The 60948-nt window shown below is 34.8% G+C and overlaps 3 protein-coding genes and 1 long non-coding RNA gene across 7 annotated transcripts; 1 reads left to right on the top strand and 3 right to left on the bottom strand.

The window, feature by feature from the left end:
- Positions 1-34647: 34647 nt before the first annotated feature.
- Positions 34648-35590, bottom strand: LOC122142207 (eotaxin-like). Its single transcript, XM_042751961.1, has 4 exons — positions 35443-35590; positions 35241-35358; positions 35061-35135; positions 34648-34892 (listed from the first exon to the last, which is right to left on the bottom strand). The coding sequence occupies exons 1-4, from the start codon at positions 35516-35518 to the stop codon at positions 34850-34852; spliced, it is 312 nt and encodes a 103-aa protein (XP_042607895.1). The 5' UTR covers positions 35519-35590; the 3' UTR covers positions 34648-34849.
- Positions 35591-39912: 4322 nt separating this feature from the next.
- On the bottom strand, positions 39913-41953 carry LOC109049581 (fractalkine-like). The gene is made up of 5 exons (XM_019067229.2): positions 41846-41953; positions 41626-41751; positions 40482-40608; positions 40329-40396; positions 39913-40243 (listed from the first exon to the last, which is right to left on the bottom strand). Exons 2-5 carry the CDS (start codon positions 41714-41716, stop codon positions 40221-40223), a joined length of 309 nt encoding a protein of 102 aa, XP_018922774.1. The 5' UTR covers positions 41717-41751; positions 41846-41953; the 3' UTR covers positions 39913-40220.
- A 1085-nt stretch (positions 41954-43038) lies between these two features.
- LOC109049580 (eotaxin-like) lies at positions 43039-51065 on the bottom strand. 3 transcript variants are annotated; one of them, XM_019067226.2, is made up of 4 exons: positions 50703-51065; positions 50498-50615; positions 50322-50396; positions 43039-43580 (listed from the first exon to the last, which is right to left on the bottom strand). In XM_019067226.2, exons 1-4 carry the CDS (start codon positions 50776-50778, stop codon positions 43454-43456), a joined length of 396 nt encoding a protein of 131 aa, XP_018922771.2. In that variant the 5' UTR covers positions 50779-51065; the 3' UTR covers positions 43039-43453. The 3 variants fall into 3 exon arrangements, 1 of the variants encoding a protein (XP_018922771.2); XR_006158437.1 differs by lacking the exons at positions 43039-43580; positions 50498-50615; positions 50703-51065 and adding an exon at positions 49611-50196 and having other exon boundaries at positions 50322-50463; XR_006158436.1 differs by lacking the exons at positions 43039-43580; positions 50498-50615; positions 50703-51065 and adding an exon at positions 49611-50199 and having other exon boundaries at positions 50322-50463.
- LOC109049582 lies at positions 46012-47043 on the top strand. 2 transcript variants are annotated; one of them, XR_006158438.1, is made up of 4 exons: positions 46012-46163; positions 46262-46372; positions 46459-46512; positions 46729-47043. It is a non-coding gene; the product is annotated as an uncharacterized LOC109049582 (long non-coding RNA). The 2 variants fall into 2 exon arrangements; XR_006158439.1 differs by lacking the exon at positions 46262-46372.
- Positions 51066-60948: the final 9883 nt, after the last annotated feature.

A 60948-nucleotide genomic window follows, 5' to 3' on the forward strand; every position in this document is an offset into this window, starting at 1 on the left:
AGATTGGTACTATATATTGTTTATATATATATATTGATTATATATATATATATATATAATATCGTATATTGTTATATATATATATATATATATATATATATATATATATATCGTATATATATATATATATATATATATATATATATATATATATATATATATATATATATATATATATATATGTATCCTTTGCCAATAGAAAAGCCTCTTATATTTGTAACATATAAAATAGGCTGTTTTTTGAACATCTTTGTTATTTGTTTGGGGATATATTGTTACTTTGTTAATTTCTCTCTTTTTTTTTTTCGTCTTTTTTTTTTTGCAATGCCTATTTATGCATCCCTGAAAAAAATAATTAGTTTTATTTGCTTGCCAGATATTTGTTTTCTACTCTTTTAGCTTTTTTTTTGGCTGCATAAAAATTATTCAGTGTGAGGGGTGTGATTTTTGTTTTTTGAGTTTGTTATCCCAAGGCGTTTTCCACTATGGCACATGTTCTCTCTGTGTCGCAGAAAGGCTTTACAACCCACTGAGAAACATCAAGCACAACTCAAACCAGTTGTTGCTGATCATACTTTATTTTGTAGTTTCAGATTGGAATTGTTCCATTGCAAATCTTCATGCTATCATGTCCATGTTTTCTCATACAAATCAGTCACTAGCATCACACTTCTGCCAGGAGTAACTTTTAGACGGTAATCTCTATAATGAATTATGTTAGCGGGAGCATGGAAGTCAGGAGCTAGTCCACATGGGTTTCAACTATAGTTGCTTTCTTTGAGCTCTCCTGCAAAATAAATAAATAAATAATAAGCACTAAAATAAATATAGTAATTAATAGTTTATACCATGGCACCACAATCATCAGTTTTCCCCTTTACTATTTATGCAGTTACTAGGGTCCTCTAAATGGTTGCTAGACTGTGAATAGTGTCAGGGTGGTACTGAAATGCTGCTTGCTAGCCTGAATCAAAATGTTCTGATCCAGATTTGACGCAAAGTCTGATTCATAAGTAGTAGTAGGCCCTATATGTTACAGCTACAACACCACCACTAATTAGGTGTAGAACACTATATTAAATATTTGAACACTATTAGCATTTTATGTTGATACAAATGCTTGAGTTTACAATTTACAAAAGCAAAGAGTGAATTTTGTTCCCCAGCTCTAGTGATAACTCACTGCAGAACTCCCCCTGTTCAGTCTCAAAGCTTACATAAAGAATAAATACATTGTTAAAGATTCACTAAATGTCAGTTGCTATTGATTTTTAGTATTGATGTGTTTTTTCTAGAGAGTAACTGTGATTCTTACGGCCTTCACACATGGAAGACATTCCTTTTTCCTGAAATTCCAGAAACTGCTGGTATTAATCACCTCTGCTGTGGAGATTTTAGTACAGCGTGATTTCACCTTTTCAGCATCTGTTAAAAAACAAAACAAAAGCAGAGTAATCCACAATATTTTGCAAAGCAAACACTTCACCTGTTATAGTGCAGATCACATGCAATGAACACAAAGACAAACTCCTCAAGAGGATCATTTGTGTCTCCATGTTCACAGCTGATCTCCAGCTTTCACTTTATTTATCTGAGAGCATATACTCAATGTTCTTGTTAGTTCGCCTTAAGTAGTAATAAAGGGGGGGAAAGAAAAAAATAAAGAGGAAATTGCATGGGCTACACCCTATCCATTGCAAGCACATTTATTTTTGTGGATGATTTAATAATTTTTCTGTCTCGTCAGCAAATCTGGATATTTGTTTAGTTTAATCTGTTTACTGACAATCATTAGTGGCTACATGTTTTGAAAAATGATTACATTTACTTCAAATAAATTAGAGGTATGGTTAGGTTTAGAGGTTAGAGTTTTAACTACAGTGTAACTACAAGTTTGAATTAAACTCTTAGTGATACTAAATAAATAAAAAATCTTAAAATATCTGTTTTAGGAATACCTTGATGACATTTATTTTATAACATTGCTGTAATTTCTGAAATTTTATTTATAATAAGCTAGAATTTTTGCCTCTACACGGACAGTGGGTGCAGACATCAGTAGACTTTGCTAATGGCAAAAATTATGTCATGGATGCCAAAGTATGCTTATATTGTAGTCTGATCAAATGTTCAAAATGGTTTAAAGAAATTCATATGGATTCCTTCAATGAATGGTCTTAAATATGATTTAAGACTGGACAGTTTCAATGTTTTTTTTCCCCCTGAAAATGTAAAGCAGATAAAAGAAAGCAGGTATGTGAAACATACCAACATTCTTATAAGCTAAAGGAACATCTAGGTTTTATTTTTGTGTTTTTTTTTTTTTTTTTTTAATATACTAATGAAATGAACACAGTATTGTCATGGTTATAAACGTCTTTGAGATTAGACTGTGTACAGAGAGCTTATATTATAGCATCCACAAATGGATGTGGTCTTCTTTAAGGAGGGCTTTGTACCTTTGACACATCCTTTTAGCAGCTGACAACATTTACAAACTGATGTAAATGCAAGTAACCACAAAGAGAGTGAGAAAATGATCCTGGTACAGATTATATGTGAGAATGTAAAGTTCTCAAATGCTCTGTTTTCATGAATAAATGTCAATAATAACTATGATCCAGATTATCAAGTGATTTTTTCTTGGATTTACGTTTTTTCCATATAAATCAAAATATTTTATCATTTCATTTATTCTCAGTTCTCTCGGTTCTACTAGCATCGATTTGTAATGAGTGAAAGTTAATAAGTATGTTTGTAGAACACTTCCCTGTAGCATTGAAGATGATAGAGAGATTACCTGGATCATCACAAATGAAAACCAAACTTTTGTTAGAATTCTGAGACTAGAATATGGTTATGGTCCAGAATCTAAACCCAAGCACTCTAATATTCACCCAAATTACGCAGGATAGATAAGAGCTCTCAGTTCATCCACGAACACTCACTCTCTGCTTCTGATGAACATCACTGACACTGATCTCATGCTCTACTGCTGCACTGACTATAAGATTGAGCAAACTCACTGCACAAAACTGGACTATGAAGGTATGATTGAGCAAACTCACTGCACTATATTGGATTATGATTGTTTTTTTGTTTTTTTTAAATTTAATGTTGGCCTAAAATAAAAAAAAAGTGACCCTTTTTTTTTTTATATCTGCAAACATTATGGTATTTTTATGCTTTAGTAGAGTCAAAAACTTACATACAGCACCTTTAAAGGTTGTACAAGAACTAATGACCTGCATCAGGACTGGATTCACAATAGTGTTCAGGTCAGAAGCTCTCATACTAGTAATATAAGATTGTATTTACCACATATCACTATCAGATTCTCCTTTTTCTTGTTTTCCAGGATAATTTAAAGTTGGGTCATTTGGATGAGTCAAGATGCCTGCAGACTAATGTGACAAAAATCAATTTCAGGATCACAGCAATATGACATCCTGCAAATGTAGGGCTCTTCCTAAGGTTTCTCGTTATCAGCAGCACATGAATAGACTTTTTAGATTTTTTTCTTTTTTGATTTTTAAAAAAAGAAAAAAAAGTTTGTAATTATAACTAACATTTCTTTTTCTTGCAGGCTTAACATTTATATGATTTTGTGTAGTATCTTCAATAAAGATCATGTTGCTACTTCTCTTGAGTTTAAGTCAACATTTTATTTTCTGTTTGCAGCAGCCAATCACAGAGACAGACATGAAGACTGCATGTCTTCCGCAAGGAACATAATCTTCCAACTAATTTACCAAGAACACAACACTTGCAATACAAAAATGACACCTAGTGGTTATTCCAGGATACTACATTTTGAGTACTGAATGTCCCCAACACTCAAGACAAATTTGGTTAGTGTGTAGCAATAATTTGTGCATATGGACAGAACGCTAGACATCTGAATAATAACCATAGGAACACATGACATGAGGTAATCAAAAACCTCAAGGTAATCAAAGCATTTTCAAAGGCATTGTCTAAATTCTGTGTGGTTACTGCTGTGCAGCAGGTATAGTGGAACACTAGAGATCTTAGTCTGAGTGATGGTGTTCATAGGGGGAGGTCTTTTAAGAGATGTACAGTAGCAGTCAGATGGAAATAATGTGTCACAAACTTACCACCACCCTTTTGAACCATTGCAAGTTATCATCAAAGCATTCACACACCATCACCCACAAAATCATCAAAGCATTCACACCAATCACTCACAATAAACTTAATTTAGGCAAAAATGCACATCTTGAAATTAAAATGTTCAATCTCTGATGTGTGACTAGATTAGACCGGAGAAACTGTCTGTTTCTTCAACTACTGTAAATTAATTTTTTTTATGTGTTTTTTTTTTCTTCAGAAAAACATTTCATTCACAATATGTATTGTTTTTAATATCATTCTGTGGAAGTGTGACATTGTGAGAGGTAGGGTATCACCAAAGAGTGGGTTGCTTTACAAATCGAGTCCAGGCTGGGGTCAAGCTACAAGTTTCTTTTTTTAAATCATCAACTCCAAAAGCCAAAAGTTAGAACAGACGAGAAACTTACCCAGCTTCTCTCCACACACACCAACAAAAGAGAATCAAAGTTCCTTTGTTTCCAGATCATCACTAGCTTTTTTTCCTTCACTCCCAACAGCTGTGTCTCCCCCCGCTGAGGAACATGGTAACTGTAGTTTGGGACCGGGGGTCATCTTGGTTTGTAGTCCCCATGCTGCAGCCATCTAGATGGCATATATACCTTCCCTCTAGACACACCTTCTCATGATGCCACAGAAGAAATTAGGGTCGGTAAAATGGAATAATTTGGAATAAAATAATACTATTAAGTATTATTCTCCAGCCCGGGGTCTTCACATGTGGTTGCCACACGCACAAGGTACGCTCCTTCGTAGAATCCACCTCAAGCCGCCCACGGTTTGCTCTAGGCCTAGGGCCTCTGCTCAGCATCATATGACCCCTTTAAAGAGGCAAGAGTATTAAAGTAAAATATACACTGTAAGAGAAAAAAAAATCTATATAGAAAATTCCTTCATATTAACACAGTACACTGGACACTATTTTTACGGACTTTACCTTTATATGACGGGGAAAAAATGAAATCTGTAGAATAAAAATTAACCCCTGAGACATTGGGTATGATAGTTGTTGGAATGTCCAAGTCCAACTATTATGTCTTTGATATAATGTGGCTTGATGATATTTTGGTATTGATGTGAATTAAGAGGAGAAGTCAAACATACATGAAATAGTTGGAAAAAAAGACACAAGAGGAAAGACTTTCTCATTGTCAGCACTCAAGTTCATAATGTACCAACTTATTCATGCTTTGTAACATTTGATTATGGATGATGGAATATACATAATCAGTAGTACAATGTACAATGCATAGCAATAAATAGTACATAACCTGCAACCAGCTGTGAAGAAAAGAATAAAGATGCTAAAGAGAAAATATGTCTTAAAGTCTGAAGAAAGACCTCTTGCACACATTCAGAAACATCAACCACAAGAAAAACCAGTAGATTCTGATCAGAGTTTATTTGTTGTTCCAGATTGCAGCTGTTCATTACCTTCATCAAATGACAAATAATTTTCATAATTTTCAAATCCAGGTTTGTTTTCACACACATCAGTCTTAATTCACCTAGACTTGCGTCAGCCTTCTTGACACATGAGTTATTGACACAAGTCCATTACTAGTATATTGCATGAAATATATTCATTTGTGTCAATATAATATATACTAATATTTTATTTAAACATTTTGTAACAGTTGTTCACTATAAGTCAGTTTCTGAATAAAATAAAATTACTTCATTCTCAAATTGCACAACAGGATGATTCCGCTTCGTCAATGCCTGGGCTGAATCCGTGCGGGTCTGTGATGAAATAATCAACTTGCACTGTGGATCGCTGAATGGGTTTTTCAAAACCATGGAGTCCAGTCCGGGCTCGTCACATGTGGTTGCCGCACACACAAGGTATGCTCCTTCATAGAATCCACCTCAAGCCGCCCGCCTCTGCTCACTCAAGCCGGCCACGGTTCACTCTAGGCCTAGGGCCTCTGCTCAGCATCATATGACCCCTTTAAAAGAGCCAAAGAGTATTACAGTAAAATATAAACTGTAAAAGAAAAAAAAAATCTATATAGAAAATTCCCTTCCCATATTAACACAGTACACTGGACAACTATTTTTCGAAACTTTACCTTTATATATGATGGAAAAAATAACATCTGTTGAATTAAAATTAACCCCTGGGACATCAAAAATGCAAGTTCAAGAAATGTCTAAGTCCAACTATTTTGTCTTTTATATAATGTGGCTTGATGATATTTCGGTATTGATGTGAATTAACCGGAGAAGTCAAACATACTAATAGTTGGAAAAAAAGACACAAGAGGAAAGACTTTCTCATTGGTCAGCACTCAAGTTCATAATGTACACAACTTATTCATAGCTTTGTAACATTGATTATGGATGATGGAATATACATAATCAGTAGTTCAATGTACAATGCATAGCAATAAATAGTACATAACCTGCAACCAGCTGTGAAGAAAAGAATAAAAGAATGCTCAAGAGAAAAGAATGTCTTAAAGTCTGAAGAAAGGAGCCTCTTGCACACATTCAAGAAACATCAACCACAAGAAAAACCAGTAGATTCTGATCAGAGTTTATTTGTTGTTCCAGATTGCAGCTGTTCATTGGCTTCATCAAATGATAAAAAATTCCAGGTTTGTTTTCACACACATCAGTCTTAATTCACTCAGACTTGTGTCAGCCTTCTTGACACATGAGTTAATGACACAAGTCCATTACTAGTACATTACATTGAAATATATTTTCAGTGTGAAATATAATATGTTCTAATATTTTATTTTAATCACTTTTGTAACAGTTTCACTATAATTCAATTTGGTTTCTGTTATAATTAAAAACTTTCACTCTCAACGCACACTGACACATGCAAAATATTATATATATTCAATTGAAATATGCGTAAATTACAAACATGTTCTATATATTAAATTGAAATATGCGTAAATTACAAACATGTTCTACAATTCATAATTTTGAAACTTGTAACTTCTTGAGAGATGTGTTTCTCATGACTTTTAGACATGATTCATAATACTCTGACAGTTGTTGTTTGGTAGATCACTCCCACACGAAGCCTGCAGTTACTAACAGATGATGTTTGGTGTTGCGTGGTGTTTGTTTTTTTGCGTACAACAACAACAAACAAAACAGCATGAATACAAAATACTACACTACAGCTGGCCAAAATTTTTGAGAATTCATAAATATTAGTTTTCAAAAAGTTTGCTGCTCAACTGCTTTTAGATCTTTGTTTTCAGTTGTTTCTGTTGATGTACTGAAATATAATTACAAGCACTTCATAGACCGTTTGGAAGGGCAGGTTATATCGACAATTACATGCCATTTGTGCAAAGAGTCAGTGTTATTTGGGCAGTGTTGGCCCAGCTAACTTTTCCAGGAACCTCTGGCATTCGACTGGCATGCGTCTCAATCCAACTTCTGGGCCACATCCTGGGACTTGCTAGCAAACCCCTTCTGTCATAATAAATTCTTGGAGTTTGTCGGAATTAGTGGGTTTTTGGTTGTTACCACCCACCTCTTGAGGCTTGACCACAAGTTCTCAATGGGCTTAAGATATGGGGGGAGTTTCCAGCCCATGGACCCAACAGTTTCAACCTTCTGGTCCCCGAGCCACTAGGTTATCACTTTTTGCCCTCATGGCACGGGTGCTCACTCGGTGCTGGAAAATGCATTGTTCTTCACCAAACTGTTGTTGGATTGTTGGAAGGAAGTTGCTGTTGGAGGGGGTGTTTGTTTTGGTAACATGCTTTATTAATTGCTTTTTTTTTTTGGGCAGAATTGTGAGTGAGCCACTCCCTTGGATGAGGAAGCAACCCCACACATGAAAGGTGTCATGATTCTTTAATGTTGGCATTGACACAGGCCTTAATGCTAGCGCTCACCTTTTTCTTCTCCACAACACGCCTTTTTTCCAGATGCCCCGAAACAATTCGGAAAAAAGTGCCTCATCGGAGAAGATGACTGGCCCCAGTTCCTCAGCAGTCCATTCCTATACCTCTTCTGCAGAGAGTCAATCTGTCCCGGATGATGTTTTTTGGAGAGAAGTGGCTTTTTTGCTGCCCTTCTTGAATACCAGGTCCATCTTCCCAAAGTCTTCGACTTCCCTGTGCGTTCAGATCGGCGCTCACACCTGCCTGCTGCTGCCATTCCTGAGCAAGCTCTGCACTGGTGGCACTCACAATCCCGCAGCTGAATTCCTCTTTAGGAGGACTATCCTGGCGCTTGCTGGACTTTCTGGACGCCCTGAAGCCTTCTTACAAGAATTGAACCTCTTTCCTTGAAGTTCTTGATGAACCTATAAATTGTTGATTTAGTGCAATCTTAGTAGCCACAATATCCTTGCCTCAGAAGCCATTTTATGCAAAACGCAATGATGGGCTGCACGCGTTTTCTTTGCTTTTGTCCACCATGGTTGTCACCATGGTTAACAATGGCAACAAGTATTTTCAAGCATCCGACCCTCCTTTTAACATGTGTCAAGTCTGCCATTCTAACATTCAATCATCCTGACATAATGATCTCCAGCCTTGTGCTCATCAACATTCTCACCTTGGAGTTAAAAGCAGATGATTACTGAAATGATCTCAGCAGGTCCTTTAATGGACAGCAATGAAATGCAGTGTGAAAGGTTTTTTGGGATTTAAGTTAATTTTCATGGCAAAGAAGGACTATGCAATTCATCTGATCACTCTTCATAACATTCTGGAGTATATGCAAATTGCTATTATAAAAACGTAATAGAAGCAGCAACTTTTCCAAATTTCCAATATTTATGTAATTCTCAAAACTTTGGCCACGACCTGTAAACACTGTCGTGTTTATGTTGCAGATTTCAACCTACCCAACGTACCCAACATAACCACGTACGAGTTGGGTTTAACTTACAAAAAAGTGTTTTAAAACTTTCTCTTGCCCCCATCCGAGTGTGGGATCCTCTGCAGAACGTCTCCCTGCTCCGTCTCAAACATGTCAAAGAGAAATGAAACATTAAAAACAGAAATAATAACATCAGATGCGGGAATCTCTACCAATGACTGTTTTCTTTTCTTTAGAAAGGGACGGTGATTCTACATGACGCCTTCACACATGTAAGACTTTACGTTGCAACCTGATATTGCTATGTGATCGGTCCCATTGCTGTGAGACTTTATGTGCCGCATGGTTTCCTCACTTTTTGTTTTTCCCTACATAAGGCAAAGAACTGGGAACCCTAAATATTCTGCATTGTTTCTGCCAACATTTTAAGCTTTCCACCTGTTGTAGTCAGGCCCGTAGTTATCAAGCTTCATATTTATCACGTTCCATTTTATCCTTAATGCTGAGAATTCATTAAATTTACTCTATTGTTTCAAAACTTAAGGATAAAAAGCAAGTATTGAAAATTAAAGCTAAGGAAATCACTTTCTTTTAGTCTCTCGGTTGTTTAAGGACAGCTCGAGAGAGGACTATCAAGTAGTTAGGAGTTGCTAGTGGTGGACTTGTGATGGCAATGAGGCGACAGAGACATGCAACACAATCTTTCAGGGATGGGAGTTATTCAAACGAAAAATGAGCAAGGGAGATTTACATTACTAAAGAACATCATATACATGTATATCTATATACAACACCTGCATGTATTCTATGTCAGAAAATATTTTGTTTAGATATGAAAAATATTTATATATAATACTTAAGTATATATGAATTTAAAGTAGACATTGCCCATACATGTAAATATATTTCAAATATATACTGTTATGTGTGTCTTTATATATACCGACTTAAGATATTACAAGGTACAACACAGATTTTTATGGTAAAACAAAACTTTTGGGGATTGCGATTAATCACGAATTATCATTGACACAGAACTAGTTTTAAAGGGATACAACAAGGGTTAACAAAACGTTTACCCCAAGCCCTACAGTTATATTACTAACTGAATCATAAATGTTGTTTTCTGGGTATTTTTTGCTGTATGTCCGTCGGGGAACATCTTCAGATACATATATCATGGATTTCTGTCAAAGGGCTAGCTAAAAAAAAACTACCACTCTGACAGACTCGGGCAAGAAAATCTTAAGAATCGTCTGGATCTTCCACCTGGAAAAATTAACCCAAAACCAACAGCAAAAATCAAACCAAAAATGAGCCAGTGAGCACATAAAGATGAAGGTTCTGCCCATTGGCCTTTACAGTTCCCTGACCTAACATTCATACCGAAAATGAGTATGAGGGATTTATTTAAACAGAAGAAGAGAGGCACCAGCATGGACCTGGAGAGATTCTTTATGGAAGGATGGTCTCCAAAATCTTGTTAGGCATTTCCAAACAATCTGGCATTATGGAAGAAGACTCAGAGCTGTTGTCTTGGCAAATGGAGGATGCTAATAGGATTCAATAAAAAGGGGCTAATAACTGTGACCACAATGTGTTTAATTAAAGACCAAACGGTTAAATATATTTATTTTCACAACCTTTGTTTTTTTATTTTTTTGAACTTAATGAACTTTTTTTTTTTTTCACTTTTTTTTTCAAATTATTTTCCCAATTTCTCTCCTCTCCTCTCAAGGCCTTAGGCCTTTAATCAAAGGTTGACAGTCACAGGAGAAATTCAGAAATAAACTTATATTAGTTATATTCTATTAATTTTATATACATTTTTTTTTTTTTTTTAGAAATCTCTGATTCCAGATTCCAATATATAGTAAAGTGTTTATTAAAGTTTGTCTCTTGTTTAAATACATACTGCATCCAATAAACTTCAAAGCACTTTAACTGATGTTTGTCATACAAAAAAAAGAAATATTATATAATTCATAATAGGAAAATAAATACTCTGTTAAATTAAAAACAATTGAAATATATTAAACAAACAAAAAACAGATACTTATAGCAAATGCATAATACCTTAAATTCTAAGAAGAAAATAAAGATTTATAAATTAAGCATTATAAATAAAACTAGAACATCAATATTTGAAAAATAAATAAAAAGACAAAGGGATAACTATACTTAGACTGCACAGCAGCTAAGTGTGAAAGCGAACCGCAGATTGTTTCCTTTGTGCAATATCTATCTATCTATCTATCTATCTATCTATCTATCTATCTATCTATCTATCTATCTATCTATCTATCTATCTATCTATCTATCTAGATATATATAGGGCTACTTCCTAACCTGTTTTTCTTCTGTATTTAAAATGTATTTAAGATTCAAGATCAGGGCTGGGCAATATGGCCAAAAAAATGGTCACAATAAAAGTAATACTGTTCGATTGGACAGGATGTTAGAAGCCATAGTTGCAATTTTACATGGATGAATCTTTCTTCTGGTCTGACAGTACAACAGTATTGAAATACATAGCTAACACAACAAAAGTTTAAAAACTTGCGTAGCAAGCAGAATCTCCTTATTCACACCCATTCAAAAGCCTCATAGTGGAAGCATGTCAGTTCTAAGCTAAATCCTGCAGATGCAGCCTCAAGGAGGCATGAAAAAACTGAAGAATTCCTCTGACCTTTAGCTTGGATCGGTGGAACTAACTTTGTCTTATGAAGCCACCATCTCAATGGCCTGAAGCAAAGGAGCAGAGCTTAATGACCCATATGTGATGTGAAAAGATCTGATATGATGGTGTTACTGTGATTGATGAAAAGGAATCTCCAACAAAGTCGACCCTCAAATCACTTCTCATGGATTCACAAAGGTTTATGGCAGTTCTGAAATGGCAAGTGAAAAGAAGTGAAAATGCAGAACAAACCCATGTGAACAGCATTTTCAAGCAGGAAACGAAACACAGAACGCTAAGAATCTGATTTCAACACATTGTTTTGAGGGTTTTTGGGTACAGCAGAAAAAAGGACATCATATTTTTTGTACAAAGAAAAATTACAGGTGAAGAAATATCTGTTTTAAAAAAAGGGGCCATTTAAAAAAATGTAGTAATTTTGGTGTACAAGCTTGACCAAAAAGTTTGTTGATAGACCGTTTCAGAGTGGTCGGAAGACTAAGCAAGTCCCAGCTTTACAAGAAAGTGGTGAAAAATGTAATTTTACCAAAATCATGTCATGTTTCAAAACTGATTCTCCAAAATGTACATGAAAAGATAGGGCATAGAGGAAGAAATCACATGCTTTCTCAATTCTTTGTTCAGCACTATTGGGATCCCCATGCTAACTCAGCTTCTAGGAAAGTATTCAACGAAATGAATAATGAGTTTCTGTAGACCTCATCAATCTATTTACATAATTATGTTGGCCCAATTAATAGGCTAAGCAAGGAAAAAAACTACTGTTAAAAGGTATGGGTTACGTATAGTTTTATGTTGGTGTTATAGTTATAACTGAATGACTGTCTGAATCACTCCATCTTTTGATGATGCAAAGGATCCAAAAACATTCAATCACATCATACAGCTCAAAGTCTAATCATCTGGTCTGTTTAAGAAAGAAGACTTGTCTTGTCTATTCGAGACCTGTCTTACTATAATGCAGCAATGCCAGAAATGGAATAAAACCATGACAAAACTTTAGCATCGGAGTTCTAATACATGTAGTTGATGAATCAGCACCTCAAATATCTTAGGCCATGGGTCACATGTACTGTGACAGAAACACTGGCTGATTATAAAGGATTTGTTGTTGTGTACTTGGAAAAAAAAAAATGTATTACAGCATGTAGAGTTCAGTGCGGGCAAAAAAAATCAGTGCGTGCAAAATAATCACCTGTCCCTGAATCCACGGTCTAATATGAAACACAGTCATACCACATTTGTTTCATTGTAATTCTGTTTGTGTTTATAATTTATTAAAGTTTATTTTACAAAATTAAATTTTTTAAATATTCAAATGAAATATGCATACTTTATTAAAATTTACTCTCAACATTTCTCTTATGAAAATTTCTCTAACATAAAATTTGTTTTAAAATACTTTAATATGCAATCTCATTATGAGTTTATTTTTGGACGTTCATGTTCCCTGAGCTGTGAGTTGCTGAATTATTTTAATTACTTTTTATGTAAAGCATTTTGAATTATTATTATTATTATTATTATTATATATATGAACTTACTCTGACATTTGCTGCTGGCTCTAATGTCTCTGTAGCGGTTAAACATGAGATATAATTCGTTTTGGGTAAATCTAACAGGTAATCTTTGGTCTCATGAATCTATTTGTTATGTTTCATAACTTATTTATATATAAATTTATATATTTATAACTTCGATTAAAATGAAAATGAAAAGAGTAAGCAATGCTGTTTGATGTAACATTTATGGTTTCATTGAACTGTATAGTTCCCCTGATAACCTACATTTATGCGTTTATTAATATATTAAAATGAAATGTATTTTGTTTTCGTTTTCATGCAGTATAGATTGGGAGTGAATGACCTCATTAGTTATTGTAGGTGTAAATGTCCTGTGCTAAATTAATATATGTAAATGTAGATGGGGGAATGCCTGTTAGAGAAATGTCTTGGATGATATTTAATTTCTAAACTTGCTGTCAGTCATTTAATTGATATAAATTTCAGTGAATCTTGAAAAAGCACTTTTGTTTTTAATATGCCAATAGGAGCACATAAATAGAGTGTGCTTTTTTATTCAGTAATTCAAATGTATTATATCTTGTAGTCAAATGATCAGTTGTCAAATGAAGCAAAATAGGAAGAAAGAGCTGACATCCTACCAGGGGTGGATTTAGTAAATTTGGTGGCCCCAGGCAAATATAGGAATGGGGCCCTATACATTTGCAACACCATACCTAGATCAACCTTGAGGTTCCTTTTTTGTCGGATTTGCCCCCTTTGCTGATGCACATGGCTACATTGTTGTGTCCAATGTTTGTACATTTTGTGATGTATGTTAGAATGGGTTCTTTCATGTTACATTTAAATTTACATTTATTCATGTAGCAGACACTTTTATTATTTCATGTTGGAGGCCACGAAATAAACAATTGATTACCTGAGATACAAGTTTTTAACAAAAAAAAACGAAAATAAATAATAAAATTGATTTATTAACCCAACAATTATTGAACTAAACCATTTTTTAAATGGTAATTCTAACTGTTTTTCTTCTGTTCTAATTCAACTATACATATATTAATTATATATATAATATATATTATATAGTATATAATTAAGAGAGATATAATATATATATATACACCAATTTACAGTACCTGTGTTTGTACATCAAACATGCAGATGTTGTCATATTTTATTCAGTTTAACTATTCTGCATTACTTCCTTACTACTCTTATCATAATCTGTAACCGTTGTCACAACGATCACGCACTGGTGACCCAGTGGTATTATTGCAGTATATGATTAAATAAGGTAACACATTTTAATCAAATAATAATTCACATACAGTTATTGAAAAAAACAGACAGTGGAAACTGAAACCTAATAAAACAAATTTAACAACTTCAGATTATGTGTAAAACAAACCCCACAAGAATGTTTCCTTTGATGCAAAGTGTTCAAATAGAAAAAGAGTGGTGCATGCAAAAATGTGGCTGAGCATTAGTTCACCAATATATTCAAAAATATATTCAAGACCAGGGCTGGGCAATATGGCCAAAAAATGGTCACCAATAAAAAAAACTAATAGAGTTACTACTGTACGCTTTGAAAAGGATGTTGAAAGCATTTAGTTGCAATTTTCACATGGATGAAGCGTCTCTTCTGGTCTGGACAGTACAACTAGTCTTAAATACATCGCTTAACACAACAAAAAGTTTAAAAACTTGCATAGCAAACAGAATCTCCATTATTCACACCCAGTCAAAAGCCCTCATAGTGAAGTCATGTCAGCTTCTAAGCTAAATCCTGCAGATGCAGCCTCAATAACCTCACAGTTTTTATTATTTCATGTTGTAGACCACACACGAATAGCAATTGATATTACCATTGAGAATACAAGTTTTAACAAAAAATAAATAAATAAAATAAATAATAAAATGATAAACCCAACAATTGAACCTTTAAACCATTTTTTTAAGGAAAGGGATGAGTCAGAAGTATAAATTATTATATTTATGTAAATGGATTTAGTGGGTTGGTCTGAAACAAAAACTGCCAGACTGGATTACTGAAAATGGCTAATTCATTCTCTGCCAGTGGGAGGTGCTTTTTAGTGTTTCTTCTGTTTCTCCCCCGGTAAGGGGCTGTAAACAGCAGCATTTCAGCTCCATAAATTATACTTTATCAGCTAAAATGAAAATGCGATCGAAACTTTTCTGAAGACATTCAGTTCCCTTCAGAGGTTCATTCATATAAAAACTTGAATTAGTGAGAATGAGAAAAGTGTGAAAAAATATAGCCTGTATTGATAAGGAAAGTCCACTGATGAGTTACCAGCGTGAGCCTACATTTTATTTTAATCATTTTAACTTAGGGATGTCATAATTCAATTAAAATATATTAATCACGATTAATCGCATGTTGTCATGAGTTAACCACGTGAATAATTCGCAACTTAATTGCACATTTTTTATCCGTGTCTAATTGTACCTTAAATTAAAAACTTTATCCCCATGGTTTCAACAGCGGACAAGGCTTCTAAGCTGTTTCCCAGACTCAATGCATGTAGTTGAGCTGTCTAAACTGAAAAATATCTTGCTCTGACATATCTAAAAAAATGATCACTGTTCTGTGTCAAGATGCACACCTGTAACATTTTCTTCTAAGGCATTTTTGTAAAAGTTGCTTAAATATCTTAATTTAACTGGGGTATTGTTGTGTTTTGATATGAGCCGTTTTTGTAACCAATCTAATCAACATGGGCATGGGGCAAAATATGGATGCTTTTATGTAATATATTGTTATTATTAGCTGAAAACCATAGTTAAACAGACAGAGCATGAAGGAGTAGACATGTTCATAGGTCATAGATGTTTTTCTAAGAACTGTTCAATGTCTATTAGTGACACCCCCCATCGAAAAAACACAACAACATAGGAAAATCCTAGGTTCCTATTACTTCTCTTTTCTTTGCACTGAGCAATTTACTTACACAAACCTGTTTTCATTTTCGCACGACAGGGCAGCTCACTTCTGAACATGCAAAAATTTCAGATATTATTTATTATTACATTTGTTTGCCTCTCTGTGCCACATACTGTATTCTGATGCAGCTAAATTCTCAAAACTGTTTTCATTGATACATTTGACTGTTTCTGGTGTCAGACAACGTGATGAATATGAAATAGTGACTGAAATGCGACCCATTAAAGACTTAACCAGCTCTCCCTTCCAAGATGTTAAGGTTTGCACAAAAATCCTGATTTATAATCATGCCCGTCCTCTCTGATAAAAATCAAATAAGCTACACAAGATAAAGAAAAATAGCTGTGCTTTTCGGCTATACTTGCATGTAAAATTAGAGGAAGCGCAACATACAAAAATTTTTTTTTTTTCTTTGTGTATCTGTGTTTTAACTGAAAGCGCAGCTCGTTCACCCGTTCGCTGAACAGAGCAGACGCAGAGAGAGAGAAGTGTGTGGGAGAGATGGGAATAGAGATAGTTCGGGCAGTCAGCTTCAGAGGAATAATATTTTCATTTGCTACAAGCAGGATACACAAGAAGCACGTTCAACTCGGACACGCAGACGGTTGTCGTGGTAATAAACACCGTAAACAGCAACCGCTCGCGTGTCCGCGCTTAATGCGCATCTCCTAAATGAAAACCATTTTTAGGGGGCCCTGGCTTTTGAGGGGACCAAGGGCAGTCGCCTACCTACCTATGGCCCAATGGGTAAGTCGGGGGGCCCTGACTCTCCTACTGTTACCTCAGCTCCTTATAAGAGGTTTGTTGGGACTAGGCATCCTTGTGTTGGGCGGCAATATTCTCATGAAACAGTGACAGGAAACCTGATAACCAAAACTGATTCCCTGGCCCGGAAGAAGTGTAATATTTTACCCTAATACATCACTAAAATAACCTGTAGGGCAGTTTACACCTGCACGTGCAACGCCTTGTGAACATCTCTGCAGGCAAATACATTTTCTGACCACAAAGAGTTTTAAAACACTGTATTATGGTGCGTTCGCATGGGGCTAGGGGCTACCTAAGTTTAAAGGTTCATTTGTGAGAAATTTTAGTTCTTTAGTAGAGTCCTTTAGAGAGATTTTGTTTTCGGCTGTCTTGTTTTGGGGGGTGTGTTAGGTTTGTTCATGTTTATTCTGCTGCGCTTATTGGTGTTGCGTAGTGGGCTCTCAAAGAAAAACATAACAGCCACTATGCCTCCTTAAGATGACCTGCATAATCTATGCAGTTTATTAAATGCAAATGTATATATATAGTTAGTTCACCCAAAAATTACATTTTCAAAACATTTGCTTTTGTCGTCTCGACACAGAAGAAATAAATGCATTATAGATGAGGGAACAGACATAAGGATGAGTAAATGATGAAAAATTTGTCTTATTAGGGGTTGGGTTAGAGTTAGTGCTTTTCAACAAAATAGGCTGGTAAGACCGGATAAGAAAAAGTATGCATGACGCCATTAAAGTATTAATTATAAAATAGAAAAGAATGAGAGAATAAATCTATAATAATCAAAACAAAGGACAATTATAAAATACAATAAATCTATAATAATCACAACAAATGGCAATTATAAAATACAAATTCAACAATAAAAAAATTCCAAAACTTACAGCCATCTTGTTGCGCAGTAACACATAAGAACCTGATGTTGGTGTATAAATATTCAGATAACCACAAGAAAGAAAAATGTGTGCAGGCTAGCTTCTGACAGAGTTTTGAAAATGCTGTCTAGATTTTTGTATTTTTTTTTTCAGGGTTTTGATTTTGATTTCTTTTGTATGTTTTTTTTGTATGATGTTTTCTGCAGAATCCATGTGACAAAAGACAAATTCAGGATCACAGCAGTATGATCTTGCAAATTTAGGGCTCTTTTCATAAGGTTTCTCATTATCAGCGCCCACATGAAATAAAATGGTTTTCTTCAATAAACTTTTTTCTATAAACTTTTTGCCAAATTTAGGGCTCTTTCTAAGGTTTTTCGTGATCAGCAGCACATGAATAGACTTTTTTTATTTTTTATTTTTTTTTAAAGTAGTTACTTCTCTTGATGAGTTTTGTCAACACCTTTACTTGACTAGGGACTTGCTATGTCTTCCCCGCAAGGAACATAATCTTCCAACTAATTTACCAGAACACACAACATTTGCATAACAAAAACACGGACACACCTAGTGATTATTCCAGGATACTACATTTGATTTACTGAGGATGTCCCCAATTCACTCAAGCCAAATTTTGCAATTTTGTTGTTGTGGCAATAATGCGATGCATATGGACAGAACTGGGTGTAGACATCTGAATTAATAAATCATAGGAACACACGGACTTGAGGTAAGGTTCATAAAAAACCAAATTTAAATGAAAGCATTTTCAAAAGGGCTTGTCGTGAAGTGTGTGGTTGAATGCGTTTGTGCAGCACTGGTATTTTCAGTGGAGAAGATCTTACTAGAGAATCTAGTCTGAGTGATGGTGTTCCATAGGGGGAGAGTGTCTTTTAAGAGATGACACCAGTAGCAGTCAGATGGAAAATAATTGCGTCACGAAACTTACCACCACCCTTTTGAATGCGCATGGGTTGCAAGTTATCATAGAAAAGCATTCACAACCAATCACCCACAATAACTACGCAGTCAGTTTACCGATCAACCTAATTTATGATAAATTAAATTTTTGGCAAAAATGCACATCTTGAATATTTAAGTTAAAAATGTTCTGAATCTCTGATGTGTGACTAGATTAGACGGGAGAAACTGGCTGTTTTCTTCAACTACTGTACCTGAGGAGTTTTGGTTTTAGATTATTACTATTTTTTTTTTTTAGAAAAACATTTCAGTCACAATATGTATTGTTTTTAATATCATTCTGTGAAAGTGTGTGACTTGTGTGAGAGGTTATTGGATATCACCAAGTGTGGGTTGCTTCTCACAAAATGAAGTCCAGGTGCCGCCGAGTTGGTCAAGCTACAAGTTTCTTTTTTTAAATCATCAAACTGCGTAAAAGCCAAAAAAAGTTTTAGAACCGAAGAACAAACTGAACTTATCCAGCTTCTCTCCACCACACACACCAGCAACAATTAAGAGAATCCAAGTTCCTTTGTTCGCACCAGGGACCATCACTAGCCTTTTTTTCCTTCACTCCCAACAGCTGTGTCTCCCCCGCTGAGGGAAACATGGGTGATCTGTAGTCCGGGACCAGGTGGCCATCTTGGTTTGTAGTCCCCATGCTGCAGCCTTCTAGTGGAACTACTTATAGACACAACTTCTCGTTCACGATTTTTGCGTGCATCTCACGATGCAACAGAAGAAATTAGGGTTGTTAAAATTGAATAATTTGGAATAAAATAATACTATTAATATTTTTATTGAATTTTCATATTTGAATATTTATGGTGGTATTTCAAATTTTCCTTTCTCTTTGGAGTGTTACAAGCTTTTGGTGAATAAAGAAGATCTGTAAAGTTGCAAAGACTAAAAGTCTCAAATCCAAAAGAGATTCTTTATAAAAGTTGATACTCATCAACGCTCGACAAAACTCCCCCAAAACGGCTAGTTCTAACACACCCCCCACATATTCTATGTCCAGTATGTGCGAAGAACGCCGGCCAGATGTTTACACAAAGAAAGAAAGGGGGCGTACCTTTTATTCTTGTTGTAGTAGTATTGTTGTTGCCGCCGCTGCCAGTGTTGTAGATATAAATAACTTTATTATTACAAACAAAAACAAGACCAACAACATAACAGAAGGAATAGATACATAAACACATAAAAACATACTTTGATTCATGAGAGTCTTAACAGGCACCCATAACAATGTTTCCAACAAAATATGGACTGATATCTAACCGAGCGCACCTAGGACTTGTGAGCATCATTATAATACAGTTTTGGAGGACTCATCAAGTCGGGACATGAACTTAAACATTAAGTTCCTCAAGAGAGCCCTGTGTAAGTGCTTAGCCCTGAGTCACAAAAAGAGCTTACTTGCACTGCTACTCCTGGGCTGTTTCTAGCAGTATCCTCAGGCATTCATTATATGCTACCTGAAGTTTGCGCATGGTCTCCTTTTTGTAGCGGACCCCACATTGGGGGGACTGGCATACATAGGGGTGCACAATATGCATGAAACAATTTCACCTTCACATCATCAGAAACAGTGATGGAATTTCCGGACTAACATGTTTGCTTGAACATACAACATTCATCTCTGCCTTTATAACATATCTGCATCATCTTCCAACCTGTCAGTGATGATGTGCCCAAGATATTTCGTCCAATAAGATACACAGAGGATTGCCCTGACAGGTAAAAACATAGGAAAATGCAGATTCTGATCCTCCTTGGTCCTACATATCAATAAACACTCTTTTTTGCATTGTACTTTACATCAAACTCAACCCCATACTCAGAGCATATATCTAACAGCTGCTGGAACCCAACAGTGCTGGGGGACATAATAGGCCCAAAAATCATCTGCATACATCAGATGGTTTAACAGAGTGTTCCCTATCAGACAACCTGTCTTACACTTCCCCAAACTGTTTCGACGGCTGTCCATGTATAGGTTGAACAAGGCTGGAGACAGAAGTCCCCCCTGCGTACTCCATTGCTACAACTGAATAGGGTGGAGGATAGGCTGTTTCCCCATTTAACTTGCATATGTTGTTTGGCATACCAGTAAAACCTGTGTGTTTCACTGTGACAAGTGAAATTACTTGTTTTGGCCTTCCAAAAGAGGATGATATCCGCTTCGTCATGCCTGGAGCTGATCCGTGCTGGTCGCTGAGGAAATACATCAACTTTGCACTGTGGATCGCTGAATGGGTTTTCACCATGGAGACCAGTCCGGGCTCGTCACATGTGGTTGTTGCACGCACAAGGTATGCTTCTTCATAGAATCCACCTCAAGCCGCCCGCCTCTGCTCACTCAAGCCGGCCACGGTTCACTCTAGGCCTAGGGCCTCTGCTCAGCATCATATGACCCCTTTAAAGAGCCAAGAGTATTACAGTAAAATATACACTGTAAGAGAAAAAAAAATCTATATAGAAAATTCCTTCATATTAAGACTATTAACACTATTTTTACGGACTTTACCTTTATATGATGGGGAAAAAATGAAATGTGTTGAATAAAAATTAACCCCTGGGACATCACAAAAACACATGCAAGTTCAAGATATTGTCTTAGTCCAATGTTAACTATCTTAATGTCTTTGATATAATGTGTGGCTGATGATAGGAGTTTGACACAAAGTATGATGTGAATTCTACGAGTGGAGGAAGTCAAACATACATGAATAGGTGGATGGAAAAAAGACACAAGAGGAAAGACTTTCTCATTGTCAGCACTCAAGTTCATAATGTACCAGCTTATTCATGCTTTGTAACATTTGATTATGGATGATGGTATATATATTCATTAGTTGTTATGTGTAATGTGTATAGATAAATAGTAAAATAATAACCGCAACCAGCTGTGAAGAAAAGTAAATAAAGATGCTAAAAGAGAAAATATGTCTTGTAAAGTCTGAAGATAGGACCTCTTGCACACATTCAGAAACATCAACCACAAGAAAAAGCAGTAGATGCTGATCAGAGTTTATTTGTTGTTCCAGATTGCAGCTGTTCATTACCTTCATCAAATTACAAAAAATTCCAGGTTTGTTTTCACACACATCAGTCTTAATTCACTCAGACTTGTGTCAGCCTTCTTGACACATGAGTTATTGACACAAGTCCATTACTAATACATTACGTGAAATATATTTCAGTGTGAAATATAATATATACTAATATTTTATTTTGTAACAGTTTCACTATAATTCAGTTTCTGAATGAATTAAAAACTTTCACTCTCAAATTGCACAACATGTATTTGACAACATACATAATATTTTATATATTCAATTGAAATATGCGTAAATTACAAACATGTTCCAAGTACAACAGAAAAATTAATTTTTAAAATAATTTTTAAACTTGTAACTTCTTAGAGATGTGTTCTCATTACTTTTAGACATGATTCATAATAAGCTGACAGTTGTTTGTGAAGACTCCTCACACGATCGAGCTCAGTTACTAATAGATGATGTTGGTGGCCTGGTGTTTTTGCTGTAAAAAAAACAAACAAAACAAAACAGCATGAATACAAGAATACTACACTAAACACTATGTGCTTTTTATGTTGCTATATTTCAACATATTAGTTGGGTTTATCTTACAAAAACTTTTTAACTTTCTCCTGCACCCATCGTAGGTTGGGATCTCTGCAGAACTCTCCCTCCGCCGTCTCAAAGCTGTCAAAGAGAATGAAAACATTGAAAACACAGAAATATAACATCAGATGCTGTTAATCTCTAACCAGTGATGTGTTTTCCTTAGAAAGGGACTGTGATTCTTACATAACGGCCTTCACACATGGAAGACTTTTATGTTGCATCCTGATATTGATGATGGGATCGGTCACATTGGCTGTGGATACTTTAGTGCAGCATGCTCCCTTCACTTTGTGATCTTGAGCTACAGTAAGGCAAAAGAACTGGGTAAACCTCAATATTCTGCATTGTTCCATCAGATAGAATAATGAATGAATAGTTAAAGCTCTTCACCTGTTGTAGTCCAGATCACAGATGCAATGACCACTGCAACAGCCAAACTCCTCATGAGGATCCTGTGTGTCTCCATTGTCTCAGTAGATCTTCAGTACTCACTTCTTGAGTCAGAGAGAATATATTCAAGACTCTTACTAGCTCGTCTTAAATAGTCAATAAAGCAGAACTGCATGGGCTGCATCCTGTCCATTGTCCACGTTTATTTTTGTAGATGATTTCATAATTTTTCTGTTTTATTACTATATCTGGCTTTCCATGTAATTTAGATTGGGAATGAGCTCATTTGTAATAGTGGGTGTAAATGTCAAGTGCTAAATTAATATATGTAAATGTAGATGGGGGATTCTCTGTTTGATGTGGGATTCTTCTTGCATAATATTTAATTTCTAACCTTGCTGTCAATCATTTAATTGATATAAAGTTAGTGCATGCTGAAAAAGCATTTTATTTTTAATATGCCAATAGGACAATTCAGCATACCAACAGTGGTTTTTTTTTCTTTTTTTTTAAAATATATTATGTGTTTTTTTTTTGGTCAGTTGTCAAACGAAGCAAATTAGGAAGGAAGAGCTGATTGAGGTTTGTTGGGGAGTTTTGCTAGCTGGTGGGATGGCATGTAGGTCAAGTTTTTCCATTTCACAATATTGCCAGACTTAGATGCTCATACTGTCAGATTCTTCTGAAATTCAAGACACTGTTTCATTCTGTCATCATGACGGCATCCTTTACTGACAGATTGGAACACGGTCATTGGAACTCATCCACGACTGGAAGGCTGATTTAAAAAAAAATCAGTGTATAAAAACTAAAGGAATATATTCAAATATGGGCAACACTTTATAAATAAGGTCTCATTTGCTGAAGGTACACTATGTAACTTTTTTGTTACTGGAAGGCTGATTTAAAAAAAAAAACAAGGTCTAACATCAGCACATCCTTCTTCCAGAATGTGTTTTTGTCCTTCCCTGGTTCATTACGGTAAGTCTATTGAAAGTGTTTATATTGTTATATAAACAGAATGGAGAAGGCAGGATGATTTTGGCATGAACAGTGCGTCAACATACATTGCTCAACCATGAAGTTTCTTGTCATGGGCATCCTTAAATAGTAGAAATGGTTGGTCTGGCACCCAGGTAGTGATTAAAGATCACCCTAACTTTCAGGGTAGTGATGAAGAGAGGTCAGACGCGTCTTGCATGCAGCTTTGAATGATTTGGTTCAGAATATAAAAAGAATGGAGGAAATAGCCAATTGGGGATAGGAAAATATGAACGTGGGTCAAGATTTTGTTGTCTGGAGAATGAAGTAATATGTCCTTACATGCCATTAAACTGGTATGCCAGTATGGAATCAGGCTCCTAATAAACCCTTGTTGAACCACAGATTCGCAAAGAAATGAGTTCAGGATTCAATTTTGGGAGGCCCATTAATGAAAAGCTGAAGTCGGATATACCCGTAATACCTACGAAAATTTGTATTCAGTTTATAGATATTTATACGATGGGTCTAAAGATCCAATGAAATCATATGTAGGGTATAGGAGTGTGTACAGTCCCCGATTTAAGACAAAAAAAAGTTTGTTAAGTGACAAATTGACTGTAGTACACAACAGAATTAAATGCTAAGCAGTAGGACTGCAACGGGATGCACAGATTAAGCCAAATAGAATTGTAGTTTGCTTAGATTCCTCATCAACTCTCAAAGTATGATGTCCACAAAACTGATAAAGAACACCCCTGCTAGTAGACGCTTATGACACTGTATCTTACAGATTGAAAGCAGAGGATATTAATATTACGTATTTTTTGGGTCACTGGCAGTGTTTTTTCAAAAATGGCATGCACCAGCTGCAGAATTAGCAAAAGAGGCCAACACGTCGTCTGGATGACCCTGCAAGTAATATGGGCTAACACATGTTTTTAGTAAGCCTCTTCCCATTATGAGGCAATATTTGACTCCTTATTAAACTGAATTTCCAGGGGGTCACTTTCTCAATTTTCTATTCTTAAATTAAAGCAACTTTTGTTGAAATTAGAATCAGGGGTCACGAAGGGAAGAATAAATTGCCAACAACAGATGAAATTTTTATTAATAAAAATATGAATTCTTTGGCACTAACAAATTAAACTGGTCATCACCAGTAGGTGACTCACACTGCCTCCCTTTTGTCACTGAATCCGTATTCATAATCTGTTCAACTTCTGATTCTTTCAGTAAGTCAGCTACGTGAATGTCTTAGCAGCATAAGGAACTAAAATAGTATGCAAAATTGTTAAATAGCCTGACACTGGGCTGCCCAAGATTTTTGCCACAGTGTAGGTGACTATTTTAAAGATTTTTAGCTGAACCAAACCGGTAATCCAAAAAATAAATTCTAAATTGGGGGGGTTGGCAGGGGCCCATATTTGAGAATATAAATACAATAAAGAACATATCAAGGAAACAAAGGAGTAACCCATGGCTCTGCACACACAGACACAAAAACCATATTGACGGCCACAACAAATGGGTTGTGGTTTGTGTGGTTCCATCTCCAATCTAACTGTACACTCTGATGAAGAAAAAACACTACATCTTGGTCCAATTATGACCTGAGAGACGTGAGTAAATTTAATAGCACAATTTTTAGTCCTTGATCTTTAATTGGACCTCACTTTATTTATTCAAAAATGCGCGTTCATTCATCAATGAAAACCAACTTGTATACTTGGAGATGTACAGAAACTTTGTTCTGGGAAACTAATGTTTGTTTGACGAAAATAGAAGCAAATCAGACGTTTATAAGTTCCATAAAATGCCACCAAAAACCCATGTTTATATTTTTGTCCAACTCATGCTTCATGGTCACCCTTTATGTTCATCACTCTGCAATGTGAGAGACTGAGTCCGTATTCTACATGGATTAGGTTGCTGAAACAACAAATATAGCTTAGTACAGGTCACCACGGGACTGTTTCAGCAGCATAAAAAACTTGGTTGGGTGTGTGTTGCTCCATTTTGTTTCATGTTGGATTTTTTTATGAGTTCCATAAAATGTATCATTGTTTATTGTTGTAGTCACTACTAATCAGGGGTGACGCTTTAGGATGATAGGATAATGCATGTATGACCTACTCTTATGCATTATGGTCGTTCTCCAAAGATGGCGAAAATGCAATCCGTACCACAATCTAATTAGTTTGTTAGAAAGAGAGCCTATTTCACCCATGTTTAATGACTTTCAGTTACAGGTGGAATTAATTTCAAACATGAAAGTCAATTAAATTAACAAAGCAATTAAACATATCTGAAATATCCCACACAAGCTAAAAAAGTAGATAGTTTTTATTTTAATGACATCGAGGATGGATAAATAATGACAGGAATTTTTCCTTTTTTTTTGGTGAACTATTATAGATTGATTCATCATCATTATATATACTATTTGCAGCATCCATCTAGGCCTCCATTTGCTCAGTCCAAAATCATTCCGGAAGACGGCTGGTAGGAAAGATTATCATGTTATGAGTTTTTAATCAGTACATAAGCATCATAATAACATGTCTATTAATATAGACTTGTCCCATTCAGACGGTTTTGTAATCCAGGGGCGCTTTTGGATCAGAGCAGAACTTTTCCTTCTCTGTGTCGAATTTCTGCAGGAGATAAATAAACATGAAATGAACACAAATATCATGCATATTAACTTCTGTGAAACAACACTGTGTAGAGAGAGCTTACATTATAGCATCCACACATGGACTCAGAGCATTCTGATGTTTGTATCCAATCAGTTCACAATTGCCAGGCACACTTATTCCTTCTTGGGGACACTTCTTTTACAGACAGCTCACTCCAACATGAGCTGGGATGACGATCTGAAGAGAGAGATTGAAATTGAAATCTCCACTGTACCTGCTTTATTGTGTGTTTACTGTATATGTGTGAAAATGAGATGATCGTGATCTTTATAAGGGCTCCAAAAACTCTCTAAAGATTTTACTCACCTCATTTAAAAGGATTTGCCTGGAAATTCCTAGCATTTACCCTACCGTCATGTATTTATAAAACATGTATGCATTTATTGAAGAATAAGACAGGAAGAATTTTGGTAGCTAAAGCAGTTTTGGTTCCTCTTGACTTCTATAATATTTTGGTCGTCCATACAATGGAAGTTATGGGGAATTGAAATTTTTTGGTTACAAAATTCTTTAAAATATCTTTTGTCTTCCACAGAAGAAATAAAGTCATACAGTTTATTGGGAATGACATGAGAATGATGGAATGATAACCAAATGTTGCATTTGGGTAGATTAGGCCTTTGAAACATCCATACTAGTCTGAAAAAACATGTTGGTGTGAATTGGTGGTGAATAAAAAAAATAAATGAATCCTACTAAAATAAAAAATTCTGAGACAATACAAATCCAGTTATTAAAAAAAAGGTTTGTGCTCATTATCAGGACAGAGCTCATTGTACATTTTTAGATAACCGCAAGATAGAAGATAGATATGCTGATTTAAGTATGCTAGACTAGGTCTTTTTTATATGGTATTTTCAAGACAGATGTCACTTACTGACACTAAGGTTTGTCTCCAGAATCACACCAAGATACATGACTTGACTTTTAGAGTCAAGGTATGCATTAGCCTTGATAACTTCATCTTTGTTTCCAAATGCAATGACTTCAGTTTTTTCTTGTTTAGATGGATAGAGTTTTGGATTATTCTTTGTTTCCAAATGCAATGACTGGAGAAAGTTCTGGCACATCCAACTGTAAATTTTATCGATAAGGCTAGGGTAAATCTGGGTATCATCAGCATAGCTGTGATAGGCAATTTGGTTCTCTCTCATTATTTGAATTAGCGGGAGAATATACAGGCTGAACAAGAGCGGTGCAAGACTTAAGCCTTGTGGGACTTCGCATGTCATGGACGTCCACTTAGACTTATGCTCTTCTATACTCACATAATAACCTCTCCCTTCTAAGTCCATGACATCTGAACCATTTGTAGTACCATTCCCGAAAAGCCTGACCCAGTTTCCAGTCTCTGTAGAAGTATGGTTATGATCATAGATCATATGCTAGACAATAAATGCGCAGCACACATATGAAATATTTGGGGTTGAACTGTTCTGGAACAGTGTTGAAATACAACTTAACCACTGATTTCTAGTCATGTCCTCTTTTGGAAGAACAAACAAAGTTTCAGCGACTCCACAACATGGCAGCAGCGGCAACAGAGAGAATAAAAGCCACGCCTTCTTTCTTTGGCGTGAACATTGATGGCGGCGTTATGCAAATCGTTCCCCACATAGCGAAGTAGAGATGTGGGGGCGTGTTAGAACTAGCCATTTCGGGGGGGTGTGGTTTGACCCTTTAACTTTTATAAAGAATATCTCAGTGTGTCACGGGCCGGATTTGAGACTTTAGTCTTTGCAACTTTACAGAGGGGTCAAAACCAAACTTCTTATGCACCAAGAGCGTTGTAACACTCCAAAGAGAAATGAACGAAATTGAAAATCAGGGCAGCGAGTGCATGAGCATATGACCTCCTTTAATAAAAATAGCATGAAAGGGATACACAAAACAGCGATGTACCCCTACTGATGATTAAATCTAGAGTGTGTCCTCGACTGTGTGTGGGTCCATGCACATGCTGAATCAGGTCGAAAGTGTTTAAAACAGTTATAATTTATTTTGTAGATTTGTTTTTCTGCATTATCTATGTTAATATTTTAATCCCCTCCAATAGCCAAACAGTCAAACTCTGAGGAAATAATTGATAACATTTCTGTGAACTCTTCAACAATGGCTGGAGGGAGGATTTTGGAGGCCTGTAAATAGTGATAAACAGAATGCGTGGAGAACCTTTCAGCACAATCCCTAGATATTCAAAAGACAAGTAGTGACCAAATGACATTTGCTTGCATTGATAGACATCTTTAAATAGAGCAGCTACAACCTCCACCTCTCCTAACAGTCCTGCAGACACTCATGAAAGTCAAGTTAGGAGTGCTGCTTCATTGATGACCGTTGCACTGCAGCTGTCTTCTAGCCATGTTTCGTTTGTGGTTATTGAGTCATTGATTAGAAATTCTTTGATTTTTTAGTGAGTGAATGTTTACTGTATTTTTGTAATGTCTGCACCAAGGAGGTATCATCATATATTTTGTCTAATGTCCAAATAGAGCGTGCAGCTTCACCATATACTGAACCACTGCACTATCTGCACATTCCTTTCTCATGCAGGCCTCACACAGAGGCAGATACATGATTATAACAGTAGAATAACTTGATACATAAATGGCTAGATTCACATTGATTATACTTGAATAATTCATGTTTTGACCAAAATAAATCTTCTTCAATAACCACAAGAGAAAGATGTCTAGAGGCTAGCTTCTGTTTTGAAAATGCTGTCTAGACACATGTCTTTTTATATGATGTTTTTCAAGACAGGATATTCACTTCCTTTATATCTCTAACCAGTAAGAGGTAGCCTGCAGAATCCATGTGACAAAAGACAAATTCAGGATCACAGCAAAAAAGGGGTTTTTTTTTTTTTTTTTTTTTTTTGTTGGTATGACATCCTGGGGGGGCAAATTTAGGGTCTTCCTAAGGTTTCTCATTATCAGCAGGCACATGCATAGGTTTTTTGAGAGTTTGTTTTTTTATTTATTTAAAAAAAAGATTAATCTGTAATTGCAATTAATTGTAACTAACATTCCTTTTTCTTGCAGGACACTTAACATTTATATTCTTTTGTGTAGTATCTTCAATAAAAGATCATGTTGCTACGTCTCTTGAATTTATGTCAACATTTTTTACTTTCTGTTTTGCAGCAGCCAATCACAGCAACAGACATGAAGACTGCATGTCTTCTTCCCGCAAGGAACATAATCTTCAACTAATTTACCAAGAACACAACACTGGCATACAAAAACGACACCCTAGTGGTCATTCCAGGATACTTACATTTTGAGTACTGAATGTCCCCAACACTCAAGCCAAATTTGGTTAGTGTGTGGCATTAATTTGTGCATATGGACAGAACGGCTAGACATCTGAATAATACCCATAGGAACACACGACTTGAGGTAATCAAAAACCAAATTTAAATGAAAGTGTAACCCGTTTCTCAGGTTAATGTAACTGATAACTAATTTTAGTAGTAAGGAATTAAAGCTGGGCTAATATCAGAAACTCTAGGTACGACTACGGAGCCTGAAATAGTAAAAGGTCAGCAGAGAACAGACAACACAAAACAGGTAAATTTGAGAAATGTATTAAACAAAATGAATGGCAGTTATTTACATTCCCTGCCTACCTAAGCCGGCTTCGTGAGTGTACAGCGCACAATAAACCCAAAATAAATAACCTCAAATAAAAAAATGACCACCAGGGTCAGATTCAGATGGTCTATCCCTTTCTTAAACCAATCTATACATACACTACAGAATGCATTAATTACAATTGCCTCATTTCTGTTCAAATCTAATCAACATTTCTCCATTCAAATGTCAAATCAATTATAACCAATTGTAAAGGATATAAATACTCTAATCATTATGCAAATGAATAGGTACACATCACACTACATAAGTCAGTTCCAATGAACAACAATCAATCAATCATGTACTTCCATCTTACAGTATAGAAATAAAATCATAAGATTTCTGAAAGTCAGTTCCAATGAACAACAATCAATCAATCATGTACTTCCATCTTACAGTATAGAAATAAAATCATAAGATTTCTGAAACCAGATATTTATGTTTTTAACCTTTTAAATCTATTTATGTCGTCTTAATAACATTTTAAAACATCACATTTTAATATATTTATTCTTTTTAACAGTTAAGATGAACTTCTGCTCCTCATATACATATCAAACAATAGGATAAATACTCCCTCAATCAAATGACTTAAGTCAACAAAACAGTATAAAGGCACCTTTAGCGGGTGTGAATACGATCAAAGATCTGCTACAGTGGTGACTAGCTTAGCTGAGCTAGCTAAAAACAAATCAAATCAAACTTGTAACAGAGAATGTCTAATATGGCGAGAAGTTTCACTCTCACTACACTTCCGGCTTCTGTACTGGTTGCAGTTCCACTCTGATTCCATATGAGGGCGCTCACAGGACGAGTGCAGAATGAAGTCAAGTCAAGTCAAGTCTGCTTTATTGTCAATTCTTCCACATGTACAGTACATACATACAGAGAATCGAAATTTCGTTACTCTCAGACCCCCGGTGCATACAGATAACACTAACAGTAGAGCCTAAAATCTAGATCAAATATAAAATATAAGATATAACTATACAATAAGGGAATGTAAAAAAGACATAATAGAAAAAATTAAATAAAAATAAGGTTAAATATAATCCGCGCAAGGCACATGGCAGATAGAGTGCAAACCAGTGAACAAACACTGCAGATAAAAAGATTTTTAGAGCATAAAAAAAAGCTTATTCAGTCTGATAAAAGTGACAAAAGGGCTCAAGAGCAGTTATTTTATTTAAACTGACTGATGAGGTGGTAGAATGACGTCAGTTCCATGATGAATGAGGTAGTGAGCAGACCAATGCTGCACAAAGTGACTGGTGCATGTCATCGTATGTTAGAGGGAGAAGGGTTGGAAGGACCTGGAGATGTGGGATCTGGTGGGTGGGGGGGGTGGCCTGGGGCAGAAGAGGGAGACGGGAGGGGCAAGTTCGGGAGCGAGTTCAGCTTCCTGACAGCCTGATGGATGAAGCTGTCCTTCCAGTCTGCTGGTCCTGGCCTGGAGACTCCCGCAGTCTCCTCCCTGATGGCAGCAGACTGAAGAAGCTGTGTGACGGGTGAGTGGGATCACCTGCAATGCAGAGGGCTTTGCGAGTGAGACGGGTTCCATAAATGTCCTGGATGGAGGGGAGAGAGACACCAATGATCTTCTCAGCTGCTCTCACTATGCGTTTGCAGAGTCTTCCGGCAGGACGCGTTGCAGGCGCCATACCACACAGTGATGCAGCTGGTCAGAATGCTCTCGATGGTGCCTCTGTAGAAGGTGTACATGATGTACATGAATGGAGGTCAATGGCGGTATACCCCTCAAAATCCACTTTTCTCAGGATATAATTTTTTTGTCTAGTAATTTGAATGTTGTATTCTAAAGGAGATGCAAAGAAATTACACATTGCTGGGTCAATGACGTCATACACATCGTACGACCAGAGATACTGCTTTACGGCAATCCTTCAGTCACTTTGGTGCTTTCAGAGAATGTCCATTCAGTCTGTAGAAGGTGATTCAGTGAAGTAGTTAAAATAGTTAAAATATTAACAAAACAATTTGTATGTAGCAATCGAGTAAGGGAAGAGTCCCCCTCCCAACAACACGTATCGTTACGATCTGTGGTAGCCCGTGCAACCTGGCCGATTTTGGACATTAGCCAACTTGGCATTTGGCCAACTTTCCCTCCCACGAGAACCATCGTAAATTCAGGTAGGCTTTGACAATTAACACAGTCCACATGGGTTACCTTTTTTCGTCCTTGGGAAATGAGAAATAGGAAAACCCTTGCCCACTATTAGAACAATGTATCATTGCACACCTGTGAGGCATTTTTTTCCTTTTTCAATTTTTATTGATATTTAGCACTATTGAGCGTGACATTTGTTTGTGTTTTTTTAAGGTGGCAATACTATACCATATGTATCCGGTATTTCTTAACACAAGAATAACACAACAAGTACTCAAATTCAATTCATTTTCCGTGTTAATTTCACAGTACATACATAACAATAGGCAGATAAAAATGCCAGCAACCAAAAAAAAAAAAAGTTGCTGCGTTGAAAAGAAAAACTTGGACGAAAAAGTCCGCCTTAACATTCTGATCCCGCTGATTCTGATTCGGATGCCATCAAGCGGTATCTCTGTTCGTAATCAGTCCTTCACTGACCCAATCAGCGTTCATTAGCAGAATGCTAGCGTGTTATGTGCAACAACAACTCAACCTGTAAGAAATCGAAAGGACATAAGTACTCGTTCATTCAGCTTTCGACCTATAACCCATGTTGAACTTGCAAAACCTACAATCAGATCTGAGATTTTCTCAACGGCAATCGGGTGAAAGGGACAAATTTAGCCGTCTAGCCCCATAGACTCCCATTCATTTTGCACTCATGGCGATCGCCCCCAGTGGAACTCTGGTGGAACTGCAACCAAAATTCGGTACAATAGGACTTAAAGGGTTAGTTCAGCCAAAAATGAAAATTATGTCATTAATGACTCACCCTCATGTCGTTCCAAACCTGTAAGACCTCCGTTCATCTTCGGAACACAGTTTAAGATATTTTAGATTTAGTACGAGAGATTTCTGATCCTCCATTGAAAATGTATGTACGGTATACTGTCCACCTCCAGAAAGGTAATAAAAACATCATCAAAGTAGTCCATGTGACATCAGAGGGTCCGTTAGAATTTATTGAAGCATCGAAAATACATTTTGCTCCAAAAATAACAAAAATTACGACTTTATTCATCATTGTCTTCTCTTCCGGGTCTTCTCACATTATGTATTGTTTTTAATATCATTCTGTGGAAGTGTGACATTGTGAGAGGTAGGGTATCACCAAAGAGTGGGTTGCATCACAAATCAAGTCCAGGCCGAGGTCAAGCTACAAGTGTCTTTTTTTAAATCATCAACTCTAAAAGCCAAAAGTTAGAACAGAGTAAAACACTTATCCAGCTTCTCTCCACACACACCAACAAAAGACAATCAAAGTTCCTTTGTTCCCAGATCATCACTACCTTTTTTCCTTCACTCCCAACAGCTGTGTCTCCCCCGCTGAGGAACATGGTAACTGTAGTTCGGGACCAGGTGGCCATCTTGGTTTGTCGTCCCCATGCTGCAGCCATCTAGATGGCACATACCTTCCCTCTAGACACACCTTCTCATGATGCCACAGAAGAAATTAGGGTGGTGAAAATGGAATAAAATGGAATAAAATAATACTATTCATATTTTTTATGAATTTTCATATTTGAATATTTAAAGAGCCAAGAGTATTACAGTAAAATATAAACTGTAAAAGAAAAAAAAAATCTATATAGAAAATTCCTTCATATTAACACAGTACACTGGACGCTATTTTTTACAGACTTTGCCTTTATATGACGGAGAAAAAATTAAATCTGTTGAATAAAAATTAACCCCATGGACATCAAAAATGCAAGTTCAAGGAATGTCTAAGTCCAACTATTATATCTTTGATATAATGTGGCTTTGATGATATTTTGGTATTGACGTGAATTAAGCGGAGAAGTCAAACATACATGAATAGGTGAAAAAAAGACGAGAAAAGACTCTCATAATGTACCAACTTATTCATGCTTTTAAACATTTGATTATGGATGATGGAATATACATACTGTAATCAGTAGTACAATGTACAATGCATAGCAATAAATAGTACATAACCTGCAACCAGCCATGAAGAAAAGAATAAAGATGCTAAAGAGAAAAGATGTCTTAAAGTCTGAAGAAGGACCTCTTGCACACATTCAGAAACATCAACCACAAGAAAAACCAGTAGATCTGAGTCTGATCAGAGTTTATTTGTTGTTCCAGATTGCAGCTGTTCATTGGATTCATGAAATGACAAAAAATTCCAGGTTTGTTTTCACACACATCAGTCTAAAATTCACTCAGACTTGTGTCAGCCTTCTTGACACATGAGTTATTGACACAAGTCCATTACTAGTACATTACGTGAAATATATTTCAGTGTGAAATATAATATATACTAATATTTTATTTAAACCACTTTTGTAACAGTTTCACTATAATTCAGTTTCTGATTTTATTTAAAACATTTTTGTATCAGTTTGAATATAATTCAGTTTCTGCAAATATTATATATATTCAATTGAAATATGCGTAAATTACAAACATGTTCCAAATACAACAGAAAAAATGTAATTTTTCTCATATTTAAAATTTAAAAATAATTTTGAAACTTGTAACTTCTTAGAGATGTGTTCTCATTACTTTTAGACATGATTCATAATAAGCTGACAGTTGTGAAGATCCTCCCACACGAGCTCAGTTACTAATAGATGATGTTGGTGTTGGCGTGGTGTTTTTGCTGTAAAAACAACAAACAAAACAAAACAAAACAAAACCAAGATAAGTTAATAATAGAAAATGAAAGTAAACTAGTATTAATGCTAAGAATATTAATATAAGAATTGTGCTTTTAATGTTGTTATTTTTATGTTTATTTGTTTGGTTATATTAGTTGGGTTTAACTTACAAAAAGTGTTTAACTTTCTCCTTCACCCATCGTTGTCTAGGATCTCTGCAGAACCTTCCCCGTTTAGTCTTAAAGCTGTCAAAGAGAATGAAAACATTGAAAACACAGAAATATAACATCAGATGCTGTTAATCTCTAACCAATGACATGTTTTCTTTAGAAAGGAACTGTGATTCTTACATGACGGCCTTCACACATGGAAGACTTTGACGTTGCAACCTGAAACTGATGATGGGATCGGTCACCTCTGTTGTGGAGACTTTTGTGCAGCATGGTTTCCTCACTTTTTGATCTTCAGCTACAGTAAGGCAAAAGAACTGGGTAAACCTCAATATTTAAGTCTCTCGACTTAAATAATATATGAACAGTTAAAGCTCTTCACCTGTTGTAGTCCAGATCACAGATGTAATGATCACTGCAACAGCTAAACTCCTCATGAGGATCCTGCGTGTCTCCATTGTCACAGTCGATCTTCAACTCTCACTTCTTGAGTCAGAGAGAATATATTCAAGACTCTTACTAGCTCGCCCTAAATAGTCAATAAAGCAGAACTGCATGGGCTGCATCCTGTCCATTGTCTACTGTCCGTTGTATTTTTGTAAATGATTTCATCATTTTTCTGTTTTATTACTATATCTGGCTTTCCATATAATTTAGATTGGGAATGAGCTCATTTGTAATAGTAGGTGTAAATGTCAAGTGCTAAATTAATATATGTAAATGTAGATGGGGGATTCTCTGTTTGATGGGGGATTCTTCTTGCATGATATTTAATTTCTAACCTAGCTGTCAGTCATTTAATTGATATAAATTTAGTGTATGCTGAAAAAGCATTTTATTTTTAATATGCCAATAGGACAATTCAGCATATCAAGAGAGTGTTTTTTTTTTTTTTCAAATATATTATATCTTGTAAGGCTGGTCAGTTGTCAAATGAAGCAAAATAGAAAAGAGCTGACTGAGGTTTGTTGGGGAGTTTTGCTAGCTGGTGGGATGGCATGTAGGTCAAGTTTTTCGATTTCACAATATTGCCACACTAAGATGCTCATACTGTCAGATTCTTTTGAAATGCAAGACACTGTTTCAGTTTGTCATCATGATGGTATCCTTTACTGACAGACTGAAACACAGTCATTGGAACGCATCCACGACTGGAAGGCTGATTTTTAAAAAATCAGTGCATAAAAACTAAAGGAATATACTAAAATATGTGCAACACTTTACAATAAGGTCTCATTTGCTGAAGGTACACTATGTAACTTTTTTGTTCAAAATTAACAAAATTTAAATAATGAGTCTATACATCATCAATCCTTCTTCCAGAATGTGTTTTATTCCTACCCTGGTTCATTACGGTAAGTCTATTGAAAGTGTTTATATTTTATATCTAGCAGGATGATTTTCGCATGAAATTGCGTACATACATTGCTCAACCATATGTTTCTTGTCATATCTTTAAATAGAGAAAAGTTGGTCTGGCACCCAGGGTAGTGATTAAAGATCACCCTAACTTTCAGGGTAGTGATAAGAGACATCAGACGCGCTTGCATGCAGTTTTGAATGATTGTTCAGAATATAAAAAGAATGGAGGAAATAGTTTTGGATGGAAATATGAACAGTGGGTCAAGGATTGTTGTCTGGAGAATGAAGTAATATGTCCTTACATGCCATTAAATGGTATGCCAGTATGGAATATTCCTAAACCTATTGTTGAAATGATTCAGGATTCATTTTTGGAGGCCCAGGAAAAAGCTGAAGAAGGATATAATAATAGTTACGAAATGTGTTTCTTTTATAGAGATTTATACAGATGTATCTAAAGATCCAATCAATCAAGTAGGCATAGGAGTGTACAGTCCAAGATTTAAGACAAAATAAGTTTAAGATTAAGTGAGAAACTGTCTGTATACATAACAGAATTAAATGCTATAATAGTAGGACTGCAACGGGATGCACAGATTAAGCCAAATAGGATTGTAGTTTGCTTAGATTCCTCATCAACTCTCAAAGTATGATGTCCACAAAAACTGATAAAGAAAACCTGCTAGTAGAAATTATACACTGTAGTACAGATTGAAAGCAGAGGACATAATATAGAATACTTTTATTGGGTACTGGCATATATCATGTTAATAGGGAATAAAACATGATAAGTTAGCAAAAGAAGCAAATATTGGTGGATATTAATGTACCTCTGTGAAGGAATGAAATAAAATCAGTGATTAACAAGAAAATATTAAGACTATTGCAACAAAGTTGGGAAAATATCGGCACAGGTTGGTGGTATTATAACACTGTAAAATCAGCAGGGAAAAAGAACAGTTTTATGGAAGACAGAAAGGAAGAAGTAATGATTTCTAGATTAAAGCTGGGATGTACAGGACTAAATTCAACACTTGCATTAATGGGAAAACATGAAAATGGAATGTGAGATGAATGTGAAGTTAGAGCATGTGCTTTTAAATGTGGTAAATATGATGATCAGCGTAATAGTCTTTTAATAGTCCATTTTTTATAGCAATATAAAGAATTTTTTTTTTTTTTTTTTTTACCTTTTGGGAAAGGGTTTGAGAGATAATCAGATCTATATAGCAGTTTTAACCATTTTAGAGTTTACAGGATTAGATCACAGGATTTAGATATAGTGTCTGAAGACCATGATGCTTCTGCACATCTCAGAGGTTGAGGAGCCCAGTGTGGAAGCTGAAGCAACCTTTCCTTTCCTTTCCTTTCCTTTCCTTTCCTTTCCTTTCCTTTCCTTTCCTTTCCTTTCCTTTCCTTTCCTTTCCTTTCCGGTCCGGTCCGGTCCGGTCCAGTCCAGTCCAGTCCAGTCATGGTTTTATCTCTTAAGTCTAGTAGTGATTTTTATGAGCAATAGGATTTTTTTAAGTTATGAGAGAGAACCACATTCATCTACACAGTCATGCAGAGCTGAAACACAACTAAAACAATGTTCTTCTGCAAAATGCATGCAGTTTTGTTTCTCAACCAAAGATTGCAAAAAGTTATGTGACGTGCACCTTTAGCTTAAGTTAACCATGGCTCTTAGGTTTCTTTTTAGGAGCCCCGCCTTCTGATCAATAACAGAAATGAACAATCCCATTATGCGGTAATATTTGATTCCTTAAACTGATTTCCAGGGGCTGATATTAACCTTTTCTCTATTTTTTAAAAACTTTTTTTTCCTATTTTTAAATTAAAAAATCTATAAAAATTGAATAATAGGATAATCAGGAAGAATAAGTTGCCAATCAGATGAAATCAGTATTAATAAATATTGAATCTTTGCACTACAAAATAAACTAAAATCACCAGTAGGTGCGACAAGGCCCTGCCTTAGTCATTGAATCATTCATTCAATTAATCTGTTCAAATGGCTGATTAATTCAGAAATGAAGCTGGTGACTGTCTTAAAAGAATAGTTCAATGTTAATTTATTCACCCTCAGACCATTCAAGAAGGTGACTTTTTTTTCTTGAGTAAAACAGTTAAGATTTTTAGCTGAAACCATAGTCCTTGGTGATTCATAAAATGCAAGTTGGCAACTGCCCGTTTTTAAGAATAATAAAAAGCATATCAATAAAATTAATACCCATGGCTCCGGACAATATATGGAAGTCTTATGAAGTGAAACAGCTGGTTTGTTCAAGAAACTGAACGTTATTTACACCTTTATTGCCTGTAATCCATAGCCTAGGACCATGGTTTCATCTAAAATCTAACTGTACTCTACTGAAGAAAAAACCTACATCTTGGATGACATGTGAGTGAGTAAATTTAATAGCAAATTTTTAGTCATTGAATCATTGACTCACTTGATTTATTCGGAAATGCAGATTAATTTATCAATGAAAACAACATGTTTACTTGGAGATGTACAGCAACTTTGTTTGGAACTATGTTTGTTGACAAAACAGAGCAAAATCAGACATATTTATTGTTCCTAAAAAGCACATATCATATTTTTGTCCCACTCATTGCTCTGGTCATCATTATGTTCATCACTGAAATTTTGAGACTGATCCCGTATTTATACGTGGATGCCACTTCTGAAACTTTGCAGCATGTAAGTCACCACTGGTTCTCTTAGCAGCATAAAAAACTAAATATTTATTCAAATTTTGAATAGCGCCGACACTGGGTATTTTTTCACAGTTGTGTGCAGTTGCAAATGCAGGGTCATTCAGGGAACCCACTGAGTAACATATTCTCAAAGAGTAACACAACAAAAACACACTTAAAAACAAAAACAAAAAACAAACAACAAAACAAACAAAACAAATAAACAAACAAAAAAACAGCACACTAACTCGGTTTTTTTTCTTTATAAATAATACCAGGTGATTAGCATCTGATACCACCACTTTATTATGGTGCTGCCAGGGTAGGCTATTTTTTTCAAGCTAATTTTGAGAAACTGTGTAATGTTAGTAAGTTTTTTAGAAATACTTGTAGTTGTTTTTGAACGTCTTGTTTGTGGGTGGGCTGTTATTTTGTTCATGTTTAATTCTTTTTATGAGTTCCATAAAATGTATAATTTGTTTAGTTGTAGTCAACTAATCAGGGGTGACCCTTTATTTGACTGATAATGCATTATGACCTACTCTGTGCATTAGGTGCTATCCCACTAGATGGCGAACATGCCATTACTGTAACACAATGTAGTTAGTAGGTAGAGGACTATTTCACCAACTATCAATAACTTCCATTCAGTTACAGGTGGATTAAATCACTGAAGCCTCAAAAAGGCTCACAAGCAACATTATATTACCACTATAATATCCCACGCAAGAGAAAAAGTCATACATATTGGGAATGACATGAGGATGAGTAAATGATGACAGAATTTCCCTTTTTGTGTGAACTATTACTTTAATGATTCGTCTTAAATATGATTAAATACAGTCCAAAAGTCTGGATGTTTGTGTGAAAAGAAGCACAGTTTGAATGGTTATTTTTCAAAAATTGCATTTTAATTAAACATTAAAGCAGATTAGATAAACAAAGCAATTAAACATCTCTGAACATTCACATAAGCTAAAGAAGATGTAATAGTATTTTTTTTTTTTTTTTGCTTAAATAAACATGCATAATATATATTTTCTTTTTAATAGATAGATTTATTAATATATAGATATATTTGCAGCATCATCCATTTGCTCAGTCCACTATCTTCTGAAGACCTGGAGGAAAGATTATCATGTTATGAGTTTTTTAATCAGTATATTAGCATCATAATAACATGTCATATTAATATTAGAGTTGTACCTTTCAGACGGTTTTTAATCCAGGGCGCCTTTGGATCAGAGCAGTACTTTTCCTTCTCTGTGTAGAATCTGCAGGAGATAAATATGAAATGAAATGAACACAATATCATGCATATTAACTTCTGTGAAACAACACTGTGTAGAGAGAGCTTACATTATAGCATCCACACATGGACTCAGAGCATTCTGATGCTTGTATCCAATCAGTTTAATTGTAGCAGGTATTCTTCCTTTTGACACCTCTTTACAGCAGCTCACTCCAACACGAGTGGGACGACGATCTGAAAGAGAGATTGAAATTGAAATCTCCACTGTATTTATATTGTGTGCGTACTGTATATGTGTGAAAATGAGATGATCGTGATCTTGATAAGGGCTCCATCAAAGAAAACAAAACTGTGCTACAGCTAAATCCAATATATAGTAATGGATTCACCCTCATTAAAAGGAACGTCCACACAAATTGGAAATTCTGTCATCATTTACTTACCTTCATGTCTTTCCAAGCCTGTATGCATTTATTCATTTATTATATAAGATATTGAAGAATTTTGGTAGCTAAGCAGTTTTGGTTCCTCTTGACTTCTATAATATTTTTGGTCCATACAATGGAAGTTATTGGGAAATGAAACTGTTTAGCTACCAAAATTCTTTAAAATATCTTCTTTTGTCTTCCACAGAAGAAATAAAGTCATACAGTTTATTGGGAATGACATGAGAATGAGTGAATGATAACCAAATTTGCATTTTTGGGTAGATTAGGCCTTGAAACATCAATACTAGTCTGAAAACATGTTGGTGTGAATTAAATGAATCCAAAATCCAAAAAAAAAAAAAAAAAAAAAAAAACAGAAAGTAATTAAAATAATAATAATAATAAAAATAAAAATGTTTTATAGAAGTTAATTTAAATTATTATAATATTAAGTTGGGTTTGTGTTATGTAAATAAAAATAGAGTATTCATCATCAGAGCTAACTTCCAGCAGAGCTGCATGATGTTGGTGTAAAATATTCAGATAACCACAAGAAGAAAATGTTTGCAGGCTAGCTTCTGTTTTGAAGATGCTACTGTATCTAGACTAGGTCTTTTTATATGGTATTTTTCAAGACAGGATATTTACTTCCTTTGCATCTCTAACCAGTAAGAGGTAGCCTGCAGACCCCATGTGACAAAAGTCAAATTCATGATCACAGCAGTATTATATCCTAAGGTTTCTCATTATCAGGAGCACATGAAGAGATAGTTACACTGACTTTGTTATTGAAAAATCGTGCGCTGCATGTTTAGTTACTTACAGTTGCCTTGTGCACCAGTGAAACATCCCATGAGGGCGATCAGAACGGCAATGGTGATTAATCTAGAAGTCCAGGCCATGGCTCTTGGCATCCAGATCAAAGGTAATTTGGTGTTGGTCAGTTAGTCTGTGTTGATTATGTGGGCGAGTTATTATGTGGAGGTCTTTTAAGAGATACAGTGCAGTAGCAGTCAGATGGAAATAATGCGTCATAAACTTACCACCACTCTTTTGAAAGCATTGCATCAAGTTATCATCGAAGCATTCACACCTCTTACCCACAATACAGTCAGTTTTACCCAGCAGCATAATTTATGAGAAACTAATACACCCCCCCCCACCAAAAAAATGCAAAACAGACCACAATACATGAAATGAGTTTAACTGAAAAAGTTGAAGTGCTGAGTTTCTGATTTGGATGTAATTGGATGTTCTTTACCTTAATAAAAAAAATAATAACCAAAACAGCTTTCATATTTACATTTTAACTGGGTGTTTCTTCAGCTACGAGCACTTTTGATTGTGTGGATTTGTTTTTTGTTTTTTTCCTGAAAAACTTTTCAACCACATTCTTATTTTCACATTTCTCATTATGTATTGTGTTTAATATCATTCTTTTACCATCTTAATTCTCAAATTATGATGGTAAAAATGTAATTTTTAATCAGTTTTGGAATAAATTGGCCAGCTGCTTTGTCTTTTTTAAGTTTAGTTACAGTCCAGGATATTACCATAAAATATATACTCTAAGAAAAAAAAATAACATACTGGTAATTTGAATGTTTTCTTTAACCCTAAAACACAACACACTGCACTGCGTCATTCAAAATGTGGGGAAAACACCTGTGAAAATTCAATATGGAATATTTCCTCATATTAACACTGTACATTGAACCTTATTTCATTTAATGTACACATAATAGACATTTGAAGAAGAATAATTAAAAAATGAGCACATAATTAAGCATTTACGAACAGTTTTAATATCACCTTCATACACTGTAAGGGAAATAAATAAAAAAGGGTAATTTGTTGAATAAAAATCAACCCCTGGGACATAAAAGTGCCTGGAATTGAAGGAAAGTTCAACTATTGTGTTTTAATCTATTTAATCTAATGTGGGTTTTGATGATTTTTTGGTATTGACATTAATTAAATGAATATATGGAAAAAAGAAAAATCCAAAAGGTCAGCACTCAAGTTTATACTGTACCAACTTACTCATTCTACAGTATGTAACATTTGTTTATGGAGGAAATGTACAAAATCAATAGCACAAATAACAAAAAATAGTGCATAAGCCAGCAACCAGCCACAAAGAAAATTATAAAAATGCTAAAGAGAAAAGATGTCTTCATGTTTAAGGAAGGACCTCTTGCACAAATTTGAAAACATCAACCACAAGCAAAACCAGTACATGCTGATCAGAGTTTATTTGTAGTTTCAGATTGCAGTTGTTCATTTGCATCATCAAATAAAAAAATAAAAAAAAAAGATTCCAGCTTTGTTCTCAGCCTTTTCGACACATGAATTAATGACACAAGTCCATTACTAGTACATTGAGTGAAATATATTTCAATGTGAAACATAAAATATAACATTTAAACCACAATTGTTACAAAACAGTTTCACTCACTATAATTCAGTTTCTGAATAGATTAAGAACTGGCACTGTCAAATTATCCTACATGTATTTGACAACATATAATATTTTAAATACTCAATTTAAATGTGCATAATTTACAAAAAAGTTCCAAAATACTACAGAAAAATCTCTTAAACTTTATAGCTAGTTATTTATTTATTTATTTTTATGTGTTCTAATTAGCTTATATTAAGACATTCGTGACTGATGAGCTGTCAGTTGCTTGTGTAGCTCCTCCCACATGAGTTTGATGACTAATAGATGATGTTGGGGGTGGTGTGGAAGTCAGGCGTTTGTTTCTTTGAGCTCTGCTGTAAAAACAAATGTGAATACAAGATGTTAAATACACTTACACTTTAAAAGCCTTTTATGTTGTTACTAATTTGTTATATATTACCACTTGTTAGGTTAACTTACAAAAAATGTTTAACTCTCCCACCCCGTTTTTGGGTATCAAAACTCTCCCCGTTTAGTATTAAAGCTGTCAAAGTGAATGAAAACATTGAAAACAAAGAAATGTAACATCAGATTCTGTGGATGTCTAATCATGACATGTTTTCTTTAGAAATGAACTGTGATTCTTACATGACGGCCTTCACACATGGAAGACTTTCATGTTGCAACCTGATATTGAGGATGGGATCGGTCACATCGGCTGTGGAGACTTTAGTACAGCATGAGTACACCACTCCAGGACCTGTAGCATTACCTGAAATAAGGCAAAAGAACTGGGTAAACCTCAATATTCTGCATTGTTCCATCAGATAGAATAATGAATGAACAGTTAAAGCTCTTCACCTGTTGTAGTCCAGATCACAGATGCAATGACCACCGCAACAGCCAAACTCCTCATGAGGATCCTGCGTGTCTCCATTGTCACAGTAGATCTTCAGTGCTCACTTCTTGTGTCAGAGAGAATATATTCAAGACTCTTACTAGCTTGCCTTAAATAGTCAATAAAGCGGAACTTAAACTGCATGGGCTGCATCCTGTCCGTTGCGGTAAAGTTTAACTTTTTGTGGATGGTTTGATTTTTGTTCTTTTGCATCTGAGTTTATGTGTTTCCATGTAGATTATATTGGGAGTGAACTCATTTGTCACAGTAGGTGTAAATGTCATGTGCTCAATTAATATATGTAAATGTAGATGGGGGAATCTCTATTAGAAAAAAATTCTTACATGATATTTAATTTCTAACCTTGCTGTCAGTTATTTAATTGATATGAATTCAGTGTATGCTAAAAAAAAGCTTTATTTTTAATACGCCAATGTAACAAATCAGTGTACCAATAGTGTTTTTTATTTATTTTATTTTTTAAATTCAGTAATTTAAATATATTTTATCTTGTAAAGTTGACCAGTTGTCAAATGAAGCAAAATAGGAAGGAAGAGCTGACATTCTACAGTTACTTCACCTAAGAGGTTTGTTGGGGAGTTTTGCTAGCTGGTAGAATGGCATGGGTCAAGTTTTTCCATTTCACAATATTGTCACACTCAGCTGCTCCATACTGTCAAATTCTTCTGAAATTCAAGACACTGTTTCAGTTTGTCATCATGACGGCATCCTTTTATTGGAACACAACTACTTATATATTTCAAAAATGGATATATAAAAACTAAATAATTATATTAAAATGTATAATAGCATGAATGGGATATAGACAGAACAAAAAGAACCCAAAAAGAAGGTTGTTATTATTTACCCAAAAAAGGTTTTTAAAAAAGTCTCAGCATTCTGTTTTTTTTTTTCATTCCTCAAAATATCTTCTTTTTGTGTTCCACAGATTAGCAAACCAGGGGGACTACAAACATGAAATTGTCCAGCCATAATGGAAAGGAGTATAAATATGAGGTAATACAAAAGCCAAATTCCCTTAATCATCCATCAGTATGAGTAAAACCAGAGAATATAGTTCAGGGGCCATATGTATAAAGCCGCTCAGAGTAAAAATGTACTCAAGTGTGTAAAAACTCTAAGAATGATGCAATTTTACACTTATTCCTAATCTTAAGAATAAGAGTGATTCATAAAGGGACCTAATTGTCTCAGCTCATAAATTATTTAAAGAGGTGGTTTATTTCCTTATTTTATGAAGCCCCTCCCTCAGAAATAGGCAGTGGGCTCTGATTGGTTAGCTAGCCCAGTGTATTGTGATTGGCTAAACCGCCTCTAGTGTACGTCTAAACGTCCCACCCCTCACCTCAGCGGCATGTGCTCCGGTTGTATTGTAAACAATGGTGTCGTTAATAATATCGCTTATCAGTTTATCCAGCTGCAGACCCGCAGCACCAGCAGTTTCAGAACTGCAGCCACAGAAAGGAAGTGAGGGGCGGAGTAATTGACAACGAGAGAGCACAGTGAGTAGTCTGTAATGTTTTTGCTATCATATGTTTAATAATTATCATATATATTACGTTGAGCATTTATCTGCTAAAGTACTTAATGTGTGCTTGCCTTTATTATCTTATACTGAAGCTTGAATTTGTTGTCATACTTTATAGTATATAAGTTTTTTCTGTGGATGTTTCGATTAATTATCGGATGCATGCTGTAACTGGGCCTTGCGGTAACGTTTTGAAGATTTTTTTAATTCATAAAAATAAATAGTTTGCTTTCATTTCCTCTGCTATTTGCATTGTTTGTGTGCTAATATTACCATTATAGTTTAGTTATTTTAATCCCATTTGTCATCGTTATGATTGTTGTGTGTTTGTTTGTGTCTTTTATATATTGTGGTGATAAAGATTCAGAGAGGGGACACATTACCTGAGCTGCAGCAGTGCAACAAGTGTTACAGGAATTTTCTGCTTGACCAGCATGTTTAAACCAGCCAAACTGGTCAAATTAAAAAGTCATCTTCAAATCCACTTCAGCAAGGCAGTTGTCTGTGGAGGTATGAATATCTTGTTTGTTTAATATATGTACTCACAATATATTATTGCATAATAGTTTACCTGTGTACTTATTTATTTATTTATTTATTTATTTTAGGCTATAGTAAACATTTTCCCAACCGATTATTGGTGTGATTATATTCTATATTCTATAATATTATATAATTTTATGGTGGACTCTTTTTCTGGAGAACTTTTCTGGAGATAGGTACTGCACATTTCCTCTAGCCCACCATTATATTTGCACCCCCTTCTGACCAATTTTAAATTAACTAAGATACATGTATATTACAGTGCAGTAACCCTACAAGAGGCCCTTCCAAGTGGATAACAGGTTACGCTTGTGAGGTATGTCCCAAATCTATCTTATCTATCTATCTATCTATCTATCTATCTATCTATCTATCTATCTATCTGTCTGTCTGTCTGTCCATTTTATATATATATGTATATATATATATTATATATATATATATATATATATATATATATATATATATATGCACACACACATTAATAAGAAATAATAAAGTTACATTTTCCTTTTTTTATTCTGTAATGAAGGAGATCCCAGTACTCTGACAGAAGTTGTGAAATGACTCCATTACAAATGACATCTGCTCAGGGGGCCAGTGGAAGAGCCTCGTTTCCTTAGAATGGAGGAAGAGGACAAGGAAAAGGCCCTCAACAATCTCCTGGAACAATCAGAACTTCCAGAGTGCCCTTCATATTTCATCTTGTGTTCAGGGGAGTTATTTTTGTAGGATTGTCATGACAAAATGGGCCTAAGAGTAAATTGTTCATTTGATACATTTTAATTTGTATTTATGCAAGATTGTCATGACACAATGTGCCCAAGAGTGAATTGTTCATTTTGTAATTTTTAGGATTGTCATGACAAAATCTTAATAGTGATTGTTCAATGATAAACTTCAGTTTAATAATTGTGTACATTTTGATTGTAACTTTTAAAAATGATGCTGCTTTTGTGTGTGTGTGTGTGTGTGTGTGTGTGTGTGTGTGTTTTATTGAAATGTTTTAGTTTTCATATAGAAAAATGTATGATGCACGTGTTCTTGACTTTGGAGTAAACATTTATTTTGAATCTTGTGATTAAAGTATATTTTATATAAAATGCCTAGAAGTTTCAAATATTATTTTTAATATCACAAACAGGAAATAACTTGCATAATACAATAAAAGGAATAACTGTATAGGCCTACAACTAAATTACACAAGATTGATGTTTATAAAATGCTTAATATATCATAAAATGCATACATACATAAAGTATGACGTATCGTGTGTAATAAAAGCAAATTACCCCTTAAAAACCTTAAGATGGCGCTACTCTGTTAAGAACGTAAGCTCCGCCCCTCACTTCCGGTTCTGTGGCTACAGTTCTGTGACTGCGGTTCTGTGGGTCTGCAGCTGTATACATTTGGCTTGAGCCCAATTGAGAAGCAGAGGATATTACTGAAGAGGATCATGCAGAACCTCTGCAAGCACGGCTTTTAATGGTAGGCCTATGTTTTATGTTTGTTGTTGTCTCATATTTTTAGATACGCTGTTATTTGTAAATGCTACTGCTTATGTTAGCTTTTAATATACGTTTTTATCCTGATTAAAGCTTTAATACAGTACGGAAACTGGATGTGTGTCCATGTTTAACGCTTCATTGTGAAAATAAGTGTATAATTGTAACAGTTCATTGCTGGAGCTGAGCTGAATGAGAGAGAGAGAGATGCAGAGTGTGTGCAGAGCAGGGGGACGTGTGGAACAGTATTAAGAACCGCTGCTTTAGAACATTGATTTTGAAACTTGTGAATCCATTAGAATCATTAGAAGACAGAATCGCAATGGCCTCGTTTGTGATATCACGAACCCAGGAAGTAACTTGTTGTAGTCCATATCAGCCATTTTTGTAGGCATTAAACTGCCAGAATTTTAAAAGACGATATCTCCGTTTGCATTGAACTTTCAGATTCGTAACTTTGCAGATATCGTTTATGCTCAAACAGCAACATTACACACTAACTAACATTAAAAAAGTGAAATCGCAATGAACCACGCCTTTAAGAGAACTGGAGAGGTATCAAGGTCAAAGGAGGCCATACAAATATATAAGACTAGTTGATTAGTTGTTTCAGTTTGTAATTTTCACAATAAATGACTAAACAGTTTTTAGTTTAAAAAAAGTTTTTGACAGATTCCTAAAAATATTTGTTTTCTTTATTATGACGGTTGGTGTAATAAATGTATATATATATATGTGTGTGTGTGTGTGTGTGTGAAAGAGAAAGAATGATTAGAGTAAAACAGAAAAAAGACCCTATTTAAAAGTGCTCTTTTTTTTTCTTGAACAACCAATTCGTTTTCAAAAGAATGTATCATACATAGCAACGGGTTCAGCCCCGTCTCCTCACTAAGATGGAAGTTTTTGTCTTTTCCTCACTCAGAGTTGCTCTCAGATTGGTCCTGTATCACTCTTAAGCTAAGGTTCTTAGTTAAAAATTGTTAAACTAAATTATGAGCTCTCTGAGAGGATTCTTAGAAGCTTTAAGAATACAGGCCCTGATGTGCAGCAAAAGATTGTTGAGCTTCACTAAATAGAAAATGGCATTGGAAGTATTGAAAATTCCCATTTCCACCATCACGGCAATAATTTAGAAGTTCCAATCAACTAAAGATGTTACAAATCTGCCTGGAAGAAGATGTGTGTGTCTGTAAAATCCTAATGCACAGTCAAGAGGAGAGTTTGAGTGGCCAAAGACTCTCCAAGGATCACAGCTGGAGAATTGCAGAGATTAGTTGAGTTTTTCAGTCAAAAAGCCTCAATCAATCAATCAATAAAAATCATCACATCAAAATCACCGCATGTTATTTGGGAAAATCCTCTGCTGTCATCTAAAAACAATCTCCAGTATTTTTAGTTTTTTAAACACGACTAGAACTTTAAATGGGACTGGCTTCTCTGATCAGATGAAACACAAGGGTAAAAAAGTACCCCATGCCCACAGTTATATACTACTGAATCATTAATGTTGTGTGTATTTTTCTGCCAGAGGTCCTGGACATCTTCAGATACATATATCATGGATTCTGTCAAATTCCAACAGATAAAAAATCTAAATCTGACTGACTCTGCAAGATTCTGAATATATGAAAAAAAAGTTGAATATGGAAAAAAATCCAAAAGGTCAGCACTTATACTGTACCAACTTACTCATTCTACAGTACGTAACATTTGTTTTTGGGGGAAATGTACAAAATCAATAGCACAAATAACCAAGAACAGTTCATAGCCAGCAACCAGCCACAAAAATAAAGAACTTATAATGTAAAAATTTTTTGGGATATAAAAAAAAAATTGAGAAAAGATGTCTTCATGTTTGAGGAAGGACCTCTTGCACATATTTGGAAACATCAACCGCAAGCAAAACCAGTACATGCTGATCAGAGTTTATTTGTAGTTTCAGATTGAAATTTCTTTGCAGTTACATTTGCATCATCAAAAAAATACAAATAAAAAATCCAGCTTTGTTCTCATTCAAATCAGTCTAAAATTCACTCAGACTTGTGTCAGCCTTCTCGACACATGAGTTAATGACACAAGTCCATTACTAGTACAATGAGTGAAATATATTTCAATGTGAAACATAACAAATATTATTTAAACCACAATTGTTAAAAAAACAGTTTCACTGTAATTCAGTTTCTGAATAGATTAAGAACTGTCACTGTCAAATTGTCCTACATGTATTTGACAACATATAATATTTTAAATACTCAATTTAAATGTGCATAATTTACTAAAAAGTTCCAAAACACTACAGCAAAATCTCTTAAACTTTATAGCTAGTTTTAAAAGGCCTAACTACTCATTATTATGTGTTCTCATTAGTAGCTTATTTTTAGACATTCGTGACTGATGAGCTGTCAGTTGCTTGTGTAGCTCCTCCCACACGAGTTTGGTCACTAATAGATGATGTTGGGGGTGGTGTGGAAGTCAGGGTTTCGTTTCTTTGAGCTCTGCTGTTAAAAAAAAAATGTGAATACAAGAATACTTTATTAAATGCATCACAGTACACTTTAAAAGCCTTTTATGTTGTTACTAATTCTGTTATATTCTACCATACTTGTTAGGTTTAACTTACAAAAACTGTTTAACTTTCTTCTCCACCCATTGTTGTTTGGGATCAATGCAGAACTCTCCCCGTTTAGTATTAAAGCTGTCAAAGAGAATGAAAACATTGAAAACACAGAAATGTAACATCAGATGCTGTTGAAAGCTTTCTTTAGAGATTCTTTAGAAAAGAACTGTGATTCTTACATGACAGCCTTCACACATGGAAGACTTTTACGTTGCAACCTGATATTGAGGATGGGATCGGTCACATTGGCTGTGGAGACTTTAGTGCAGCATGAGTACACCACTTGAGTATCTGCAGCTAGTAAGGCAAAAGAACTGGGTAAACCTCAATATTCTGCATTGTTCCATCAGATAGAATAATGAATGAATATTTAAAGCTCTTCACCTGTTGTAGTCCAGATCACAGATGCAATGACCACCGCAACAGCCAAACTCCTCATGAGGATCCTGCGTGTCTCCATTGTCACAGTAGATCTTCAGCGCTCACTTCTTGAGTCAGAGAGAATATATTCAAGACTCTTACTAGCTCGTCTTAAATAGTCAATAAAGCGGAACTTAAACTGCATGGGCTGCATCCTGTCCATTGCGGCCGCATTTATTTTTGTGGATGATTTCATCTTTGTTCTTTTGCATCACCGTATCTGGATTTCCATGTAGATTATATTGGGAGTGAACTCATTTGTCACAGTAGGTGTAAATGTCATGTGCTCAATTAATATATGTAAACGTAGATGGGGGAATCTCTGTTTAAAAAAAATCTTACATGATATTTAATTTTTAACCTTGCTGTCAGTCATTTAATTGATATGAATTCAGTGTGTGCTGAAAAAAAGCTTCATTTTTAATATGCCAATAGAACAAATCAGTGTACCAATAGTGTTTCTTCTTCTTTAAAAAAAAAAAAAAATAGGAAGGAATAGCAGACATTCTACAGTTACTTCACCTAAGAGGTTTGTTGGGGAGTTTTGCTAACTGGTAGGATGGCATGGGTCAAGTTTTTCCATTTCACAATATTGTCACACTCCATACTGTCAAATTCTTCTGAAATTCAAGACACTGTTTCAGTTTGTCATCATGACGGCATCCTTTACTGACAGATTGGAACACATTCATGACTGGAAAACTATTATATTTCGAAAATGAATATATGAAAAACTAAATAATTACATTAAAATGTATAATAAAATGAATGGGATATAGACAGAACAAAAAGAACCCCAAAAAGAAGAATATGTTATTATTTACCCAAAAAAGGTTTTTTTTTAAAAAGTGTCAGCATTCTCAGTATTTATTTTTTTCATTCCTCAAAATATCTCCTTTTTTGGTTCCACAGATTAGCAAACCAGGGGGACTACAAACATGAAATTGTCCAGCCATAATCCTTCCTGTTTCACAGGAGTATAAATACAGGTGCTGGTCATATAATTAGAATATAATCAAAAAGTTGATTTATTTTTTTAATTCCATTCAAAAAGTGAAACTTGTATATTATATTTATTCATTACAGATGGACTGATATATTCCAAATGTTTATTTCTTTTAATTTTGATGTTTATAACTGACAACTAAGGAAAATCTCAAATTCAGTATATTAGAAAATTAGAATATTGTGAAAAGGTTCAATATTGAAGACACCTGGTGCCACACTCTAATCAGTTAATTAACTCAAAACACCTGCAACGCCTTTAAATGCTCTCTCAGTCTAATTCTGTAGGCTACAGAATCATGGGGAAGACTGCTGACTTGACAGTTGTCCAAAAGACGACAGTTCACACCTTGCACAAGGAGGGCAAGACACAAAAGGTCATTGCAAAAGAGGCTGGCTGTTCACAGAGCTCTGTGTCCCAAGCACATTAATAGAGAGGCGGAGGGAAGGAAAAGATGTGGTAGAAAAAAAAGTGTACAAGCAATAGGGATAACCACACCCTGGAGAGGGATTGTGAAACAAAACCCATTCAAAAATGTGGGGGAGATTCACAAAGAGTGGACTGGAGTAAGTGCTTCAAGAACCACTACACAAAGATGTATGCAAGACATGAGCTTCAGCTATAGGATTCCTTGTGTCAAGCCACTCTTGAACAACAGACAGCGTCAGAAGCGCCTCGCTTCAAAAAGGACTGGACTGCTGCTGAGTAGTTATGTGTTATGTGCTCTGCTGGTGTTGGTCCACTGTGTTTTCTGAGGTCCAAGGTCAACACAGCCGTATACCAGGAAGTTTTAGAGCACTTCATGCTTCCTGCTGCTGACCAACTTTATGGAGATGCAGATTTCATTTTCCAACAGGACTTGGCACCTGCACACAGTGCCAAAGCTACCAGTACCTGGTTTAAGGACCAAGGTATCCCTGTTCTTAATTGGCCAGCAAACTCGCCTGACCTTAACCCCATAGAAAATCTACAGGGTATTGGGAAGCGGAAGATGCGATATGCCAGACCCAAGAATGCAGGAAGAGCTGAAGGCCACTATCAGAGCAACCTGGGCTCTCATAACACCTGAGCAGTGCCACAGACTGATCGACTCCATGCCACGCCGCATTGCTGCAGTAATTCAGGCAAAAGGATCCCCAACTAAGTATTGAGTGCTGTACATGCTCAAATTTTTAATTTTTATACTTTTTAGTTGGCCAAGATTTCTAAAAATCCTTTCTTTGTATTGGTCTTAAGTTATATTCAAATTTTCTGAGATACTGAATTTGGGAATTTTCCTTAGTTGTCAGTTATAATCATCAAAATTAAAAGAAATAAACATTTGAAATATATCAGTCTGTGTGTAATGAATGAATATAATATACAAGTTTCACTTTTTGAGTGGAATTAATAAAATAAATCAACTTTTTGATGATATTCTAATTATATGACCTGTATAAGGTAATACAAAAGCCAAATTCCCTTAATCATCCATCAGAATGAGTAAAACCAGAGAATATAGTTCAGGAACCATATGTATAAAGCCGCTCAGAGTAAAAATTTACTCTTAACTGTAAAAACTTTAAGAATGATGTAATTGTACTCTTATTCCTAGACTTAAGAATAAGAGTGATTCATAAAGGGATCCAATTGTCACAGCTCCTAAATTATTTAAGAAAACTGGAGAGGTCTCAAGGTCAAAGGATCAAGGTCAAAGGAGGCCGTACAAATATATAAGACTATTTAGTTGTTTCAGTTTGTTATTTTCCCAATAAATGACTAAACAATTTTTAGTTTAAAAGGTTTTAGACAAATTCCTAAATATTTATTTTTTTCTTTATCATGACAGGTGGTGTAATAAATTTGTTTTATATAATTTTGTACACAAGGGTACAAAAGTACCCCATGCCCACAGTTATATACTACTGAATCATTAATGTTGTGTGTTTTTTTCTACCAGAGGTCCTGGACATCTTCAGATACATAGCATCATGGATTCTGTCAAATGCCAACAGTTAGAAATTCAAAATCTGACAGACTCTGCAAGAAATCTTATAATAAGCATTGGTTGGACGGCCATCATGAAGATTAACCCCCCAAAAAACTTCAAAATCCACACAAAAATGAGCCAGTGAGCATTAAATGAAGGTTCTGCCATGACCATTACAGTCCCTGACCTAAATCATACAGAAAATGAGTGGTTTTAACAAAAGAAGAGAGGCACCAGCATGGACCTGGAGAGATTCTGTATGGAAGAATGGTCTCCAAAATCTTGTTAGGCATTTCCAAACTAATCTGGCATCATGGAAAAAGACTCAGAGCTGTTGTCTTGGCAAATGGAGGTTGCAAATAGGATTCAGTAAAAAGGGGCTAATAATTGTGCCCACAATGTGTTGGAGAAAAAAAAAAATCATAATGAGACTATATTTATATGAGATATATTTATTTTCACACCCTTCTTTACTTTTTTTTTTCTTAATTTCTGACTAATTAATTTATGAATTTAATGGACGTGGCGGTGATTGCTTTCAAATCAGACTTGTCTGTGATCAGTTCTCACAGCATTACACTAAACATTTCCTACATAAGCAAATTCTTAGACATGTCTGACTGTTATTAGTCTGGAGGAAGATGATGCACAATTCCTATCATTAGAGTGTTATATAGAGAAACGGAACATATGACTGATGTTGACAGTCATAGGGGGTGTGTGTGTGTGTGTGTTCATCTCATCTCTGCTGTGACCTCTAGGTTAAATCTGTGTGAGAATACTTGTGAAACGCATTCTACCCACAAAGACCCTCCTTAGATGTTCTGATATTTTTAAATCATTTCAGAAGATGTCGCTAACCTCTCCTCATTCATGTAGGCCTCAGGCCTTTAATCAGAGGTTAAGACAGTCACAGGAGAAATTCAGAAATAAACTTATATTAGTTATATTCTATTAAATTGGTTTTTAGATAAATCTGATTCCAGAAGACCAATATTTAGTAAAGTGTTTATTAAAATTTCTCTTTGTTTAAATACATACTGCATCCAATAAACTTCAAGCACTTTAACTGATGTCATAAGTTAGAGAAAAAAAGAGAAATAATATTATATAAGTCATAATAGGAAAATAAATATATACTCTGTTATATTAAAATCCAATTAAATATATTAAACAAACAAAAAACAGTACTTATAGCAAATGCATAATACATTCAATTCTAAAAAGAAAATAAAGATTTATAAATTAAGCATTATAAATAAAACTAGGACATCAATATTTGAAAAAATAAATAAAATGGCAAAGGAATAACTATACTTAGACTGCACAGCAGCTAAGTGTGAAAGCAAACCGCAGATTGTTTCCTTTGTGCAATATGTTCAACATATTTTTCCAGCGTAGAAGAGCCGTGTGTATTATGGTCAGAATTGTGTAGTACAGTGTAGCTTGTCTGGCTAACAGGGATGGAAAAGAAGCCTTGCTGGTGTGGCTGGTGAAGACCCCAAGTTCTGGGTGAAGTTCACAGATGTTTGGTCCCCATGACTTTATCTTCAGATTTAGTATAATCTTTACAAATCACACCATTCTGTTGAATTAGAACAGAAGAAAAACAGGTTAGGAAGTAGCCCTTTGCTGTATATATATATATATATATATATATATATATTATATATAAATATATATATATATATATATATATACATATATATTATATATATATACCTACATATATATATACATACATATATATATATATATATATATATATATATATATATATATATATATATACATATAATATACATACATATCTACATACATATATATATATATATATTATATAGACCAATTTACAATACACTGTGTTTGTATAAACCATGAAGAGGTTGTCATATTTTATTCAGTTTAACTATTCTGCATTACTCCTTACATACTCTTATCATAATCTGTAAACTCTAACCTTTTGTAGACGTTTTATCCTTTTACTGAGCCATGGAGCCTTAGGATCAATGCAGCGCAACCAGTTATCTTTATCAACGAACCTGTAAAGATGAAAGGTGAAATGTATTTAGAAATATATGCAATAAAATGCTCTTTGACAAAAGAAGAGAGTTGACAGGCAGGTGAATTTTTTTTTTTTTTTTTTTAATTTAAATGGACTGACTTACACTATAGATGCAAGACATTTGCGTGTTGCTGGAAGGATGTAACAACTTGTGATTCTGATCAATGGTTCTTTATCCGTGATCATCTCCTCCTTGCAGCAGGTTGGCCTTATAGGGTCATGAGAGATCACTGCAAGCAGACAGAAAAACATCCATAAATAAAAGTTTTTCCCATTTTAAGTTGATTTCAGAAGCTCTCAAAGTGTAACAGCGCAAATAAAGCAAAACTGTAATAACTGCATAAGATATTAATACTTGTTTTGAGAGAATATATCTTAAGCAGAGTATTCTTAATACATTGTCCTTGTTTTAAGCATAATCTATACGAATTTAATTAGGTTTATGTTGAATTTTTTTTCCCCCCAATATTATAAGAAAAATTATTATTATTTTTTTAATTACATTTTCCTTAAGTATTGAGTGCAAATGTCAATTTGTGTGCAGTAGTGCAGTAGTCGAAGGACACTCACCTCCTGATATAAAAGCACACAGGAATATAACCAAAGAAAACAAACAGATCATTTGATGAGATGCTGAGGACAGGTGCATGTTGCCTGAGGGATCCTGTGTGCTATCAGATTCCACAAACTGTTTGCTGCTCTTGGGCCGTATTGCTTTTTATGTCCTCAGAAAAGGGAAGTTTTGTCTTTGTTCATGCTTCATAATGTAATAACTTACGCCATGATTAATCACTCTGCAGCATGACATCCACAGAGTTATTGAGGTTACTTCTAAAAGATGAACATTTACAGTTAAGTTGTTGATTCACAGAGATATTAGCTAAATGATGTAATTGTTTGAAATGACAAGTCAAGGATGACAGGAGAGTATCGTCATGTGTAGGGTTTCTGTCATTGGACCAGTGTCAAATCTGGACATGTGAAAGGGGTCAAAAATACAGGACTGAATAATAATCTTGTCACGCTAGTCTGATGATGATGCTCTGTCGTTGTTCTTTAATTTAGCTAGAATGAGTTAATCAGGAAAAACATTGGAAATTAAATAACATTGTCACAACTGATCAGCACTGTCGACAAGTGTATTATTGCATTATATGATTAAATAAGTAACACATTTTAATTAAATAATTCATGCATTTAGGATATAAGTGTAAGAGTGTAAAGTGAAACCAATAGCAATTTAACTGCACAGAAGCTTGTGTGAAAACAAACCACATCGTGTTTCCTATGTGCAAAATGTTCAAATGGAAAAAAATGGTGCATGCAAAAATGTGGCAGACATTAGGCCGGTACTTGTGTGTAAAAAAAATGTGACGGGTAATATACCAAATCATTATTTTTGGTAACCTTAATTAATCTTAATAAATAATATTTTTTCGCTTTTATAACTTTTATTTTGTTAATTCAGAACTAGAAGTCTGTGATTAAAAAGTGCTATTTCTGTGGCGAATTACCGAGGAACAGTAATATTAAAGGAACAGTTCACCCAAAAATGAAAATTTGGTGAAAATGTATTTAAAATTCAAGATTAGGGCTGGGAAATATGGCTGTGGCGAATTACAAAAGATGGTCACAATAAAATAACACCTCAATACCAAAACCAGGTGTGTGTTCACATCCTTAATACTGCTCTGGGTGTGTATCAGGTGCGTGTTCACGAAATACAGAGCACAAATGAACATGGCCACACGTCTTTCCTTTCCTTTCCTTTCCTTTTCCTTTCCTTTCCTTTCCTTTCCTTTCCTTTCCTTTCCTTTTCTTTTCTTTTCTTTTCTTTCCTTTCCTTTCCTTTCCTTTCCTTTCCTTTCCTTTCCTGTCCTGTCCTGTCCTGTCCTGTCCTGCCCTGCCCTGCCCTGTCCGAAATGTAATTATTTTGACTATTTGAATTTTATTAAAATTAACCATTGGTCTTCCATAGTAGGATATATTTAGATCATGATAACCACAGTTAAACCACACATACAGCACCTTAATGCCATCAAGCAGTTGGAGCTCTCATTTTGACGGCACCCATTCAAGACTGAGAATCCATTAGTTAGCAAGATTTTTTAGTGTGACCTTTATTAAATAATAAAAATTGTAAATCATGAAATAAAATGCAATAAATACAGAATATTGAAGGTATTGGTATAGTATACACTGTCATTCATATATATATATATATATATATATATATATATATATATTGTATATATATATATATATATATATATATATATATATATATATATATATATATATATATATATAAAATACATTTATTTTTGTGTAATTGAAAATTCAAATCAAATTGTGTACTGGACGTGTGACTCTAAACCTTACAGTTACTGAGAAAAAGACTTTGTGACAGCTTTTGATGTGACAACTAGCCCCGGTCTTCAGTATGCATCATTGCCTTATTTGGTCTTGACCATAAATGCTGGTCTGTGAATGTCACTTCTCACATCCTCTTCTCTTTTATATATATTTAACAAGGGAATATTCCACATACAAAATTAGCATTTGGTGCAGTACATTCCAGCCAAGAGGAGTTATTTTTATATGTGGTGGACAGTTATAGTCCAAGTGAGTTTAAGGCTTTAGTCACAGTCAGGACAGGAAATCCCCACAGTCACATCACATGACAGCAGAGTCATGGCTGGTTTTAAGAGTCTGTCTTTAGAGCTTTCCTCTGCATCATTTTGGTAACATCACAGCTTCAACCAGTTTTAAAACGTGAGAGGCTATTTTTCCCCCCATTTTCTTTCTGTGGCTTACAGATTAGCCACAGTGCCGACATGCATTTACTTTCTTGTGCTGCTTAACCAACACAGAGGAGATTGAGGAACTTGTGGTTAATGGTCATGGAATTTAAAAGTTCTGTCTGCTCGGTCTCAGGCTCATTCTCAAACTATTGAAAAATACAAAAAACTAACAAACAAACAAATAATTCAGAATCACATTGGTTGGTTGACACAGCAAACATGCCATATTCTGTACTCATGATATATCTCAATACACAGTATATATTTATGATAGATAACATTAAAATATATACATATCAAGTGCAAAATGTACAATACACAGTATATAATACAATATAGCAGACCAATTTGGCAATATAATCAGATTCATACAAAGGAGTATGAATATTAATATCAAATCAAGAGTTAGGCACAGAATGCATGATATATATATATATATATATATATATATATATATATATATATATATATATAGGTACCATCTGATATAAAATCAGAAAAATTTCTTAGTATTACTATTGTGTTCTCTTACAAAAAGTTAAGTATAAATCTCTTACAAAAAAAATAACACTTTATATTAGGGAACACACATATTCACTATTAACTAAGAGTTTTCCCTCAAACTCATAATTTACTTCTTATTAGTGTTTTATATGGTAATTGTAGTTTTTGTTTCTTAGTAATAGTAAATAGGGTAATTGTTGTAATTGTGTTTAGGTGTGGGGTGAGGTTAAGACAATCTAGAATATGGTCATGCAGAATAATGCATTAATATGTGCATTATAAGTCATAATAAACAGTCAATATTCTAGTAATATGCATGTTAATAAGCAACTAGTTAAAAGTAAACAGTAGTCCCTAATCTAAAGTATTACCAAAAATACTAATAATGTAGATCTGTATGTGCAAATATAAATGTAACTTTTAGCAAATCAAAAAGTGAATATCTATGTATTTTTCATACTGTATGGTATTGTCGCCTAAACTCATTTGTATCTTTTACATTAAAATTTTTGATTTATTTAGAAAAAATTTGTAGAATTTTGGTCATTTATTGGTCAACATTAAATCATAACATAAATAATTATCATATCGGCCAGAATTTTAATATCGGTGCATCTCAAATCAAATTTCTATCAAAAACATTTTGTTGCTGCATCTTATCTATCTATCTATCTATCTATCTATCTATCTATCTATCTATCTATCTATCTATCTATCTATCTATCTATCTATCTATCTATCTATCTATCTATCTATCTATCTATCTATCTATCTATGTATTTGTTACAGACATTTGTCAATGTCTGTGCTGACATTGTTATTCTAATTTACCATTGTAAGGCATGTATTAATTTTGTTTTTCAACACAAGAATTATTTTAGGAGCTGGATGATCCAATAAGAGGGGTATTGTAGGGGTCACTGGTTATCTTGTCAACTTGCTTCCTGGATCTCACCTCATACAAGTCCTGGGGGTGGGACAGACTGTTGAAATATTCTCCACCCTTTGCTCCCATGTCTAGGACTGATACTGTCATGTGGATTTAAAAAAAAAAGTGGTTATAAATGTTCAAACTCATGAAAAATTAAACAAAGTCTTGGTGACCCTTGGGTTGATTTGCGTCGCAGTGTTTCTAAGGAAAGCTCAAGCGTTAGTGTAGGTGATGCATGCAAAGATAGCAAAGCGAGACAAGAAACCACAGCTCAGGAAGTTGCTCAAGTAGTCAAGATGAAATCATCCCACGTTGCTGACGAGTCACTGAGACTCTGTGCGTACGGTATGTGCACTATCATGGTGGCCCACACAACTTTTAACCTCATGTATTTTTAAATGTGTGTTTTGCAAAATGGAAACAAAGTCTACAGCCGCCTGTCAGTAAATGTACCAGTCAGAATGAAACTTCTGTTAAACTAAATCCAAAATTATGCAATATTATTATTATGGCATATTATTAACAGTATAACATTGTAAATTTGTATACTATGTGTTCTTTGATTTCATTTAGACAATGCTTGTGTTTAACTTAATATCTCTGACTTGTAACCTTAGCCTTTCTGTGCTGTGCAAGCTTAGCAAAAAATGTGTTTGTTAGCGGTTAGCACTTAGTCAAACCACAGATGAACGCTGATAACAGGAAATAGTAAATATTCAGACATGAAAAGTTTGAACTTGCAGACTGCATCATATACTCCTTTGAGAAATACTATAGTTCAATTCAATTCAAGTTTATTTGTTTAGCGCTTTTTACGATACAAATCGTTGCAAAGCAACTTTACAGAAAATTAAGTTTCTACAATATTTAGTAGTAGCTTATCAGTGATGACTCAGTTTATGTACATATGGCAGAAATGTATGGAAAAAAT

The sequence above is a fragment of the Cyprinus carpio genome, chromosome B24, assembly GCF_018340385.1.
Source record: "Cyprinus carpio isolate SPL01 chromosome B24, ASM1834038v1, whole genome shotgun sequence".
In the NCBI taxonomy this organism is placed as follows: Eukaryota; Metazoa; Chordata; class Actinopteri; order Cypriniformes; family Cyprinidae; genus Cyprinus; species Cyprinus carpio.

Coding starts and splice junctions, on each gene's coding strand:
- LOC122142207 (XM_042751961.1), bottom strand. CDS start 35,518: ATGGAGACACGCAGGATCCTCATGAGGAGTTTAGCTGTTGCAGTGATC. Junction 35,359..35,442: donor TGTGATCTGGACTACAACAG/GTGAAGAGCTTT, acceptor GCCTTACTGTAG/CTGAAGATCAAAAAGTGAGG. Junction 35,136..35,240: donor CCATGTGTGAAGGCCGTCAT/GTAAGAATCACA, acceptor TCTCTTTGACAG/CTTTAAGACTAAACGGGGAA.
- LOC109049581 (XM_019067229.2), bottom strand. CDS start 41,716: ATGCCAAGAGCCATGGCCTGGACTTCTAGATTAATCACCATTGCCGTT. Junction 40,609..41,625: donor CACTGGTGCACAAGGCAACT/GTAAGTAACTAA, acceptor TCTCTCTTTCAG/ATCGTCGTCCCACTCGTGTT. Junction 40,244..40,328: donor GATTAAAAACCGTCTGAAAG/GTACAACTCTAA, acceptor TCTTTCCTCCAG/GTCTTCAGAAGATAGTGGAC.
- LOC109049580 (XM_019067226.2), bottom strand. CDS start 50,778: ATGGAGACACGCAGGATCCTCATGAGGAGTTTGGCTGTTGCGGTGGTC. Junction 50,397..50,497: donor CCATGTGTGAAGGCTGTCAT/GTAAGAATCACA, acceptor TCTCTTTGACAG/CTTTAATACTAAACGGGGAG. Junction 43,581..50,321: donor AAGAAAGTTAAACAGTTTTT/GTAAGTTAAACC, acceptor TTGTTTTTACAG/CAGAGCTCAAAGAAACAAAC.